The sequence below is a fragment of the Quercus lobata genome, chromosome 10, assembly GCF_001633185.2.
Source record: "Quercus lobata isolate SW786 chromosome 10, ValleyOak3.0 Primary Assembly, whole genome shotgun sequence".
Taxonomy (NCBI): Eukaryota; Viridiplantae; Streptophyta; class Magnoliopsida; order Fagales; family Fagaceae; genus Quercus; species Quercus lobata.
The window spans coordinates 7,865,990-7,938,078 of record NC_044913.1 but is presented as its reverse complement, the minus strand read 5'-3'; the positions used below and the strand labels follow the sequence as shown (position 1 = coordinate 7,938,078).

General features: G+C 36.7%; 4 protein-coding genes across 4 annotated transcripts in view; 1 reads left to right on the top strand and 3 right to left on the bottom strand.

Annotated features, from left to right (window-relative positions):
• Window positions 1-2,561: 2,561 nt before the first annotated feature.
• LOC115964288 lies at window positions 2,562-3,617 on the bottom strand. Its single transcript, XM_031083629.1, has one exon. It carries the CDS (start codon window positions 3,615-3,617, stop codon window positions 2,562-2,564), a length of 1,056 nt encoding a protein of 351 aa, XP_030939489.1.
• Window positions 3,618-42,808: 39,191 nt separating this feature from the next.
• Window positions 42,809-44,085, bottom strand: LOC115964001 (probable polyamine aminopropyl transferase). Its single transcript, XM_031083284.1, has one exon. The coding sequence runs from the start codon at window positions 43,996-43,998 to the stop codon at window positions 42,979-42,981; it is 1,020 nt and encodes a 339-aa protein (XP_030939144.1). The 5' UTR covers window positions 43,999-44,085; the 3' UTR covers window positions 42,809-42,978.
• A 1,404-nt stretch (window positions 44,086-45,489) lies between these two features.
• LOC115964008 (histone deacetylase 6) lies at window positions 45,490-51,926 on the bottom strand. The gene is made up of 6 exons (XM_031083296.1): window positions 51,212-51,926; window positions 47,861-48,301; window positions 47,599-47,741; window positions 47,086-47,176; window positions 46,890-46,996; window positions 45,490-45,932 (listed from the first exon to the last, which is right to left on the bottom strand). The coding sequence occupies exons 1-6, from the start codon at window positions 51,749-51,751 to the stop codon at window positions 45,842-45,844; spliced, it is 1,413 nt and encodes a 470-aa protein (XP_030939156.1). The 5' UTR covers window positions 51,752-51,926; the 3' UTR covers window positions 45,490-45,841.
• Window positions 51,927-71,342: 19,416 nt separating this feature from the next.
• Window positions 71,343-72,089, top strand: part of LOC115964065 (transcription factor MYB86-like) — a 1,900-nt gene continuing 1,153 nt past the window's right edge. Inside the window, exons 1-2 of the mRNA XM_031083363.1 lie at window positions 71,343-71,783; window positions 71,894-72,023. Of these exons, the coding sequence (XP_030939223.1) occupies window positions 71,651-71,783; window positions 71,894-72,023 (263 nt within the window). The 5' untranslated portion in view covers window positions 71,343-71,650. The remainder of the gene's footprint in view (window positions 71,784-71,893; window positions 72,024-72,089) is intronic.

Below are 72,089 nucleotides of genomic sequence, written 5' to 3'. Positions count from 1 at the left end.
ATAACACTCCATTTAGTGAAAAATTATACCCTGTAATGTGTATAAACATGGGGTCTCTCTCTCAAGTGGGCCCCACTGATGTGTTTGACCCATTTATTGTGATGGAGATACTGCATATACCTGTTGCATGGTATACTTTTGCCCATTTAGGAGTGACGGAATGCTGCACCCTATGTAGCGCTCATCATTTTGGAAGAGAATAAAGTCCAGTTAAGGGAATGGAAGAGAAAAACGTGCAATTAAGGGAATAGAATAGAATTTTTATCTTAGAACATGACCAAGGAAAACAGCGTGTGGAATTCATGCAATCAAACAATCACCCAAAGATGAGGAACCCGCACTCTTTTTTGTTTAAGTTTAGACGTGGTTTTGTTGGAAAATGAGTTAGATGTGAATGATAAATTAACTTTTTAAAGTGCCCTGTTGAAGATGATTTTAATCGGTAGAATTCGTAAATCCTACATAAAATTGAAGATTAGAATGATAAATTGACGTTTTAAAGTGCCCTGTTGAAGATGATTTTAATCGGTAGAATTCGTGAATCCTACATAAAGCTGGACTTATATATTTCTTATTATTTTTAAGTGTCTGTTTACTGCACAGTAGTTATTTTTTATGAAACAGGATATATGTTCAGATTGCTCAATGTAAGTAGAGAGCCTTTCATTCAAAAACGTTGCTTTTTCATATACGTGGGTTTTCCATATTATAATATTATATACATCGTGCATAAAGTTGCATAGAGTGAAAGAGAGAGAAGGAGACACAATTCAGTTTGATGTGCACAAAAATTGTACTACTTCTTCTACATGCTGTTGAATTGTTGATTATTGTATTGTGGGAGGCAAACGTCCACGAGTCTTACAGTACCACTGAAAAATAGTGTAAGGGACAAAATCTTTCTTAAGAAGATTATGTCAAACATAAATCTTGATAAATATTATTGAGGTTAACCTAAAAGTAACTGTTCACCACTTTTAAGTAGACATATTATCAAATTGTTAAATAAATTGTGTTCATAACAATAACAACAAAGCCTTAATCCAAAAATTTGGGGTTGGCTATGCATGCATCCTTGACATATTAGATTAGGTCGGTTACATAATTTCTATTTCTCCATTCTATCCTAATGAAGTCATGCTCCATGTTATTTCCCTAATTAACATGTTTGTTTTGTATTACTTCTATTAATGTTATTTTTAGTATTCCTCTACCTTCTTTCGTTCCTTCAACTTGGTTCAACTCACTCTTTCTTATTGGTTCATTACTCGCTTTTCTCTAAACATGACCAAACCATCTCAAGCGACTCTCCCTCATCTTTTCATGAATAGGGATTACCCCTATATTTAAATTTACTCCCTAATTTTAAATCCTATCTTTTCATATATTCCCACATATCTATCTTGACATTCTTATTTCCGCTACACTCATTTAATGGATATATTGCTTCTTAATAACCACCCAATATTTGATACCATATATAGAGCATAGATAGTAGTTATATAGTAGTCTTATAAAAATTTTTGTTTAACTTAATAAGTATTCTATGGTCATACAATACTCTAGATGTGCTTCTCCACTTCATTCACCTTGCTATTATGCTATGATTCACATCCTCTTCAAAAGCTCTTATGAATTATTGATCCAATATATCAAAAGCTCTCTTTCTCTTTATATGATTCACAACCTCTATCTCTATTTATAGTTTTATTAAACTCATATTTCATGTACTCTATTTTAGTCCTACTTAAACAAAAGTATTAAGATTCTAGAGCATCAATCCAAATTTCTAACTTGGCATTCCTTATACTCCATCTCGGCTTCTACTTCAATGAGAGCTCGTGTTCAAAAACAAAGAGGTTTAAAAATATGGTATTCAACCTAACACTTTGCAATTAAGATGGAAAAAAAAGTCTTTCATAATCAAGCTGCTTGTATAAACAACAGACTCAAAGACAAAGCAAGAGACATCACTATATTCTAGCATCCAATTTAACAAAGAATGAATTCGAAAATTGAGAGCGAAAGCTGAAATTCACATTATGATTTAATACCTATAGTCTATCTATAGTTTCCGTTGATGTGGCAATAAATTAATTTTTTATTTTGCTTGTTTGCTACACCATCAATTTCCATCCAAAATATAACAGCAAGAACTAAATTAACATGTATTGAAAGGTTAAGAATCAAATTGACACAATTGAAAGGTTGGGAATCAAATTGAAAAATAGTGTAAAGGATAGAGACTAAATACGTAATTTATCCTAATATAAATAATTTTTTTGAAAAAATAAAAATAATTAAATTCTAAACAACCAAATATTTGAGTTTAATTGAGGAACTTAATGTACTGCACTTAAATCATTGCACCTAAGAACCATTCCCTGGTTTTGGTCCGGAGTTTACTGAATGTGCAGGTGGAGGTGGTTGAAAATCTCGTAGGCTCCTGTAGAAAACTATTTTCTTACTTCTAATGTTCAAACCTTTAGAGCTGCCTTCTTCTAATGGAAGTGCCTTCATTTTTTGATGAACCAACATATTTATTAAACCAACAACAAAAACTACACAGCCAAGGAAAGAGCCTCAGCTCTAATAACAGAAACAAAGCAAGGAGGCCCCAACCCCACATCAAAAGAGCCAAAGTAGTTGTTTGACAAAGACCACTTGGCTAATACATGAGCAGCAACATTTGCTTCTCTAGCTACCCAACTGAAACTACAATTAGAAAAATTCAATTTTAAAGCTAAAACATCATTGCAGATGGTTTTTATTCTCCAAGGAGCTTCTTGGTTAGGACACCTCAGCGCATCAATGCAGGTCTTCGAGTCACTCTCAATGAAAATGGAGTTAGAATCCAAGTTTGCTGCCAAGTTGAGAGCCCAGATTATAGCTTCTGCCTCTGCTTGGAGAGGGAGTGTGGTGTTTACTCTTTTAGAGCAAGCAAACACCACTTCCCCTCTCCAATCTCTAGCTACAGCCGCAATGGATGAATTCTCAGAGTTGCAGGCAACATCAACATTGACCTTAATAGTGTCCCTATCTGGTTTAGACCAAACTGATTGGATCCTACTACTTGAAGACCCCAACGGGGACTCAAGGACCTTCCTGAACTCAGCAACAGATCTGAATATCTTTAACAACATACCCTCCAAATTAGGAGAAGTTCCCTCAAATTGAACTTTGTTTCTTAACTTCCATACCACATCACATATCACTGCACCGTGTAGTAAAAATTCTGCCTTAATAGATGAATTCAACCCAACTGCATTCGGAGGAGATATTAAGGTTTGAATGAATTGGGAGGAGGAAGAGAGACCCAAACCATCAAACTTGAACCCCCAATGGCTATTAAACCAAATGGCTTTAGTCAATGGGCACATAACAAATAGATGGAGACAAGTCTCTTCTTCCATGCCACAAAATGAGCAGGTCGTATCTCTAATATTAATATATCTAGCCAACAAGGATTTAGTAGGGAGACAATTTGCTGCAATCCTCCATAAATGCATTTTTAGTCTCTCATGAATCTTGGTTTTCCAAATTTCTCCCCTTGACACATCTTGACTAGTAGGTGGGTTCTCTCTCCGGCCAAGCCAATAAGCTGATTTCACTGACATTTGCCCATTAGAAGTGGCAGTCCATATCCACTTGTCAGCTTGTGGGTGGAAGGAAATAGGAATTCTTTGAATAGCTTTAACAGTTTGTTCATCAAATAAGTTTCTGAGCTTATGATAGTCCCACCCCTTAAGACTTGGATTAATGAGTTGAGATACAATCAGTGCAATGTCTGGATTAGAGCCTTCCTTTGGCCGAGGGATGAAAGAAGGTAAATCAGGAATCCACGGATCCAGCCAGGTTCTAATAGAGTTCCCATTGCCAACTTAAAAGCAAGCACTTTGAGCTATAATATGTTTTGTACCTTCAATGCTTCTCCAAGTGGGAGATGAGCTACCCGCAGTTTGATTGTTCAACCAGTTGGATCGAATCTTATACTTTGCTCTTAATATCGTAACACAAAGACATTTTTTTTCCGACAGTGTCCACCAAGCCAATTTGGAGAGAAGGGCTTGGTTGAAGTCCCACGCCTTCCTAAAGCCCAAACCACCTTCCTTCTGAGACCAACATAAGGATGACCACGCCATTGGGGTCAAATATTGTCCCTCTCTTGATTTTGGGTTCCACCAGAACCGTCTTATCACCCCATCCAATTGCTCACAAAGAGCTTTTGGGAATTGGATGGTTGACATATGATAGGCTGGAATGGTCTGAGCAACTGACTTGATAAGGGTGGCTCTTCCTGACCATGATAGGTTCTTACTTTTCCAACCGCTCAATTTATTTTCTAATCTCTCCTTCACTGGAAGAAGATCCTTGCATCTACTAGAAGTGAAGAAAAGAGGAACTCCCAGGTATTTCGTATTGGGTGGGAGCCTATTGATACCCCAACAAGCTTTTATTTGATTTAAGAATTGCTGGCTTACCCCTTTAGAGGGAAAAAATCCAGATTTCTCTACATTAACTTTCTGCCCTGACCAAGAGCAATATTTCTCTAGGCAAGCCTTGAGAGAAGATAGTTCAGACATCTTGGCCTTGGAAAATAAAATAACATCATCTGCATAGCACAATTTTGAGATGGGGGGAGCACAACTAGACACTTTTATTGCAGTAAGCTGCCCATGATCCACTTCTCTACTAATAAGCCTCATTAGCACTTCGCTTCCCAAAATAAACAAATATGGTGAGAGCGGATCTTCCTGTCTAAGGCCCCTAGATGGGGTGAAGCTTGGGCATTTACCACCATTAAGAAGCACCGAGTAATGCACAGTGGACAAACATTGATGGATCAAGTTTGTAAACTTGTTGCCAAACCCAAATGCTTTGAGAGTCAGAGATAAGAACTTCCATTCCATTCGGTCGTAAGCCTTTTGAAAGTCAATTTTAATGCCCAAAAAACCTTTCTTCTTCTTTGTTTTCTTGAAGCTATGCACAACTTCTTGGGCGATTACTACATTCACAGCAATCCATCTATTAGGGACAAATGCCACTTGAGCTGGGTCAATCATGCGAGATAAAAAAGGCCTTAATCTGCTCACAATGATTTTAGATATCACCTTATAGCAAACATTGCAAAGGCTGATAGGGCGAAACTGACCGAAGTTGCACGAGCCCTTCTTCTTGGGAATGAGAGCAATGAAAGTTTCATTTAGCTCACTCAGAATCCTTCCACTTCGAAAAAAACTTTGTGTAGCTAAAATAATCTGGTCACCCACAGTTTCCCAATAATGTTTATAGAACAAAGCCGAGAAACCATCAGGTCCGGGTGCCTTGAGAGACTTCATTTCGAAAATTACCTTCCGAATTTCTTCTCTGGAAGGAACTCTGCATAACTCCTCATTCTCTTCCACTGAAATACATGGCTCAATTAAATTCTCTAAATCTTCAGGGACATCATTGAACTCAGATTGATACAAGGATTTAAAATTTTCATTGAAATAGATTTGGATTTCCTCCCTTGTATTTATCCATGTTCCATCTTCCAACTTGATTTCATTTATACGATTCCTTCTTCTCCTCACCAATGTGGAAAGATGGAAGAATCTTGTGTTCCTATCACCCTCCTTAGTCCATAACTCTCTTGATTTCTGCTTCCACTTTAGATCCTCTCTTTCCAGCCAATCATCAAGTTCCAAATTTAGTGATGCCTCTAGCTCAAGATTTTCCCTTGTAGGGTTTGAGACTTGTAGCCGAGCAATTTTTGCCTCCAGCTCCTTAATTCTTTCTCTTGAATTCCCAAAGCAATTTTTATTCCACCTTTTCAAGTCCCTTCTGGTGGCATCCAGCTTTCTAGCAAGTCTGTAACCTTGTGGACCCTCTACAGATGTTTGCCAAGCATTCTCCACTACCTCTTTACTAGTTTCCTCCTTGGTCCACATTGCTTCAAATCGGAAAGGTCGATCTGGAGATGTATCTTCCATATATGTATCCATAAGAATAGGGTTGTGATCTGAATTTGAATTACTTAAGTGTCTAATTCCAGCTTTTGGGAAGATTGATTGCCATTCCTGATCACAAAAACATTGGTCAAGTCTTTCCTTGATATTAGCTAGCCCCTCTCTTCTATTTGTCCATGTGAATGCTGGCCCAGAAAATCCCAGATCAATAGCCCCAGTGTTGTTCATGAAGCTTCTAAGACTGTTTACTGAACTCTCAGAAACATTGGATCCTCCTTTTTTTTCCCGACTCTTTAATGCTATTGAAGTCTCCAAACACAGCCCATGGCCCTGAAAATGCTTTCACCATCTCTTCAATTTTGACCCAAAATCTCTTCCTTTTGGCTCTTCGCGGAGGACCATAAATGCAGAATAATAGCCAAGGAGATCTAATCGGGTCTGAGTAAATTAATGCAGCTATAACATTGCCATCAGAGAACACCACCTCCAAATCCACTCCCATCCTCCAAAATAGGGCTAAACCCCCTGCTTTGCCCATCGCATCCACACAGTATGAATCAAAAAAATTCAGCTTAGTTTTAATCTTATCTATACCATCTGACTTTAATTTTGTTTCAGATAGGAAGACTAGATCCGGGCATGACTCACGGATTAGCTCGCTTATAGCTCGGATAGTCGGACTTCTACAAGCACCCCGACAATTCCAAGCGAGGGCTCTCATGGGTTCGCCACTTTCAGCTAAATACCAGACCCAAGTTGATATAAAACCCCAATCAAGTCTAAGCTCTACAGGATGAAGTAACCCCCATTCACTTCAACCGCACAACTTCCACACCACATACTACACGACTTGATCACAACCAGCAACCCAGCAAAAATCTAATAACAGAATAAATAGATAAAAGCAAATAGAACTTACAAATTGGCCTTTCACAAAAATAGACAGAGTCCTTGATGCACGGTCTCAAAGAACCCACCTACATCTGGAAAAAAACCATCTCACGCAGGGGCCAATCCAACCCGCACATCAGCAAGGAACCATAGAGGATCAAGAGCAGCCACTTCCCGAAGCAAATCTCGCGAGAAAGGCAGAGAAGAACTCGCGCGCACGATAGCGACTAAGTCATATCTTACGCCGAGAGAGAAAGGAGAGCACACAGGAGGCAATCCGACCCACACCACAGCAATGGGCCACAGGGAGGCAAGAAACAGCCACTTCCCGAAGCAAAGCTCACGAGAAAGGCAGCGAAAAGCTCGTGCGCACGATAGCGACTGAAGCTAATCGTGCGTCGAGGGAGAGAGGAGAGACTGGGCTCTCAGAGAGAAGCTCCTACAGGGGAGAGAAAAAAGTCACAATGGAAGTGCCTTCATTGAACCATCTTTGCTGACAGATTCAAGCAATGAACTCTTCCCAACACCTTTTAGGCCAAAGATAGATCATAGTGGGTTAGAAAAAATCCAAAATTAAAAGGACCTCGATATGCAACTTAGAAAACTATTAAACCTCGTTAAATTAATTCAACATAGCTTCTACAAATCCAAGATTTTTAGTATTACTGCTCAAAAAGTTTTGGTGTTGGTCTAAGTCAACAAGGGACCCACTTTAACTATGAGACTCTTCAACCAATACATAGAGTAAAGAATAGTGACTGTAATATTGCACTGTAATTTCACATAGGCTTATAGGCTTACATGTTAGTGAGATATATGTCTATTGTACTTAGCGCATACAGTTTCTCATTTATGGGAATATAATGGAATTTTTATCTTAGAATTTGACCAAGAAGACAGCGTGTGGAATTTTCATACAATCAAATCCATCATGCAAAGATGAGGAACCAGCATTCTTTTTTATTTAAATTTAGACTTGGTATTTGGTACATCAATGCATAATCTACCAAAAACAAACTTCTCTAGCTAGTGAACCTAATTAAGCACTTAGATGTCAATGTACATCTCCACAATCAAGCTGCCCGTATAAACAACAGACTAAAAGACAAAGCAAGTGGCATCACTATATTCTATCATCCAATTTAACAAGGAATGAATTGAAAAATTGAAATTCACATTATGATTGAATAATCTTTACAATCTCTTTTTATAGGCTTGAGAAACAGAGAAATAAAAACCAGTTACAAATGGACCAAGGTGGGCAGAATAGAAACAAATAAACCAAAGTGGACTGAATAGAATCAAAGTAGACCGAATGGACCTAATAGAACCAAAGTGGATAGAATGGGCCGAACAAGGCCGAAGATGGCCAAAGTGGACATAATAGACCAAATAGAACTGAATGTACCGAATAGGACCATAGTAGACTGAATGAGACTAAAGTGGACAGAATGGACCGGATAAGACTGAATAGAACCTAAGTGGACTGTATTGGACAAAATAAGACCAATGTGGACGGAATAAGACTAAAGTGGACCAAATAAGACTGAAGTGGACCGAATGAGACCAAATGTATTTGTTCGTCAAATAAAATGATGTCACGTCATTTTCATTATGCCATGTGCCATCATTTTATTGGACAAACAAATACACATAACAAGCATATGTGGCACTTAACGATAAATATGGACATAGGTGTTATTGATGCAAATGGAATATAACTTTAAAGGATAAAATCCAATTTTGAAATTTCAGAGTGTAAAATTCAAAAATCTCTAAATTTTCATGGTTTAGACCTAGACTATTTAACGAACAAGAAAAAGAAAGAGGTTCAAAATTTTTAAGGCCAGACCAAGGTTCAACCAATGTCAAACCCTAATAATGTCATAATTAATTTAATAAAATAAAATAAAAATAAAGGTATTAAAATGGCAAACATTAACAAATTCATACTAAAAGTATGTCTAAAAAAATTTAACAACTTTCAAATGAATTTTCACCATTTTTATAAGGTTAATAGAAAATAATAAAGCATAAATAAGTGTAAAAAAATTGTGTTTAGTAATCTTTCAAATAACAAAATTATCTAAAATAAAATCATTTCCAACATAAATTAATAAATTGTATATTCACATGTAAAAAGCATAGTTCTTGAACCTCTAATAAAATTATCAAATAATAATAGATTGAGAGGGGTAATATAATAAATTGGAAAACTATAATCTAAATTGTAAATAAATAAAATATTAAATCAAAGAATGACAAAACAAAGGAGCATAACCTATGGGTTATTGTATGCCTACACCTATTTGGAAATTTTTATATTCAAAATGATTGAACTGTAACTTCCACTTAAAAAACTAGATTTCTACCTAGGTTGGACCGGCCGGTCCGGTCCGGGTTTGACAACCTTGTAAATTTTAAGGGTGTATTTTTCATTTTAGCCAAAATTTTATATAGAGTAGCACTATGCTTATATTGACTCTAATGAATTACAAAATTAAAATTATGACTTTGATTTACCAATCTCTTGTGTTGTTTGTCGGGCCCGAAATCTGAGGTCCCAGCCCACTTTGTATTAAAGGCCCAAAGCCCAGGCCGAGGAGCCCTACTGCCAAGGACGCGCAATGAAAGCTCCTTGAAGGCCCAAGGATGTGGCCGAGGATGACTTTACGTCTAACATCTCACAAAAACGCCTAAAGAAAAGGACAAATTCAGTACAAGAGCAGCATAAGGGAGAAGGCTGACAACACCTTAATGTGGAGCCCATCGCCTGACAAACCCATACTCATACCATGCTATCCAGCTTTTCCCAACCACTCTGACGTGAGGATTGATAAGACGAGTAACCACCCCAAATAAGGAGAAACTGACACGTAGATGAAGAAGGGGAAGTGAATACTAGTATAAAAAGGAAAGGAGAGCTAAAGAAAGGGGGGGAGGGAGCCCCGGAAAAAGAAGGAGAAGGAGGAGGAAGACTGGTGAGAATGTAATGCTCCTCGGACTAAGGCCGAGGAGCCAAACCTCCTAAACCACACCAAGGTAAGGCTCAGTTATGCAGTCCAAGCCTACCTCTGTATGAGTTCTCATGAAACCAGGACCAGACCCCTATCCAGTGCCCAAGGGCATGCCTTTCCAAACTCATTCTCTACAAATCATATTGTTTGGGCCCTTTACATACGAGCCCAAGGTCATTCCCGGGCCGTTAAAAATTGTGTCCCTACAATTGGCGCCGTCTGTGGGGAGGCTTGCGCGTTGGCGCAGGTGGCGATGGAGTCAACTCTCTAGCAAGCAGAGATTCGTGGGGTTTCCTCCGTCTCCAGCGACATACAGTTGTTGCTCCGACATAAACTTCTGCTAGGGGCTACGCCTGGCAGTGCCAAGGGCGCGGGCATCTCTAGGGGCTTCTGGCCTTAAGCCAACTCTCCCCGCCCTGGTATAGGGGCTTATGGTCGAAAAATAAACAAGTACTTAAAAGAAAAATCAAAAGTTTTGGACAGAACCAAGGCCTTGCATGGTCCTCGGACTCAAGCCTATGGGGAAACCAAGTACTTAAAAGAAAAATCAAAAGTTTTGGACAGAACCAAGGCCTTGCATGGTCCTCGGACTCAAGCCTATGGAGAAACCAAGTACAAAAGAAAAATCAAAAGTTTTGGACAGAACCAAGGCCTTGCATGGTCCTCGGACTCAAGCCTATGGGGAAACCAAGTACAAAAGAAAAATCAAAAGTTTTGGACAAAACCAAGGTCTTGCATGATCCTCAGACTCAAGCCTATGGGGAAACCAAGTACAAAAGAAAAATCAAAAGTTTTGGACAGAACCAAGGCCTTGCATGGTCCTCAGACTCAAGCCTATGGGGAAACCAAGTACTTAAAAGAAAAATCAAAAGTTTTGGACAGAACCAAGGCCTTGCATGGTCCTCGGACTCAAGCCTATGGGGAAACAAAGTACAAAAGAAAAATCAAAAGTTTTGGACAGAACCAAGGCCTTGCATGGTCCTCGGACTCAAGCCTATGGGGAAACCAAGTACTTAAAAGAAAAATCAAAAGTTTTGGACAGAACCAAGGCCTTGCATGGTCCTCGGACTCAAGCCTATGGGGAAACCAAGTACAGAGGAAAATCATACAAGTTTTGGACAGAACCAAGACCTTGCATGGTCCTCGGACTCAAGCCTATGGGGAAACCAAGTACAAAAGAAAAATCAAAAGTTTTGGACAGAACCAAGGCCTTGCATGGTCCTCGGACTCAAGCCTATAGGGAAACCAAGTACAAAAGAAAAATCAAAAGTTTTGGATAGAACCAAGGCCTTGCATGGTCCTTGGACTCAAGCCCGTGGGAAAACCAAGTACTTAAAAGAAAAACTTACAAGTTTTGGACAGAACCAAGGCCTTGCATGGTCCTCGGACTCAATCCTATGGGGAAACCAACTACTTAAAAGAAAAACTACGTTACATGAACCTTAGAATCCATCCGAGGAGAACTCCCCGTTAACAGTTGGGTTAATCCCTAAACTGCACGGATTCCCCAGTCTACCCTCGGATCCTCAGTACCAAAGGGATTGATGCAATATAGAGCAATATGTTACCAAAAACACAATCGAAGTCCCTCACTACTCGGCTACCCTCTCGGACGAATTATTTAGAGTTCATCGTTCTCGGACATTTGTTTTGCATGCATCGCACAGCGCTCTGTCGTTATCCCGGTTAGTTTCAAGAGTTTAATTTATTGAGAATTACCATTGCTATACTTGATAATGTTAGTAAGTTTAAACTAGTAGGAATTTGTTTTAGGGCATTTTTCTGCTCCAAGTATCATTAAAGGCAAGTGTATATTTAATATTCATACACAAAGTAGTAGTTGCAGAAAAGAAAAGTATTTAGAAAGAAATAAACTCCTCTTTTATCAAGACAAAGAAATAGTACAGTGTACAATGAAAAGCTGGAATAAACTTATACTAAAGCTAACTACGTAAGTGAAAAGAAAAATACAAGAGAATGAAGATAAAGCCGAAGAAGAAGCACAAAGGAGAGGTTGGCTGCTGTTCCAAGATGCTAATTAAGGAAACCATTCCTCAATACTTTTACATGCCCATAACTCAGGCAGCCAAAGAACCCAACGTGGGGCCTGCACCGTTGAAGAAAAGGTGCAGAGAGCGCCTGGCTTCGGGCAAGCGCCGCTGAAGAAAAGGTGCAGGGAACCCAACTTGAGGCCCGCACCATTGAAGAAAAGGTGCCGGGAACCAGAAGTTGAGGAGCCCCCACGAAAATTTGCCTGCAACAAGGCAGACGGCGCTGATGGCGGAAATTCTTTCTTCTGACATACCAAAAATCTGGCATGACCAGAATCTGCTTCGGATTTTGGCTGAAAGAGGGAGAAATACCATCTTCCCCTTGTCAAAACAGGGGACTGACTTGAATCTGTGCTATCCTTGTCCGTACCACATCATCTTGAGTATCATGAGAATTCGATGCCTCTGAAGCGTGCGAAGACTTTTCATCCCCATCCACGCCTCAAACATCTTGCTTTGAGGCAGAGTGGCACTAGAAATGGAGATCGTGGATATGGCAGAAGGAGTATGATTCTGAAAGGAACAGGAGAGTTCATATGTATGGGGAGTGACCCCCTACCCTATTTATACACAAAGCAAACCGGTGGCATTTAATTTATGTAAATTTCCAAGGAATGCTATGGACAAAGCAGACTTGGCTCAATTTCCAACCTCATCCTCAGCCGTAGGATCTGAAGATCCTCGTGAAGGCGCGCCTCGAGTACCGAAATGTCAAAGGACCCCGCGTGAGTGAAAAATAAAGGAGTGGCCCTTATTTTGACACGCCTCCCATGTAAATGGAAAAACACAAATAATAATAGAATACAAGATTTGAGCAAGCCATAATGCGGGCCTAACGTCACCAAAACCCTCCTCCCCAACTAAAAAGTCAGGCAGCAGGATTTTGAGGGGCTATTGTGGGGCCCGAAATCTGAGGTCCCAGCCCACTTTGTATTAAAGGCCCAAAGCCCAGGCCGAGGAGCCCTACTGCCAAGGACGCGCAATGAAAGCTCCTTGAAGGCCCAAGGATGTGGCCGAGGATGACTTTACGTCTAACATTTCACAAAAACGCTTGAAGAAAATGACAAATTCAGTACAAGAGCAGCACAAGGAAGAAGGCTGCCAACACCTTAATGTGGAGCCCATCGCCTGACAAACCCATACTCATACCATGCTATCCAGCTTTTCCCAACCACTCTGACGTGAGGATTGATAAGACGAGTAACCACCCCAAATAAGGAGAAACTGACACGTAGATGAAGAAGGGGAAGTGAATACTAGTATAAAAAGGAAAGGAGAGCTAAAGAGAGGGGGGGAGGGAGCCCCGGAAAAAGAAGGAGAAGGAGGAAGAAGACTGGTGAGAATGTAATGCTCCTCGGACTAAGGCCGAGGAGCCAAACCTCCTAAACCACACCAAGGTAAGGCTCAGTTATGCAGTCCAAGCCTACCTCTGTATGAGTTCTCATGAAACCAGGACCAGACCCCTATCCAGTGCCCAAGGGCATGCCTTTCCAAACTCATTCTCTACAAATCATATTGTTTGGACCCTTTACATACGAGCCCAAGGTCATTCCCGGGCCGTTAAAAATCGTGTCCCTACATTGTTAATAGGAGTAAATGAATTTAATCACTTAATTAACCATTATTCTAATACAATTTGGACAATCATTTTTCTGATCACAAATTACGAAATTAAAATCAGTGCATTACTCTTTCAGATCCTACAATTCGATAGATAAGGGTACATGAGAGAGACGCAAAAGCTTTAAAATTTCAGCTAAATCTCAGCGAAAGCTTTAATATTTCAGCAAAATTTCAGCCATATCCAAGTCTCAAGGACCTTGACATTTAATTATAAAATCTGTGAAGCTTTTTAATTCAGTACAACGTCTACAATTGCATGAGGAAATTCCAATTCATACTAAATGCGATAGCAAAGAAAAATTATAATTACCATTAGGGACAGATGCAGAAGTTGCTGAAAAATCAAACACGAGAAGCAATACTGCCACAATTGTGGCCATCAACTTTGCTGGAAAACTGCTCATGATGGAAGGCTGAGAACAATAACTTCTTGAAGCCAGTCAATTCACCTTTGTTATGAAAAATTAGGACTCTAGACAGTGATGTGTGTCTGGTATAACTTATTTTGGTGCTAAGTTGTATACCTAAGAAACAGTATAACTTTAAAAATCCGTACTCCAAAAAAAAAAAAAAACACTGGCCTAATTTATACTGTTACCACTTAGCAACCTGCTTTCACTATGAGAATCTGCAACCAAAGTAGGGTAGGCACCAAAACACTTGCAACTAAGACTAAAAAGAGTTGGGGTAGGAGAAGGTAGGCAACTTAGCACTTTGAAACTAAAATGCAAAAAAAGTCAGTGCATCAATAGTATAGCCACCTTAACACTCCATTTAGGAGCAATGGAATGCTGGACCCTACCATTCCTCAATTTGGAGGATGAAATGGTGGTGGAATATAATGGTCCCTCATATTACCTATATGTTCTCATACACATCAATGAGAACATCACTTTCTTACCCCTATTTAGTATTGATTAATAATTAGAATCCGATTAATGCAAAATTTGGCATGCATGTAAATTTAACAAGAATGGCTACCAACAAAGAGAATGTGTAATCCAACTAGGGCCAGCTCAACAACTTTAGAGGCCTTAGACAAAAATTTTAAGTGAGGCCTTTTTATATTTAAATGTTAATTAAATAATATTTATTATATTTTTGATATTTTTTATTTAAAATCTATTGATCCTTTTTGAGATTCATTTTGTTTTTCGATTTGTCTCTACTTTTTTTTTTTTTTGAAGTTCTTCATATCCAAATAATTTTTTTCTAGTAAACATTTATAATGAGCAAATATTTATAAATAAATAAAACATAATTTATAATTAAAAATTATAATTTAACTAAAAATAAAATTTAAAATATAGAATAATAGAACCTGGTTATTGCAACTTTTCTAACATTGTGGCCACTTTATTCTTTAAAGTTTAAACCTACAATACTGTACAAATAAAAAATTAATTTATTAATTGGTTCAAAAAATTAGTGTAAGGACGCGATTCGTGACGGACCGTAACAGTGTCGGGTTCGCACGTGAAAAGGCCCCTAACAATATCATTTGTAGAGCGTGGGTTTGGAAGGCTAGGCCTTGTTCGATAGGCGGTGGGTTTTTCGCGGTGTTCGTATGAACTTAAGCTTTCCTACACCCCTGGAGTCTTTCTCCTGGAGGTGGGCTGGGAGGCCCTGGTTTCTGGCCATTTTTCCTAACCCCCTCTATAGATTACTTACTCTTCCTTTTATACTAGCTCGCGTCCACTGTCCTTCGTCCACGCGTAGGGTTAAACTTTCCAAGATTGATACTTGTCCCATCAGTCCATACTCAAAGTCGTTGGGGATGGTTGTAAAAGCCAAAGAATGCGGCTCTGTCGGGTTCAGAACATTAAATGGCAATAACAGCAGCTTTCCCTGGATATTTTAGATCTTTCTTCCATGTTCCAGTCCTATACCGTTTTTACCCTTCCCTTTGGAGGTACTGTGGGTCTGCCGAGGACTGAACTACCCTCGGCGGTACCCAAAGGCTATTTCGTTGAACTTGGGCCATAATCCTCCTCGGCCTGGGCCTTTGGACTCTCCCTGGGTAGAGGGGCCTGGCCCATAAATCATTTGCGCCCCACAATTAGTATCATTATAATACATATGGGTTTATATGATATACATCAAATTATCAATTTGTGTGATAAAAAGAGACTATGCATTTACAGGTGTTTATAATACAATGGGTGGGTTTAAGAATGTTTTGTTAATAAAACTTAAAATCCAAAAAATCTTGAAGCTTTAAATGCTAAAACTCATTTGATCAATAGGTGGTTAGTGTCTTTAGTGATAGTGTGTGGGCCATGTGGGATGTGGATGTAGTGTGCTATAGTGATATTTGCTATGTGCAGTGTGTAGTGCAATAATCTGTCCTATCAATTATATAGTGCAATTTTTTTTTTTTTCGAAATATTGAATAAAAAGCTAATAGTCATCACAAATCAGTAGTTCAATACTCTTCAATGACTTCAATCTTTATGAAAATTTCAGAGAGAGAGAGAAAGGGTACCTCCAAGGCTGGCTCACACACACACCGTCCACAGTACACCACTGTAGCGAAGCTATTGCAGATTGATTTCATGGTGAAGAAAGAAAGCTTATAAAAATTAAAAAATAAAATAAAAAATAAAAGAGATTCAAGATGAAGAAAAGAAAGGTAAGAATATAGATGGAGAGACATAAAGATAGAGAGATTGAGAGATTTTTTTTCTTTTGTTTTAGAAATTTATAATCTCTTATTTCAAGATATTTATGTTGTATTATTAATGAATTTGTTTGGTATTAATTTTGATTTTAGCATATTTCAAGAATAATTTAATGAATCTGCCTCCTATAATTTAATTTTGTGAGCCGAATTTGACTATTTTATTCCCTTTTTAATCTTCTATATTTTAGGATATAATTGTGCATTTTTAATGCATTCTACTGACCAATAAAAGGACTTAAAATTTTGTTTTCCATAATTAAAAGATTTTTTTTTCTTTTATAATTGTGGCCTTCTTTTCCTTTTTAATCTTTTATATTTTAGGATACAATGAGATATTTCTAATTCATTCTATTGGCCAATAAAAGGACTTAAATTTTTTTTTCCTTCATTAAAATTTATTATATATATATATATATATATTTTATACAAGTGGGGGTCTTAGGCGATTGAATCAATTGCATCTATAATTCAGCTGGCCCTGAATCCAACTTTATGATTTTCAAAATGCTAATCCTATAAAACATTATTTAATAGTAAAATATTGACAAAGAATTACACCAAATATATATACTTATATCCTGAATCTTTAATGAAAGGGTAGACACTTAAATAATAAAATTACACATTTCTTATTTTTATATTCCTTAAATAATTGTTTAAGTGTAGCTAGGATACTGAGAAAGCCAGGAACAGAATTTAAAGGGGCAGGGACAGAGAATCTCACCATCCTATATCCCACAAGGAATGAATTCCATAACTATTATGTTGGATATATCCACACATCATAATAATTAATAATAAGAAGGATTCTTATATGATAATGATATATCTAATAAATGATATGCTATGCTTACATGAATTTTTTTTTTTGGGTTTGTCTTTTCTCCAGTACTTTTTTAATTGGAATCTCATTTTATTTTAATAAGAAACTACCACATCACCCATTTATTAAATAAAAGGTGGAGATTAAAACCCACTACTACTTACCATTGTGTATTTAAAATAAAATGAGATTTTCAGTTAAAAAAGTACTGAAGTTAAGCCAAACTTTTTTTTTTTTTTTTTGTTAATGCTATTCTAGTCTATGCATATTATTTTATTTTATAATTGTGCTGCATGAAAATTATTATTCATTATTAAAATAGAATATGGTTAGTTATACAATTTTTAAAAAAAAAAACACTTTATTGACCTACATTGTGGGCTGTGATGAGTGGAAAATAAAATTGGTGTTATAAATAGGTCAATATTGAAGTGACTGCCTACCACCTAAAAATTTAACAAATTTTGAAATAAATTGAGTTCATAACAAAATTGTTTAAAAATGACTTTTGTTAAAGGGTGCACAAATGCATTGATCAAAAAAGAATCAAACGGATCCTACTATATATAATGGAAAGTGATGAGGATAAAATTAGGCAGACAAGAGTGACGGCATACGCTTGACAAGGGTGACGAGGTGTTTTAGCCGTTAGCATTCCTTCAAGGCTGACGGGGATATGAAGAAAAAGAACTCCGCATATAAAGCTGGACATCCTGAAGCTGACGGGGTAAACTTAAACTGACGGCGTCAGTTTATGGAATGATTGATCTGCATGTTTACGTATATAAGTAAATAACTTGCTCCCCACGTTTCATGAAACCTAAGGACTCCTATATGGAAAGAATCCCGTAAAATACGCCTAAGAAGACTCCTATAAGGAAAAGACTTCTACTCCAAGGAAAAGAGGTCAACCCTCTACTACTATAAAAACCCAAGCACCCTCACAAACCAAGGTACGCATAATTTACCCTCTCTAGCACTCTAGAGCAGTGAGAATAGTTCTAACTTGACCTTCGGAGGGTGTTTGGTTGGTACCACACCGGTACTCTCTGCTAGGTTATTCCTTTTCGTTGTACAGGTGCCATTTGCGATCGTACGAGGAACGTGTGACTCACTGGTGGTATTATTTCCGGCATCATCAGTTGGCGCCGTCTGTGGGAAATCGTAGCACATTCTCGCTTTCTAGACAAAAGAGTTGCATGGTACTCACTCGCTCAATGGCGACCACCAACGACGTTCAAGAAGAAGAAACCCTTACGACTGTACTTGAAAGACAGGTGAGGACACTCGCCGCTGCCGTAGAGCGCCTCACCAAACAAAACCAAGACCTAGAAGAGCAACTGAAACAGAAAAATGCAGCTCCCAACAACCAAGGAGCAGATCAAGAAGGAACCAGCGCCGACAGAAGAAATCAGGAAGGACCCCAGGCCAGCAACGCCCCGAGCAAACCAGAACGACAGAACACAAGCATCCCCTCCCTTGCAGAAACCACTCCGCCACTTGTTATCGCGGAGATGCAGGCCATGAAGGAACAAATGGAGGTTATGATGAATGCTCTCAAGGGACGAGTATCAAGCGACCTGGACGACCTTGTCAACCGAACTGACTCGCCGTTCACCGCCACCGTCAACTCCTACCCTTTACCAAGTAAGTTCCGCATGCCACTGATAGACAGTTATGACGGGGTCAAGGACCCACTGGACCACCTGGAGACCTTCAAGACCCTAATGCACCTTCAAGGAGTAGCGGACGCCATCATGTGTAGAGCCTTCCCTACAACACTGAAGGGCACAGCGAGAATTTGGTTCAGCCGACTGACACCAAACTCCATCAGCACCTTTAAAGAGCTCAGCGCTCAGTTTACCGCACACTTCATTGGAGGCCATCGATACAAGAAGTCTACAGCTTGCTTGATGAGTATGAAACAGCGAGAAGATGAAACTTTAAGGGCCTACATCTCCCGCTTCAACAAAGAGGCACTCTCGATCGACGAAGCCGACGATAAGATACTTGTTGCAGCATTCACGAATGGCTTGAAGAAGGGCAAGTTTTTGTTTTCCCTATACAAAAACGACCCAAAGACCATGTCGGAAGTACTTTATCGCGCCACAAAGTATATGAACGCTGAAGATGTGCTGTTAGCTTGGGAAGAGAAGCCCAGGGAAAGAGAAAGGCAGGAAGACAATCGGCAGGACCAAGGCCGAAAGAAGACAAGAACAGGAGACCGAAGGGAAGAAAGGCGCCCTAGACCCCTGGGGGGAAGGTTCACAAGCTTCACTTCGCTAACAGCCCCGGTAAATCAAGTCCTTATGCAAATCAAGGACGAAGAGGCCCTGACATTCCCGGGAAAACTCAAAAGTGACCCCAACAAACATTCCCGGAATAAGTATTGCCGTTTCCACCGCGACCACAGCCACGACACGGCTGATTGCTATGACCTCAAGCAGCAGATTGAGGCCCTAATCAGACAAGGAAAGCTGCAGAGATTTATTAGCAAGGAGAAAGCGGATCCCCCCGCATAAGACCAACACCCCCGACGGGACAATGAGCGACCGAGGCCTCCGATCGGGGATATAAGGATGATCATAGGAGGAACGGCTGCCGCCGGGTCATCCAAGAAAGCCCGCAAGACCTATTTTCGGATGGTACAAAATGTTCAGCTGACGGAAGTCGTGCCGAAGATAGCACGGAGAGAAGGTCCCATAATCGGATTCTCAGAAGAAGACGCGAGACGCCTTCACCATCCACATGACGATGCACTCGTCATCAGCCTGCGTGTGGGAGACTACAACATGCACCGGGTGCTGGTCGACAATGGCAGTTCAGCAAATATTTTATACTACACGGCGTTCCAGCAGATGAGGATCGACAGGGAGTGATTGATCCCAACAAATGCCCCGCTTGTTGGCTTCGGCGGGAGTCGGGTATTCCCATTAGGCACGGTCACCTTATCCATCATTGTAGGCGATTACCCTCGACAGATAGCCAGGGACGTGACATTCTTGGTAGTCGATTGCTCATCAGCCTACAACGCTATCCTCGGGCGATCCACGCTCAACTCATGGAAGGCAGTAACTTCCACCTACCACCTAATGATAAAGTTCCCGACTGACTACGGAGTAGGGGAACTGCGCGGGAGTCAGATGGCCGCACGCGAATGCTACATAGCCATGATGGAAATGGAGGATTAGGTTCAGGCTTTAAGCATAGAAGAGCGCCGGACGGTAACAGAGCCGGTTGAGAAGTTAGAAGAGATACCCCTTGACAGTTTCGATCCTAGCCGAACGACCAAAATTGGAACGCTTGCTAACACCACAATCCATCAGGAGCTCATAACCTTCCTCAGACGCAATCGAGACATATTCGCATGGGGTCATGAAGATATGTTGGGAATAGATCCTTCAGTCATGGTACACAGGTTAAACGTATCGCCCGCCTTTCCACCTATCAGACAAAAGAAGAGAGTGTTTGCCCCCGAGCGAGACCGAGCCATAGCAGAAGAAGTCAGAAAGCTACGGGAAGCAAGTTTTATTAGAGAAGTATACTATCCTGACTGGTTAGCAAATGTAGTGATGGTCAAAAAGGCGAGCGGGAAATGGCGGATGTGCGTGGACTTCACCGACCTCAACAAGGCCTGCCCCAAGGATAGCTACCCCCTCCCGAGGGTCGATGTCCTAGTAGACTCTATGGCTCTACACCAATTGCTGAGCTTCATGGACGCTTTCTCGGGGTACAACCAAATCCGAATGCATGAAGCCGATCAAGAGAAAACGTCGTTCGTAACCAGCCAAGGCCTTGTCTGTTACAAGGTGATGCCCTTCGGCCTGAAGAACGCAGGCGCAACGTAACAGAGACTCATGAACAAAATGTTCGCGCAGCAGATTGGGAGGAATGTCCAAGTCTATGTGGACAACATGTTGGTAAAGAGCCGAAGGGAGGAAGATCATCTAGGAGATCTCAAAGAAACATTCAACACACTTCGCTCCTACAACATGAAGCTCAATCCAGGAAAATGTGCCTTTGGAGTAACGGCAGGAAAATTCTTAGGATTCATGGTGTCTCAGAGGGGAATCGAAGCAAACCCGGACAAGATCCGGGCCATCTTGGATATGGCACCACCAAGAAATGTGAAGGAGGTGCAGAGCCTCAACGGAAAGATAGCGGCACTAAACAGGTTCATATCAAGGGCAACGGACAAGTGTTTGCCCTTCTTCCGAACATTGAAGAAATCCTTCGAGTGGACTAACGAATGCCAGCAAGCATTCGAAGAATTGAAGGCTTACCTCTCCTCCCCACCATTACTAAGCCCGTCACAGCCAGGAGAAGAGCTTTTTCTCTATCTAGCCGTCTCCCCCATAGCCGTTAGTGCGGCCTTGATCAGAGAAGAAGAGAAAGTGCAAAAGCCTGTATACTACACAAGCCGAGCGCTTCATGGTGCCGAAGAAAGATACCCGCCCATGGAAAAACTTGCCTTTGCATTAATTACGGCAGCCCGCAAGCTCAAACCGTACTTCCAAGCCCATACAGTGAACATCCTGACTGACAAGCCCTTAAGGCGAGCAATGAACAGTCCCGAGGCCGCGGGACGATTGACATTATGGGCTATAGAACTGAGCGAATTTGATATTCAGTACCGCCCACGGACCGCCATCAAAGGACAGATCGTTGCCGACTTTATAGCTGAGTTCACTCATGATGAAGATAAGGGGGCAGCAGAGTCCCCTCAATGGAGTATATATACGGACGGGTCATCCAACAGACAAGCCGCAGGGGCCGGCATTGTGCTATTATCACCCGAAGGAGACACCATTGAATGTATGGTCCATCTCGACTTCCCTGCCACCAACAATGAATCAGAGTATGAGGCTCTGATAACGGGGCTCGACCTCGCCAAAGCAGCAGGAGCCGCGAGGGTAGTCATCTACTGCGATTCACAGGTCGTCACTAACCAAATAAATGGAGACTACGAGTGCAAGGGCGAAAAGATGAAGAAGTACCTTGATGAAGTAAAGGCGAGAGTGGATGACCTAGAAGCCAAAGTCATCCAAATTCCCAGAGAAGAAAACGAGCGAGCCGACCGCCTCGCGAAGGCCGCTTCAGCAGAACAAATGGTCATCCCTGGTAATGTACTCTCCTTCGTGCAGCTCTCTTCCCTAATAGATCTCAGCAACATGCAGGAAATATGCCCCGACAGAAGCTGGACGACACCGTTAATTTCATACCTGAAAGAGGGGGTCTTACCAGACGAAAAGGAAGCCGCAAGGAAACTTAAGGTCCAAGCAGCGAGGTTCGTCTTGATAAAAGACGTCCTTTACAAAAGAGGTTTCTCCCGACCATATTTGAGATGCTTGGGTATGGAAGAGGCAGACTACGTCATGAGAGAGGTGCATGAAGGAATCTGCAGAAACCACTCAGGGTCCAGATCGTTGGTACACAAGCTTGTGCGAGCAGGGTACTATTGGCCCACCATGCAGAAGGACGCCGAAGCCTATGTCAGGGCCTGCGACAAGTGCCAAAAGTTCAGCAATATTATTAGACAACCAACCGAAGAGCTGACCCCGATGACAGCCCCATGGCCGTTCGCATAGTGGGGCCTAGATATTATGGGACCCTTCCCTACAACAGCACGACAGCTAAAGTTCTTGGTGGTAGGCATCGACTATTTCACAAAATGGGTGGAAGCTGAAACTTTGGCCACAATCACGGAGAAGAACGTACGAAGCTTTGTTTGGAGATGCATCATATGCAGGTTTGGCATTCCTAGAGTTTTTGTCTCGGACAACGAACGGCAATTCGACAACGACCCCTTTCGAGATTTCTGCTCACAACTAGGAATAAAGAACCACTATTCCTCCCCCGCCCACCCTCAGGCTAATGGCTAAGTCGAAGTAACGAACCGATCCTTGCTCAAGATTATCAAGACTCGATTCGAGGGGACAAAGGGTATATGGCCCGATGAATTGCCAAGCATATTGTGGGCATACAGGACGACAGTAAGGACACCCACAGGGGAAACACCATTCCGACTGACGTATGGAGGCGAAGCGGTCATTCCGGCAGAAGTTGGGCTCACAAGCTACAGGGTGCACAACCATGACGAGAACAAAAACGACGAGGCTATGCGACTATAGCTGGGCCTAATAGACGAGATCAGAGCAATAGCAGAACAAAGGCTCGCTCGGTACCAGGACCGTATGGTTAAACATTACAACTCTCGGGTCCGACACAGGGACTTCCAGGTTGGAGACTTTGTTCTCAGAAAGGTCATGGGCGCCGCTAGGGACCCTACCCAAGGGAAACTCGGCCCCAATTGGGAAGGACCCTACAGAGTCACGTCGTGGCAAAGGAAAGGTACATACCATCTAGAGACGTTGGAAGGAAAGAAACTGCCGCACCCATGGAACACCGAGCACCTACGAAAGTACTACCAGTAGGAGCGGCAGCATGAAGTTCAACTTTTTCTTATTTTATTTTACATTCCAGCAAAACTTTAGTCTCACTCCTCAGAACTATCATTTACTTTAATCTTTTGCAACAATTTTTCTTTTTAGCCCAAAGGGCAGGATTTGGTTTTAATTACTTTTATTTAAATGCATGGTAATAAGAGGAGTTTTATTCAGAAATTGCTGAAGTGTATTTTTTCTACGGTCCACTAAGTTCACGGCCAAAATCACTAAGTCCATAACATACGGACTAACGAAGATGTTAAATACATCAAGGCCTAAAAAACTGACGGGCCAAAAAAGTTGTCAAAGACATCAAGGCTAAGGCCGTGAAAATGACAGTCCGGAAAAGCTAAAAAGCTGACGGTCCAAAAGATGAAGCAATCATCATATGGACGAGGTCCTAAAAAACTAACGGACTAACGAAGATGTTAAATACATCAAGGCCTAAAAAACTGACGGGCCAAAAAAGATGTCAAAGATATCAAGGCTAAGGCCGTGAAAATGACGGTCCGGAAAAGCTAAAAAGCTGACGGTCCAAAAGATGAAGCAATCATTATATGGACGAGGTCCTAAATAACTGACGGTCTAACGAAGATGTTAAATACATCAAGGCCTAAAAACTGACGGGTCAAAAAAGATGTCAAAGACATCAAGGCTAAGGCCGTGAAAATGACGGTAGGGAAATGATAAAGCTAAAAAGCTGACGGCCAATAGATGAAGCAATCATCATAGGGACGTAACCCTCAAACCAAGACATACAATAATGAGTCACCAAGCTGACAGATTTAAGAGATTGACGACCTTAAAACAGTGTAACCAACCAACGAGAGCTGTAAACCAATGGTCACCAACCCGACAGAGCTTGGAGCCTTGACACGGTGTCATGCCGACGGGGGCTTCCAACAGTTCAAAGAGCTGACGTGGTCCAAGCAAACGGGAATATTTACTAAAATTTCGTCTAGGGCCACCATCAACAAAGAGATATAAAAGCTACGGAAATTAAACACATACACAACTATACATAAACAAAAGCCCGAAGAAAACAAAAAGAACACTTAAACATTGTTTAAAATTACAACTATTCTCCAATACAACTATTTTATACATGGCCAAAATACGAAATAAAATCTAAGGGGCAGGAACGTCAGCATCATTGCCGTCAGTTTGATGGTCTTCAACATCCACAATCACGGCGGGAGAATCAGAAGTAACAGGATTGGCAGCAGGCTGAGCCAGGACCACACTGTCGTCATGCCTCAGAGTAGGCTGACGGAGGCTGTTGTCTCCGTCATCCATGGTGATCCCGGACAAATCCAACTCCGGGTAGGCCGACGCGACCTGCTGAAGGCAGTCTTCGAACCCGGTGCCATAATATTCACCACACGAGTCAAAGAAGGACTGCGACACTTTGAAATCTCTTATCGCGTCAGCCCCCGCCGTCTGCAGCTTTTCACCTAGATCCGTCACCTCCTCCTGGAGTTTATCATTCTGACGGCTAACCTCCGTCAGCTTCTCCTTAACTTCCTGCAACTCCTTGTTGAGGATACGGACGACTTCCTTGTACTGAGATTGCTGGTTCAACAGGTTCGTATTGTGCTTGCAAACTCGAGTGACGACCCCTTCCTTCGCCACGCAACGGTCTTGAAGGGCCTTGACGAGCACCAAGGCCTAAGAAAACATATCCGTCAGTTGAAAAATATACCAAAGTAAAGCAAAGCTTCCCTAAACAAAATTGTAGTAAACATACCCTGGTGAGGTTGAAGAGGGCTGACGCCCCTAGGTCCTCCGTCCCCACCTGGTCGCAAGGTTCAATGTCCGTCGGTTTTATTAAGGACCCGACCTCCCCAACGGCATAATCCTTGTGAGTCAGGAGACGGTAGGGGCCCTCGCTGACGGGACCGGTAGAGGTCATCACCCCCTTGCCCGCGCCATGGCTGGGCTTAAGAGGGGACTTCTCCTTCAGTGGTTCGTCCCCAGGAGTGACGACAACCTTCTTTGTGGGACGGCTGTCACCACCGTCAGGCTTCCTCTTCGTCACCTTAGCAACGGCATTTGGAGTTAACGAGGCCTCCCCTGCTGCCTCCTTATTTTTTCTCTCCTCCTTCTAACGGGCTGCGGCAGCCCTTATCCTTTGCTTCGCAGAGTCCATTTCTACAACACAAAGAACACCGTTGGGGCAAGTAACGGAGGAATAAAACTGACGGGATAAATAAAAGTTTACTCACGTCGGCGTGCAAATTGCTCCAACCTTCGGGCAGCCGCTGACGGTTCTGGACCCCCACAATATAGATGAAGGGTGTCGAGAGTGATCAAATCCCTGCACTTACGATCGTCCAAAGGGATTTCCAGAATCCGTTGGATGAACTCCTCTTGCTCGTCAGTTACGTGCGGACGAGTATAACCTGAAAGAAACAAAGTGTTAATGACGTCACCTCATAAAATAAACGGAAAGAACATAGCTGACGGGGTCAACCTGAGTCCTTGACAAAGGCCCAAGTGTTGTCAAAATAGCCGCGAGGCATTGTCGCCCACTTTTCCTGACGGCAAACCCAATCCGTCCCTTCAACAAAAAAGTACCTACTCTTCCAGTTCCTATTTGAGTCCGGCATGTCTGATACAAGCCGTAACCCTTTCTCCCTGACGTTGAAATGATATGTCCCCTTGGACGAGGCGATATGATGAGGCCTATAGCAATAAAAGAATTCGTCTAGCGTAAGCTGACGGTGTCCTCCACTAAGATTGCCCCATAGGATTTCAGCTCCTATGAACGTCCTCCAGGCGTTAGGGGCAATTTGGGTGACGGATATGCCTAGGAAGTCTGCGAGTTGACGGTGTAGGGCCGTCAATGGTAACCTAAGTCCCGCAGCGAACATGGCATCATACATGCCAACGTCAGCTGTCCTCCCAGAGTAACACCTCTCGTCCTCTCTAGGGAGACGGATTGGGATATGGTCTGGGATTTGATAACGAACACGTAACTCCCTGAAAACTTTACCACTCATCCTAGGCGAAAATTTGTTGACGGCCCAATCCTCAGGAAGAATGAAGGGACGGTTTTCTCCGAGACCCTCCGAGGTTCCTTCACTGGATCCCTCATTCCCATCACTCTCCTCTCCGTCAACATCCGTTCCATCCCCTCTCTCCTCTCCGTCAACATCCGTTCCATCCCCTCTCTCCTCTTCCTTATCTCCCTCAGCCAAACTCTCATCAACATTAGGAGATTGTGCCGACGTCTCTCTCTTTGACGAAAGGGAAAAGTCTGACTCATCTCCAGAACCATAGGTCTCGTCGTAGCCCGCTCCTTCGCGGGCTGACGACTCCTCACAAGACGCGTCACTTGACATCTGACTACCTACAAGTGACGGATCCAATCTAAGTACCTAGACTGACGTTCTCACTAATAAGGTAGAAATAAAAAAGAGAGAAAGAAGAAAGAAGTGGAGATGAAAACTTACCAGTCTGGTGACTTTCTGGATGGCTCTAATGACGGTGACGTTTGAGCTAACGGACCAAAAAGTGACGGAATGTGAGCGACAGTCTTTCTCTCCACAAGATCAGCAAGGATGAAATAGTGAAAAAAATGAGGGGAAGTGCTGTTTATATATGGAAAAAATGGTGCGGAAGACGAAGCGACGTCTCGTCAAAAGCAGAGCCAATAGGAACGAGCCACTTGTCCAAGGCATTAAATGCACAGATCCATGCGAATGATATCCCTGCCTCTTTAGAAAACAAACTCCACAACCCGTCAGTATAGAGTCTGACGGAGGTATGGAGTAGGGGGCAAGTGATGAGGATAAAATTAGGCAGACAAGAGTGACGGCATACGCTTGACAAGGGTGAAGAGGTGTTTTAGCCGTCAGCATTCCTTCAAGGCTGACGGGGATATGAAGAAAAAGAACTCCGCATATAAAGCTGGACATCCTGAAGCTGACAGGGTAAACATAAACTGACGGGGTAAACTTAAACTGACGGCGTCAGTCTATGGAATGATTGATCTGCACGTTTACGTATATAAGTAAATAACTTGCTCCCCACGTTTCATGAAACCTAAGGACTCCTATATGGAAAGAATCCCGTAAAATACGCCCAAGAAGACTCCTATAAGGAAAAGACTTCTACTCCAAGGAAAAGAGGTGAACCCTCTACTACTATAAAAACCCAAGCACCCTCACAAACCAAGGTACGCATAATTTACCCTCTCTAGCACTCTAGAGCAGTGAGAATAGTTCTAACTTGACCTTCGGAGGGTGTTTAGCCGGTACCACACCGGTACTCTCTGCTAGGTTATTCCTTTTCGTTGTACAGGTGCCATTTGCGATCGTACGAGGAACGTGTGACTCACTGGTGGTATTATTTCCGACATCATCAGAAAGCAACAAAAACTAATTATGTACAACATTATTTTTATATTAGTGTTAACATGATTTTTATTATACGTTAATTACAAATTTACAATACATCGTCTCAAATAGTTGTTAAAAATTTTATGATTTTTTTAAAATTAATTATGTACAACATCTCATGCCGAAAATTGTGTAAACCATTTCAAGGAGATGGTGCTTTTAACCTATAGGGCTTGAGCATTAGACTTGCCACTTTATTCAATTCCTCGAATGCGCATTTTATCAAAACTTGACCTAGCTTTGGGTGGTTTCCATGAAAATCCATAAAAATTAAAAAAAAAAAAAAAAAAAAAAAAAAAAACCTAATAATTTTACCTGAAAGAGATATTGTTATACTATCAGTGACTATCACACAACCTCCACTGCAAGAGAGTATATTTGTGCAAGTTCCCTTTTTAAGAAATTGGTCAAGGCCTAATACATGTGAACTCGATAAATATGGCAAATTTTCAGTTTCATATTTTTAAAATAATTAAAAACAACACAAAATATATATGCTGGATTTGCAAATATACTTTTAAAATCTCAATTTTGTGTGTTTGGAATTCTAATTTAGCAAATATTACAAAATTTACGTGTCTTGAATTTCTTTTGAATATGAAAACTAAAAAAAATTCAAGAGAGAGAGAGAGAATTTGATGATAATCACACATACTTTCAAGTTTTAAATGTGGATATTTTTTTCTTTGGCTTTTAAAAATGTATATAACTATATATCAATGCATCAAGTGTAGATATTGTTTTAAATGTGAACATTTCTTTTTGGCCTTTTAAAATATGTATGTTAATGCATCAATAGTAGATACTGTATAAAAAAATGAAGGTAAAATGAGTGTAATTAATATAGATTTTTTTTTTCCAGATTTTAATGGTGCCATTTTCTTAAACTGTCAAAATTTTAATGAAGTACTATTTACTGAACCTCCTACTCTCTTTCTAAAATGCACTGTGATGGACTTCATGCCATTAAACTGAACTTCCTACTCCCTTTCTACTCCCAACACACTATTGCATCATTACAATACAAGTGGATACAAAGTAACAAAGACTATAATGAGAATTACACAAGGACTACATCAATTCCTTGTGTATAAAAGTCCTATATATATAGCTAGCTAACCAGACTCCGCTTTCATTAAGAGCTTGTTTTCTTTTCTTTCGTTAACCATGTTATCTTATTCTTCTCGATCATGTTTTTTTTCTTTTGCTATTAATCATTCCATTTCTTCACTTTGTCCCCAACACAGCCATCCCCCATGTTCAGCCCCACTCAAACACAATCATTGTGGCACCAAAATCTAGCCGTGGCTTCAATATATTCCACTGTACCACAGAGCTATGCTTCAGAAAGAGGAATTTAAGGCCACTAGTTCTAACTATGATGATCAAAGGACAATGTTCACCGCCAGCCTCTACGACAAGTTAAACGGTATTCATGTGGCGTTCTTCATGGTTGGTGATCCTCCTCAACGCCAAGCACTACTGATAGACATCGGCAATGACCTACTTTGGGTGCAGTGCCAACCATGTATCACAACAAGGTCTCTTTGATCATTTTCCGAAAAGCAATTGAACCATCAGCATAGTAATATTGGAACCTGCAATCCCTCTCGTGAAGTTCCATTAACTGTAGCATCGCAAGTCAAGATATAACTTTCGTCATGGTTACATAGTGTGGAGTTGCAAGGACTCTCTATGTAAGAGGAAGACTTTTTTGGATCGAACTCAAGGTTTTCGCTTTGATTAAAACAAGTTATACATGGCTGGCACTGTACCCACAGTAGGTCACTACCGGTGTCTAACATTAGTGCTAGGAGTTAAGGAGGATCACCAACCATGAAGTACGCCACATAAACACCTTGTAATTTGTTGTAGAGACGGGTGGTGAAAGTTGTCCTTTGATCATCATAGATGGAACTACTGGCCTTACTAAGGTTGAATTCCCCTTTGTAAAGCATAGCTATGTGGTACAGTGGAACCCTGAAGCCACGGCTAGCTTTTGGTGCCACAATGGTTGTGGTTTGAGTGGGGCTGAACATGGGGATGGCTGTACTGTTGGGTGAATGTGAAGAAATGGAGTGATTAGGAGCAACAGGAAAAAAATGATAGAAGAGGAAGAAGAAGATAACATGAACGAAAGAAAAGAAAACATCCTCTTAATGAAAGTGCTTGCTTGGAGTCTGGTTTGCAAGCTATATTTATATATGACTTTTATATACGAAGAGGTCATGTAATTCTTGAGTAATTCTATTTTAATCCTAGTAATTACTTTGTATCCAGTTGTAATGTAATGGTAATGAATTAATGATGCAAAAGAATAGGCTGAATTCGTCACTGATCAGTAGTTTCACATGCATATATGCAGTTTGTTTCGGGCTATTCTTGTATATGCATTTTCTTTCTCTTTACTAAAATTCTAATAATTCATTTCCAATATTAAATATGAAATTGTTAATTCGATAGCAACGGGACAGGACAAGATCAAATCATGGGTACTCTCAGACCATATCAAAAGCAAATTAATCAAATATATTAGATGATTCCAAACGTGGTGTTGTTGCTTTTGTTTGGGATCCGCTTATTTTGTTAAAATTGAAAACTTTTTACTAAAAATACTATAGATAAGAGAAATGACATGTCCACAACATTTTCACAACATTTTTTACAACAAATCCTAGATGGCAGATTGTTACTTATTGTTATTGTTAGAGCAAAAAAGTAATCTTAGTGTTAGGTTCAAATTCGAACCAATATATAACAACTAACTATCTATGATTTGTGTTAAATTTTTAGATCCCTGTAAACTAGATTGTTTAACCTAATTAATTAACCAAATGAATACTTAGGTTTATTATTCAGATCTAGGTTAAAACAAAACAATCATATCATGCAAAGCAGCGGAAAAGTAAATAACAAAACGATATGATAACTAAGAAAAACCAAACCTGTAAAAAACCTGGAGAAGATTTGACCTAACTATCCTTAAGGTAAAAAGTAAATCCACTAGAAAGAATTGAAATTTACAATAAGACTTAGACCACTAACATCATATTGCTACCACATGTAAAACTTACTACCACGACCCCATGATAGCTTCGAATCTACAGACTACTTCTTTCTTTGACATTTGCAACACAAGCACACACACTTGTGACTTTGAGATCTCATTCAAAGGTTTAGCAACACAAACTCTCCTGTTTGTGACTCCAAGACCACCCTTGAAGGTTTAGATCTTCAACTATTGTTGATCTTGATACAACAACTTCAAATCTACCGGTTCTAAAGATATGAGAGTGGTATCCGGTAGTGACTTTGATAGAGGAAGGCACAAAACCTTTTAGATCTCACAAAAGCACCTCTAAAGTCATAATAAAACGTGCCTAGGGTTTCTTTTTTATACTAGAAGAAGTAAATCTGAAACCCTAATCCTTTTTGGGCTTAAACTACTGTTGGGCCGAACTTAAAATTTTGCAGACCTGTATTTCGATCGGTCGAGCCTATTTCTCGATTGGTTGAACCAGGCAAATTCTGAATTCTTCTTTTTGTAGCTTAGTTGTTCTTGAATCTTGACTTGAATCATTTTGAGCATTGTCTAATAATACCCATAGACTCTAAGATCTATATCTAGACAAATTTGTACTCACAATTTGCCAATTGTTCTAAACTTTTAAAACCTAACAATTTGTTGTAAAAATGTTGTGAACTTAGCACCTCTCCTGTAGATAAAGGTAAAAATTAGCTGAAATAGTACAGTGATACCCATAAATAATACCAAAAAGTGTAATGGGGCCATGAATAGTAGTAAAAATAAGCTAAATAGTAAAATAAGTTGGTAAAAATAATTTTTTCCAAACACACACTACGTATTAAATTATTTACTCAAATCACACAAAACCTTAGCCCCAACCACACCCCAGCCACCTGACCTTATCACCTCCTAAACTAGTGGCAAGTGCATACTAGCAGGTGGCCCAAAGTACTGACAGTAGAATCCCCTCAGGCCCATGTAAGATAATTATTTTTAAAAAGTACATTCCAAAAGACAACTTAAATAAAGATTGGCTAAAATGCAAAACCTATCTTTTAGGTTTTTTCAGAATTCATTTCAATCTTCTAAGTTTCAGATTTATTTAATTAAGGAATTTCTGTCAACTTTTGTTAAATTTTTTTGAAAAAAAAAATTTGGAAAATACTTTTCAATGATTAATTGAATTTTTTTTGTAAGGACACGATTATTAACGACCCAAGAATGACATTGGGCTCGTACGTAAAGGGTCCGAACAATATAATTTGTAGAGTGTGGGCTTGAAAGGCTTGATCTTGGTTATTGGACAGCGGTCTAGTCGTGGTTTTTATGGAAGCTTATATGAGGGTGGACCTGGCGTGACTGACAAAACCTTCCTTCAGTGCGACCTATGGGGTTTTTGTCCTCTGACCCCGTCCGAGGAGCTTAGGGTCCTCCTCCTTTCTTTTTCTTTTTTTTCTTTTTCCCCTGGGTTCTTCTCCCCTTTTATACTAGTAGTTACTTTCTTTTTAATGTCCACGTGTAAGTTTCACTTTTTGAGATGGAGACTTATCCTATCAACCCATACCTAGAGTGGTTGGGAAATAGACGTAAAGGTTGAATAGCATGGTCAAGAGCATGGACCTGTCAGACGCAGAGTTCTTTATCACAACATTGGCAGCTTTTTCACTTGTCCCGCCTCTGCACTAAGCTCGTCCTTTTTCTTTAGGTGTCTTATGGGATGCTGAGCGTGAGATTGTTCTCAGCCACATCCTTGGGCCTTTTTGGGGCTTTCATTATACGTCCTCGGTAATAGGTCTCCTCAGCTTGGGTCTTGGGCCCTAATGTAAAGTGGGCCGGGACCACAAATTCTCCGACCCCACAATAGCCCCTCAAAATCCTACTGCCCAACCTCGTAGTTGAGGAGGAGGGTTTTGGTGATGTCGGGCCCAAACCATGGCTTGCCCAGCTCTGCACTTCATTAATGTCGGGGTTTCTCCATTTGCATGGGAGGCGCGCCGGATTATGAGACATCCCCCTAGATTCACTCACACGGCGTCCTTGACATTTCAGTACTCGAGACGTGTCATTAATATGTCCCCTTCACGAGGCTATCCAAATCTTACGGTTGTAGACGGCGTTAGGAGTTGAGCAAAAACCGTCTCGTTTGTAGCATTTCTTAGGAACCTGCGTAGATTAAATGCCTCCAACTTGCCCTCTATATAAGAAGCAGGATAGGAGATTACTCCCTTCAAGTACAAAACCCTTTGGCCCCTTTAAATTCTTAATCCTTCAGCTGTGCTCCTAGTCTTCGTCTCCAGTGCAATCAAACCTTAGAGTAATATGTTTGAGGCACGAGTGGGGGTGAAGGAACCACACCCACTCCAGAAGCACTGGGTCTTTCCGAGTCTTAGGATGGCGCGGTCAGGGCAAGGAAGACAGAGACTCAAGGCAACTCTCCGCTTTCACAAGATGGGAGCGATTCCTCCGCCTCTTTCAGTCAAAATCTGAAGCAGGTACTAGTCGCGTCAGATTTTTGATTCGACAACAGTGGGATTTTCCGTCATCAGCACCATCCGCTCTATCACGAGCACTGCTAATAGGGAGGTTCATCAACTTCCTGTGTGGCCACCTACGAATACCCAGCTCCCTGCACCTTTTCTTCAAAAGTGCTAATCCCACGTTAAGTTCTTTTGCTGCCTGAGTTAGGGGCATGTAAAAGTATTGAGAAATGGTTTCCTTAGACAACATTTTAGAACTGCTGCATCTTTCTTCTCTGCAACTCTTCTTCTGCTTCTCCTTCTCTCCTTTGTATCTTTTCTCTTTGCTTATGTAGTTAGCTTTTAGTATAGGCTAACTTAAACTCCTTCATTGTACGTTGTACGTTGTACTAGTTCTTTGTCTTAATAAAAGATGATTCTGTTTCATTCTAAATATTTTTCTTTTCTACAGTAATTACTTTGTGAATGGATGTATTTCATGTGTATTTTTATTTAACGACACTTGGGGCAGGAAACCTTGTAACAAAAAACTATTACTTTGAACCTATTGAGACTATCAAATATAATAATACCAATCCACAGTAGATTAAACTTATGAGACTAACCAAGATAACAACTGAGTACTCCGCAATGAGCGTGAGGTAGTCGTCCAAGAATGAGAAACCCAAAATAAACCATCCGAGAGGGTTGCCGAGTAGTGAGGAACTTTGGTCGTGTTTTCGATAACATCTGGCCTCTGATCCGAGGACTGAGGTATGGTTGTACCGGGCCCTAACACATTCGCATTAGTTCCTTTGGTATTGAGGATCCGAGGGCAGACCGGGACTTTCATTCGGTCTAGGGATTAACCCAATTATTAATGGGTAACCCCTCCATGGGACAGAGTCCGGGGACCATATATCGTCCGGGTTGTGTCCAAAACTCAGTATTTTTCTTCTAAGTAGTTGGTTTTCCCATAGGCTTGAGTCCGAGGACCATACAAGGCCTTGGATTTGTCCAAAACTTGTAGTTTTTCTTTTAAGTAGTTGGTTTCCCAATAGTCTTGAGTTCGAGGACCATACAAGGCCTTGGATCTGTCCAAAACTTGTAATTTTTCTTTTTAAGTAGTTGGTTTCCCCATAGGCTTGAGTTCGAGGACCATACAAGGCCTTGGATCTGTCCAAAACTTGTAGTTTTTCTTTTAAGTAGTTGGTTTCCCCATAGGCTTGAGTCCGAGGACCACACAAGGCCTTGGATCTGTCCAAAACTCGTAATTTTTCTTTTAAGTAGTTGGTTTCCCCATAGGCTTGAGTCCGAGGACCACACAAGGCCTTGAATATGTCCAAAACTCGTAATTTTTCTTTTAAGTGGACTCATACAAGGCCTTGGATCTGTCCAAAACTCGTAGTTTTTCTTTTAAGTAGTTGGTTTCCCCATAGGCTTGAGTCCGAGGACCATACAAGGCCTTGGATCTGTCCAAAACTCGTAGTTTTTCTTTTAAGTAGTTGGTTTCCCCATAGGCTTGAGTCCGAGGACCATACAAGGCCTTGGATCTGTCCAAAACTTGTAGTTTTTCTTTTTAAGTAGTTGGTTTCCCCATAGGCTTGAGTCCGAGGACCATACAAGGCCTTAGATCTGTCCAAAACTTGTAGTTTTTCTTTTAAGTAGTTGGTTTCCCCATAAGCTTGAGTCTGAGGACCATACAAGGCCTTGGATCTGTCCAAAACTTGTAGTTTTTCTTTTAAGTAGTTGGTTTCCCCATAGGCTTGAGTCCGAGGACCATACAAGGCCTTGGATCTATCCAAAACTTGTAGTTTTTCTCTTAAGTAGTTGGTTTCCCCATAGGCTTGAGTCCGAGGATCATACAAGGCCTTGGATCTGTCCAAAACTTGTAATTTTTCTTTTAAATAGTTGGTTTCCCCATAGGCTTGAGTTCGAGGACCAAACATTCGGATCTGTCCAAAACTTGTAGCTTTTCTTTTAAGTAGTTGGTTTCCCCATAGGCTTGAGTTCGAGGACCATACAAGACCTTGGATCTATCCAAAACTTGTAGTTTTTCTTTTAAGTAGTTGGTTTCCCCATAAGCTTAAGTCCGAGGACCATACAAGGCCTTGGATCTGTCCAAAACTTGTAGTTTTTCTTTTATATCGTTTTTATTTTTATTTTCGAGGATTAGCCCCTCGACCAAGGTGGGGGGCGTTAGCTTCATGTTGGAAGCCCCTAGAGCTGCCCGTGCCATTGACACTGCAAGGTGTAGCCCCTAGCGGAAATTTATGTCGGGACAACAACAGCGTGTTGCTGGAAATGGAGGAGCTTTCGCAGACCCTTGTTTGACAGAGGCTTGACTCCGCCACCACTTGTGCCAACGCGTAAGCCTTCCCACAGACGGCGCCAATTGTAAGGACACGATTATTAACGACCCAAGAATGACATTGGGCTCGTACGTAACGGGCCCGAACAATATAATTTGTAGAGTGTGGGCGTGAAAGGCTTGATCTTGGTTACTGGACAGCGGTCTAGTCGTGGTTTTTATGGAAGCTCATATGAGGGTGGACCTGGCGTGACTGACAAAACCTTCCTTCAGTGCGACCTATAGGGTTTTTGTCCTTTGACCCCGTCCGAGGAGCTTGGTATCCTCCTCCTTTCTTTCTTTTTTTTTTCTTTTTCCCCTGGGTTCTTCTCCCCTTTTATACTAATAGTTACCTTCCTTTTAATGTACACGTGTAAGTTTCACTTTCTGGGATGGAGACTTGTCCTATCAGCCCATACCTAGAATGGTTGGGAAATAGACGTAAAGGTTGAATAGCATGGTCAAGAGCATGGACCTGTCAGACGCAGAGTTCTTTATCACAACATTGGCAGCTTTTTCACTTGTCCTACCTCTGCACTAAGCTCATCCTTTTTCTTTAGGTGTCTTATGGGATGCTAAACGTTAGATCGTTCTCAGCCACATCCTTGGGCCTTTTTGGGGCTTTCATTATGCGTCCTTGGTAATAGGTCTCATCGGCTTGGGTCTTGAGCCCTAATGTAAAATGGGCTGGGACCACAAATTCTCCGGCCCCACATTTTTAATTTAAAAATTTTGAAAATTAACCACAACATATAACAAAAGTTGATGGAAAAATCTTAATTGAATAAACTTGAAAGCTAGAAGATTGAAATGAACAAAAACAAAGTTAGATGACTGAAATGAATTTTGGTGAAACATAGAAGGTGACTTTTGCATTTTAGTCATAAAAATATTTATTTGTCTAATGTTGTAAAGTTAAGTGCACACACTATCAACTCTACCCCAACTCTACCTTTTGTAGGTTCCAGTTAGCTCAACTAGTAAAGTCTCTGTTGGTTGAATAAGATATCTAGAGTTCAATTCTCACCTACACCAAAAATTGATTGATGTCTAGGTCTGATAATAAAGAGTTATTATTAGGAACGGACGCCATAGATTAAAAATCTTTAAAAAAAAAAAACAAAAACAAAAACAAAAAAACAAAAAAAAAAAAAAAAAAAAAAACAAAAAAAAAAACTTCCACCCTATTGCACAAATTGGACACACCTACAAATGACAAAATTAAGCTTCAATGATCACCCTCACAACAAAATATCATAGAGCATATCTTTGAGTCAAAGATTCAAAACATACATGAATCCTAACTTAGATATCATGATAACATACTTTTAGTTTTAGCAACAATCATATCATCACCTTTGAAGACATTAAGTCATTAGAATGGACAAATCAAACAAAATTCAATAAAATATAACAGAGGTGCACATAAAACTCAAATCTCGAGTGTAGTTAGTTTCTTCATGTTTTTCACTGGTACCTAGATCTTGCTTCTAAGCCAAGTCTAAATAATGCCTCTAGCTTAACAAGTATCACATTCACATAGCACTACTGTGCAAGTGTCAGCGCCCATGCATGTGTTACAGACATTGCAGTGTACCCCGTAACAAAAGTTTTTTTTTTTTTTTTCCCTATCCATAGCAGTTCATTAGTATGGTTATCTGGTGAGACAGGAGCAGTTTTAAGTAAAATTCTCAGGGATTACACGTATATTAAGTATACATTTTTTATTGTAAACAAGTTTGGGAATAAAAACTGCAAGATTAACATAGTATCTTGAACGAGCTAGGGAATACGAACCACATACCAACTTCTAAAATTAGATCTAAAAGTGAGCTCCAGCCCAGGTTCAGAAATTGGCCAATTTCCAATGCTGAATTTGCTTGCCAACTAGTTTATCCAACCCACACAACAAAACTGGGTTCTATATATAATCAGAATATTTGCTAACAAATCCATTCTAAAAGAATAAATGAATTGTGGCTGTAGAAGAGCAATAAAACAATGAACACATTGGCATAGGCAGCTTGATTTGGCAGCGATAAATGATAAATAGAAGAATTAGAAGTAAAACAGAGGGAGAGGACACGATCCCCATATTCTTTAAGGTAGAAATACTAGTCTCAGTTTTGGTAGTTCTGAATAATAATCGTTCTCCTTCAACCAATGCAGCTCCTAATGTCCAAGAAACATCCCCTGGGCCAAATAAAAAATCTCTTAATCACCAAGGCAAAGTGAATCCACAGTTGAGAAAGTCACTTAATAACCTAGTTTTTACATAGATTCAAAATGAAATTGGATTATTAATATTTTAACACAATCACTTCCAAAGGAGGAGGAAAATTAAAACGGAAATGGGCTTGTTGACAAGGCGCCCAGTTTGAACATGATTTTCCTTTTGGGCATGCATGATGCATGCAACTTTCAGAAGGATATATATTATGGAAGATGCGTAGATAGGTACTGTATATTAGATTCTTCAATTTAATCCAAACATTTAGTTGTATCGATCAATATAATATAAATGGTATTTTTTTTTCTTCTAAAAATAATTAAATTCAAAACAACAAAATATTTGAATTCAATTGAGGAACTTAATGTATTGCACCAAAATTACTGCATCTATAAACCAATCCCTGGACTTGGTCCAGAGTTTACTGGGCGTGCTGGTGGTGGCGGTTGAGACACTCGTAGGCTCCGGGAGAAAACTATTTTCTTACTTTTAATGTTCAAACCTTTAGAGCTGCCTTCTTCTAATGGGAGTGTCTTCATTGAACCATCTTGGCGGACAGATGCAAGATATGAACTCTTCCCAATACCTTTTAGGCCAAAGATATATATAGAACATAGCGGGTTAGAAATAATCCAAGATTAAAAGGAACTTGATATGCAACTTGGAAAACTATTAAACCTCATTAAATTAATTCAACATAGCTTCTATAAATCCAAGTTTTTTAGCATTATTGCTCAAAAAGTCTTGGTGTTGGTCCAAGTCAACAAGGGACCGGCTTTGACTATAAGACTCTTCAACCAATATATACGGTAAAGAAGACTGGCTGTAATATTGTACTGTAATTTCACATAGGCTTAATCGGATTAAAAGCATTTTTATCCGGTCTCTCTAAAATAGGATATGAAACCAATTTGGATGAGAAATTCGTCCAATTAAGGCAAAATTCTTAGTGTGGAACCCACATATTAGCGAGACAGATGTCTCATATGCCTGATACCGTTTACCAAATAAAGAAATGAAATGGAATGGAATTTTTAACTTAAAATATGACCAAGAAATAAGCGTTTGGAATTTTCATGCAATCAAAACCATCGTGCAAAGATATGAGGAACCAGCATTCTTTTATATTTAAATTTAGACTGGGTGTTTGGTACACCAATGCATAATCTACCAAAAAAAAAAAAAAAACTCTAGCGAACCTAAGCACTTAGATGTCAAAGTACATCTCCATAATCAAGCTGCCCGTATAAACATCAGTACTATACTCTAGCATCCAATTTAACAAGGAATGAATTGGAAAATTGAGAGTGAAAACTGAAACTCACATTATGATTGAATAATCTTTACAATCTCTTTTTATAGGCTTGAGAAACAGAAAAATAGAAACCAATTACAAATGGACCAAGGTGGACTGAATAGAAACAAATAAACCAAAGTGGACTAAGTAGAACCAAAGTGAACCGAATAAGACCAAATATACCTAATAGGGCCAAAGTGGACAGAATGGACTGAACAAGACCGAATAGGACTAAAGTGACATAATGGACTGAATAAAACTGAATGGGCCGAAATGGACCGAATAAGACCAAAGTAGATCAAATAGGACCAAATTGGACTGAATATCACCGGATGGACCGAATAGGACCAAAGTGGACAGAATGGACTGAATAAAACCAAATAGACCGAATAGAACGTAAGAGGACCGAATAAGTCCAAAGTGGACCGATGTAGACCGAATGGAACCAAATGTATTTGTTCATCAAATAAAATGATGCCACGTTATTTTCATTATGCCACATACCATCATTTTATTGGATGAACAAATACACATGACAAGCATATGTGGCACTTAACGGGAAATATGGACAGATATGCTATTAATGCAAATGGAATACAACTTTAAGGGGTAAAATCCAGCTTTGAAATTTCAAAGTGTAAAATTCAAAAATTCCTAAATTTCAAGGGCGTGTTTTGCATTTTAGCCAAAATTTTATATAGGGTAACACTTTGCTTATATTGACTCTAATGAATTACAAATTTAAAAATATGACTTTGATATACACATCTGTTATGTTGTGTTGTTAATAGGAACGAATGAATTTAATCACATAACCATTATTCTAATACAATTTGGACAATCATTTTTTAGATCACAAATTACGAAAGTAAAATTAGTGCATTACCCTTTCAGATCCTGCAATTCGATAGATAAGGTAAATGAGAGAGACACAAAAGCTTTAAAATTTCAGCCAAATCCAAGTCTCAAGGACCTTGATATTTAATTATAAAATCTGTGAAGCTGTCTACCATTGCATGAGGAAATTCCAATTCATACTAAATGTGATAGCAAAGAAAAATTATAATTACCACGAGGGACAGATGCAGAAGTTGCTGAATAATCACACACGAGAAGCAATACTGCCACCATTGCTACCATCAACTTTGCTGGAAAACTACTCATGATGGAAGGCTAAAAACAGTAACTTCTTGAAGCCAGTCAGTTCACCTTTGTTGTGAAAAATTAAGACTCTAGACAGTGATGTGTGTTTGGTATAACTTATTTTGGTGAAATGAGAATAAGCTGAGTTTAACTAAGTTGTACCTAAGAAAAAGTACAACTTTAAAAATCCGTACTTCAAGGAAAAAAAAAAACTGGCCTAACTTATACTGTTACCACTTAGCAACCTGCTTTCACTATGAGAATCTGTAACCAAAGTAGGGTAGGCACCAAAACGCTTGCAACTAAGACAAAAAAGAGTCGGCGTAGGAGAAGGTAGGCAACCTAACACTTTGAAACTAAAATGCAAAAAAAGTCAGTGCATCAATAGTATAGCCACCTTAACACTCCATTTAGGAGCAATGGAATGCTGGACCCTACTGTTCCTCAATTTGGAAGATGAAATGGTGATGGAATATAATGCTTCCTCATATTACCTATATGTTCCCATACACATCCATGAGAATAGAAATCACTTTCTTACCCCTATTTAGTATTGATTAGTAAATAACATCCGATTAATACAAAATTTGGCATGCATGTTAATTTAACATAAATGGCTAACATAAAAGAGATCTTGTAATCCAATTGTATGATTTTCAAAACATTAATCCTATAAAATGTCATTTAATGGTGGACATTGACAGAGTTACACCAAATATACCTATATGCTGACCCTTAGTGAAAGGGTAGAAACCTAAATAGTAAATTTACATATTTCTTATTTTTTATATTTCTTAAATAATAAACTCCCAAATATTTTGGAAGGGGAACACCTCAATCCATTCGAATCTATTCCAATCCCTCTTAATACATGCATCCTTTTGCTTTTAAACATACTGTAAATGCTTACCATGACCTCTTCATCTATTCATAATAATATTGGATGGAAATTAAACATTAAAATGTGGGGGTTACTGCAATCTGGCAAAAAAAATTGGCCTAGCAACTTTGGTACAAATACATTCCTTCTGAATGTGACAATCTTTACAGCTGGTGCACATATACTGAAGTCAAACTATTCCTTGGCAACTCAAGAATTTTTTCTCTTACAATATGACCAAGAAACAAGTGTGGAATTTTATGCAATCAAATCATCAGGCAAAGATGAGGAACCAGCATTCTTTTTAATTTAAATTTACACTTGGTGTTTGGTACACTAGTGCATAATTGCTATAAAAACTCCACATAGTCAATCTAAGTACTTAGTTTTCAAGTATCTCCACAATCAAGCTGCCTGTGTAAACAACAGATTCAAAGACAAGCAAGAAGCAGTCACTATATGCGAGCAGCCAATCAATGAATCAAATACAAGTTTCCCCAATTCATCCAAAAAAAAAAGGAAGAAGAAGAAGAAGAAGAAGACAAGTTTTCCTCTGAATTTGGTTCCAGATGTCATTAAGTTTTCTGGAACCCCTTTGAAGTCAAACAAAGCAATCAAACCTGGGGACCTCCCAACTGAGCCGAAGCTTAAGCTATGAAAATGAATGATATTTTAGAGGGGGAGAGAAGTGTAATAAATGGAAATAATGAGGGAATAAAGGTTCACATGGGAAGGAAACTGCAGTTATCCAGTATATGTTGATTGGACTACTTTGGACTCCAAACACCACAATCACCCCCTGACCCAAACCCAAAAGAAGGGCCTAAGTTGGATACAACTAGCCAAGATATAGACGCAAGCACAAAATAGCCCCCACAAAGATATGTTCCAGTGAATCTAGTCTGTAATATGACAAATGGTGAATAACAAGGAATGTTCATATAATGACCATTCCTTGTTATAAATCCATTGCATATGTCGTACAAAACTATCTTCACCTTACAGTTTTCTACCAAGACTCAAGAGACTATTTAATAACATTACACACTTGGATACCAGATTGAAAGGCTTTCGTTCATACACTTAAAAAAGCACCTGAACTTTCAATGAGAAAGATATAACCTGAGATGTTTACATTTCACTTAAGGATGTAAATTTGGAATTTGAAACCAACTTTGCCATAGCCACCAAAACAATATTAGTTCCTATGTAGTCACCTTCCAAATGCTGCAATAAGATTTTTTTAGACTCAAGTGTTATTCCTCCTTAAAGTTAACATTTAAAAACAAAAACAAAAAAAGAATGAAAGAAAGAAAGAAAGAAAAGGCTTGCACTGAATAAATCTGAAAGCTCTAGCAGGCAATTCAGTATTTGATAAAACTGAATTTTAGCATCTTGCATCCCAATACCCTTAGTCTACCATGCATAATTGCAATTACAGTCCAATATAATCCCAATGTTTCATACTTCAACTACATGATTAACCTTAATTTCCCTATATTTTCCATTTTCCTATTGACACTTCATCAAAGCAGCTTGCAGTAATTTCTCAGTAAAACAAACTGAACAAGGAAGATCCATAACTTAGTGCTGGTTTCAAACAGGCATCAACACAAACATAACAAGCGCAAAAAAATTTCATTAACAAAACCTTCAAAAAACAATTCCACAAGTTTGTCTACATAGACAAACACAAACATACCGTATTAAACACAAAATTGAGTCCACATATCAACATAACACCTCAATGAACCAGGAAGCACCTTCTTCCACGCCTCAAGATCTGGCAAATCACCAGTAAGAGCAATCGAGCTATCCTCCTTCCGATTCCCAAGACTCAAAACAAATAAATTTTCGCCAAAAACCCGTCTCATCGCCTTCAAAGATTCCTCCATAACTACTTTCCCATCTCTCCTTTTATCCTCAGCCTCCACACAACTACCCCCAACATTAACCATCACTCTCCCACCTTTCCTCAAACACCTCTTGAGCACTTCCCAAGTATTTGGATCCTGAAGCTCAGGTATCAAACTACCTTGACTAAACAAATCAACAAAGATCCCCGAAAACCCGTCTCGAACACTAGCTTTCAAAGCATTTCCAATGTAAATAAAAAGCCTATCTGGGTATTGCTTCTCCAGCCTTTCAAGGCCAAAATACTCTCTCCCAACTGCAATCACAGATGGGTCAAGCTCCCAACCATGAATAACCAATTCCGGGTACAACTCAAGGCATAAACGGGCTGCAGAACCCGCTCCAAACCCGAGAATTGCGACGGGTCCTGGTGGTAGTATAGGAGGTAAGGTGGCAAAGACATCAAAGTAAGTGTCTGTGAAAGATTTGAATCGGAAAGAGATGCTGTGAATGTTTCCAGGAGTGTCTAGAAGGAGCAACCTTGAATCAGCAAAAGGGTGGTCGGCTTTTCTGGAAACTTGGAGGACACGAATGAAGTTGTGCCTGGACTTGAATTTTACGAGGATTTTGACGTCTTCAATTGGAATGCCATTGTCTTGGGTTTTGGTGGAAGAAGAAGAAGAAGAGTGGGTTGGTTTGTGTGAGAGAGTTGTTGTGAGGAATGGGTTTTTTGGAGGGGTTGAGATTTGAATTGGGTAGGGGATTAACGGTTGGATTTGGAAATGGTGTGAAGTAACTGAGATTTGGCGGAGTTGTTGGAGTGACATTTGCGCTGTGCTCGGAGTTGAGTATGAATACTTTGGTGTGGTCATTGACTATTTATACAGGCATTGGGAGTATTTGAGAATTGAGACCAACTTCACAAACCCAACAAAAAAACTTCACAAACCCAACATATGACAAGCATAATACATTAATATATATCTCATAATATGTAGGTTGTGGAGTCTTATACGAAAGAAATGATACATATGCCTAATTTTACATTGAGTATGAGTTGAGTTTGACTTCAACACCAAATTAGACTATACATGCATATGCCTGGTTCAACTTTAGGTTCATATTCTTATCGAACAAATTTGGACTTAATTATGAGTTATTTTATTAATTTATTCTTTATCCATATTAGACTATACATTCAAGTTTAGTTCATTTTCTTATTGAATAAATTCAGACTTGACTATGAGTTATTTTATTCATTTAGGGTCCATTTGGATATGGTTGAAAACTGAAAAATACTGTAGCAAAATAATTTTTAAATATGTGAATAGTACCGTGGAACCCATTTTTAATGAACAAGTTGCTTGAAAAATGAAATTTGTGGATCCATGATTCCATAAACAGTGCACGGTGTGCACTGATTTGCTAAAAAAGAGTGAGAAAAGTCAAACTTTGCGGCTACTGATCATAAACAGTGCATGAACAGTAGCCATAAGTCTCACAAACGCATGCACAAAAAAAAAAAAAAAAAAAAAAACGCCAGACACAGATGCTGGGTTTTTCAGCCCAATCCAAACGTAACCTTATTCTTTATCCATGAAAGGTATACAACATGACCAAAAAAATTTACCCCTTTTATAAATTTAAACTTATAATAATTAAATTATAGCTGAGATTATATTATAAGAGTTAATTGGGTAGAATAATTTTTTTTTATCAACTCATAAAATATAAGATTGAGCAACCTTGTTACTTAAAAGAATCATAACTAAGTAGAGTCCATTTCCTTTCTTTTTGCCAAACTTAGTATTGGTGTAGACTGTAGAGGGCATGAATGGTTGTGCTCCAAACAGACTATGAGCATGAGGGCAACTTGCACGTTAGAGCATTAACTATTGAACCAGATTATTGTGATTCCTCTAATGTGAAATTTAATATTTGGTTTCTGTCGAAAGAAATTTTTTGATACCAGGAAAGACTAAGCATTAAAATAGATTTTGATACCAATAAAGACTAAGCATTAAAATAGATTTTGATACCAATAAAGACTAAGCATTAAAATAGAAGTGAGTAACCGCACAACTTTGGTGTGATAATCACTCCATAAGTATAAGTCTTTGTGACGTGTAAAGGGCAAAGGCTGGAGTTCAAGTTCTTAGAAGGAAGTTTCACACACATATACACTTAAATTAAGTTAGAATAGAATTTCTATATTATATATATTAAAATAAAAAAATAAAAAAATAAAAAGAAGAAGCGAGTAGTGTTGCCAATTTCTTTCTTTCTTACTTTCTCAGAAGCAAAGGAAAAATATTGTATAATTATTAAGCAACTGGAAATGGATGGTGCATCTACCAGAATCATAAATAAAATAACCAGCTTTAGTATGATTAATGCAATGTAATTCAATAATAAATGGAACAAGCTGTCTAGATAACATTTATGCACATAACAGGAGTCCTGCAGAAAGTAACCTACTTAAAACAAAAATTGACTTGGGGTATCCCCAAGAAGAATGTCACTCTGGACAAAGTATTCAAATACTGTGTACTCAACCTAACTCTGATTCTGATACATTCTAATATCAAAAGTAAAATTGTTTTTCTTATAAAGTACAGGAAGAAACGGGAGGGAGGGATCAACAGGACAGTAAAGCGCCTATTCTAATGCTTCATGGCCAAATAGGACAAATAGAAGCTAAGAAGTTAAGCCATGTCAAGACAGTGGATGCTCTTCGATTTTAACTTCATCCATTCTTTTATCTTCTTCCATTCCTTTATCTTCTTCCATTTCATCAATTACATCCCTGCATACATAATCACATAACATTCGCTCAGATGAAAACACAAATAACAGTAAAAAAAGCCACCTAACAACATATAAAGACAATTCTATACAAAGACACAAAAACCCTTGGAATCTTCAACACTTCTTTCCAATTTATGATCCAAATTCCAATTGTTTTTATTAGAGACAACAGGGTTAAGGAAAGATAGGTTACATGTCCCCTCTCTCTCACTCTCTCTCTCTCTCTCTCTCTCTTCCAAAGCCTTAACCCACATTACCCACCAGGCATACCTCCCAAACCAACCCTCAAGCTGATCACACAACCCTCCTTCAGAATTGTAAATTTATATACAACCTGTTTGTACCTTAACAAGTAACATGAGGTTTGAATTTCATTGTGCCTGACCGGAAGAAAGGAAATTGAAGCTTTAAATAAACTAATGCAGACATTTTAGTTTAAGAAATATAATGTGAACACAACCACACACGCACACATGTAGACAAAAACACAAAGTAACAAACACATATAATTTGGCAATAATATAGCTGATAGCAAGTTTTTTAACGGATTTAAAACATAGCTTGCATTGAATATTGGACTAAAGCCTTACCCAATTATTTACAGCCTTATGGGTCCTAACAGATGCCCATTTGACTTATAGGCCAGATAGTTTAGAACCAAGATTAAATTAGTGCCCATAAATGGCTATCATGGATAATAACAGAGAAAAGGATTACATTGAAAGTAGTATAAATTAAGGTTCCCCATAAAATTATTCAAATTCCAACGAGTACGGGATATGCTTAGTTTCTATCCAGAAAATTTTGTACAAAGGTAACTACAAGAACCCTTTCACAAGTACAACATTAGAGATGTGATAACTCTAGGATGGAATAGATAGCCTAACTAAATGGACCACACTGACGTTGTGTTCCAAACAGGGACATAATATTATGATGAGAAATGAAGCTTTACCTCATGTCAGAAGTATGCCGAGGCTTCAAATCTTCATCAGGATCAGAGTCATAATCATCACCATTCCATATGCGCTGTTTTGGCCTTCGTTCCATGCTCTCTTCAGCCTACATCCAACCAATCCTCCAGTAAGATAGGCATAGCAAAGATGTTATTCAGAAAAGTATAATCGAGAAACTTGCTACAGATTGCCAACCTCTTCTGGAACTTCTGTGATGGGTGGCGTTGTCTGAAAAGGTACACTAGGTGCATGTGGTAATCTGGAAAGTTGCTCTAGCAGTGTATTCCTGGAAAATTGGACCAAACTATTTTTCAGGCAAAAAGGTATACGAAAGGAGAACATAGCTAACCAAGAAAGACTCAGACATATTGAAATAAGCAATAAATACTGAGCAATGGACAACACTACAAGAGATGCACTATCAGACACAGAAAAACACATGCACACATTTAAAAACACAATCACAGAAAGAAATTATTTGAAATAGAAGTATAACTTTGAATTAATTGGTGTCACCACTCAAAAAGATAGTTTAAAATTTTAAATTAAATTCATGGATTTAATCATTAACAACACCACCACTACCAGCAACAATCATTAGTACCAACTATAATAGCAAATAAGAAAGTAATAGACTTATGGGCAGGGCATTCCCTACTCCTTCCCTTTGGGACTGCACTAATGGGTGGGGGGCAAGACTTAAGGTACCTTATTTTCTCCATATCTTTGGGTGAGTTTAGGTTCTCCATGTTGCTTGGATCAACGTGAAGAGTATAATCTGGCCCAAAATATTCATAATATTCATTGTAAGGCAATTTATTATCAGGCTCTACCCCAACTGCAATCGCTGTCTGTGACAAAGAAACATATTAACTAGTTAAAATCATATCTAATCATCACCTATAAAAGTTGAAAGGGAGTTTGCTGAAAAAAAGGTAGAGAGACAGAGAAAGGAAATGGAGAGGAATACCTCGTAGCACCAGCAACGAGCAACATTGCGGATAGTATACCCTCCCCCACCCAAGACCATCAGAGGTACGTTGAAAGATCTAAGAAAACGAAGGCAATCTGCATGGCCCTTTACGGACAAGTTGAAGCACCCCAACCGGTCACCAGCTAATGAATCTGCTCCGCATTGAAGAACAACTGCATCTGGCTGATATACCTCCATGACTTTTTGAATGAGGGGACGAAACAGACCACGGAAACTCTCGTCGTCCATTCCATCATTTAAAGGGACATTCAGGGCATAATTCTTCCCAGTCCCCCACCCTGTGTCCTTAATGTGCCCCGTACCTGGAAAGAAATCTCCAAATTTATGAAATGACACGGTCATGACTCTGTCAGTGGTGTAAAATGCCTCTTCAACACCATCACCATGGTGGACATCAATATCTACATAGAGTACACGCTGCCCAGTGAAAAAATTTAAAGTGTTCAGAAAAATATGTAGTAATTTGCAATATTTCGCTGTTCTAGAATACTAAACAGTGAATAGAACAAAGCTTCAATTAAAGACAGCATTTCATACAGAAGATATTGTGCACAGTTTTAAACTGGTGTGATCACACAATCCAAGGAGACATCAAATATAATAGGCTAAATTACAAATAACACCCTCTAACTTACACTCGTTTGCAATTCGGGTGAATTTGGTAAAGCCTTTTGAAACAAAAGTGATGGTTTTAATAATTGCTTAATGAAAATGGGTGTTTTGAAAAAGCTGAGAGGGTTCAGTAAAAGCAGCTAAAAGTCAGTTCAAGTAATCTGAGTGTTTGGTGAGCACCTTCCGAAACTGATTTTGATAAGCAAATTACCAAAAAGGAAAATAATATCATATAATGGGTTCTTTTAAACTTGTTATCATTTCCCTTAATATAAATAATAAGTTTTATTTATTATTACTATTTAGGGTTCGATGAGAACAAAGAACAAATATTCTGTGTCTTTCTCATCAGAGAAGAGGGTAAAATGGAGAGTTTAACAAAAAAAAGTGAGGGTACTTTAGAAATAACAGCCGAAAAACCCCAATAGTAATATTAAAAGTTGTTGTGGCAAATAAGTGTGGTTTTGAAATGCAGCTCCTAGGGTCCATTACGCAAACACACCTATTTCCCCAATAATCATATTTCAAAAAAAAAAATTATCAAATGCACAAAATTGCATATCAATAACGTTAATGTGTTTTTCAGCCAAAAGCTTAACCAAACAATCACTCAATCCTTTAAATATCTTTTTTTTTTCCATTTCAATGCATTAAATTTATTATGTTTTCAATCATTCCGCCTAGTTCCATACAAATCTCACTGGTAGTTTTGTTATTTATCAAAAAAAAAAAAAAAAAAAACCTCACTGGTATTTTTAGTTTTTTAACTCTTGTAAATGACATCGTTTTGGTGGACTTAGTGTGAGTAGTGCAGATTGGACAAAAGGACTACATTGGAAACAAAAGGAAACAAATAGCCTATATAATATAATGAAATAAAGTTAGTTCCTACACATCATATTTACACAAAGTGACTCAATAAGAGCATACTTGCATATTAAGTATACTTTACTTGAAAATCTTATAACTAAATATCCAAGAAATTTAAATACTATTACAATTAATCCTCTACCATAATTTTTAGCTTTTAATAAAAATTAAGTCTTACATAATATACCTCCCCCCCCCCCCTTTTTTAACAAGTACGTTTTGGCCCAATGAAAGTGTGGAATGCTTCAGCCATGTAATCTTAGGTGAATTATTTTTCTAATTTTTACTAATTATTTTCCTATTCAAACATATGGTTGCATTGATAAACATACGACAAGTAATATTATCGTTTTCAAGGACAATTATATTCAATATATTTAATTTGGGAACCTGATGTAATGCACCCAAGAAACTGTCCCTAAGTTTTATCTTTCAACAATATTAATGAAATCTTTTCTTATTTAAATATCATCTCTAATTATTCAGCCAAAAAAAAATTTTAATTTTTTTTTTTGGGGGGATAATATAGAAAAAATTTCTAAAGAGGGCTCCTTTAAATTTGTCTCTAGCGAGTAATACTGCAACTAACCCACCCTAATGTGCTATGCAGTTTATGCTAGGGAAAAAAAAAAAAAAAAAAAAAAAAACACTATAATTTTGTTAACACATGCAACATAATGCCAGTGAAATATAATAAAAGTGGGACTTACACACTCTAATCATCCACTATAATACTTCAATTAGATAAAAATTTGTTCTTGCAATATATAGTTCCACCAGGACCACCACATAACTTAAAATGTACTTTTTTTTTTTCCAACAATGCTACATGCACACAAATTTCACAACTTTTTTATACAAATTATGATCAGTGCGACATCACTTTCACGCTAAACCACCATTAACATCATTTTTATGAGTAATGCTACAGCCACAAACAATTTTACAACATTTTTAAAAATTGTTGTTGTGGCCAATTCTTACAATCCAGCCCTAGCTAGTAAAACTGCAACTAACCCACCCTCTGCAGTTTATGCTAGGGAAAAAAAACTATAATTTTGTTAACACATGCAACATAATGCTAGTGAAAAATAATAAAAGCGGGTCTTACACACCTCTAATCATCCACTATTATACTTTAATTAGATAAAAATTTGTTCTTGCAATATATAGTTCCACCACATAACTTAAAAAGTACTTTTTTTTTTCCAACAATGCTAGATGCACACAAATTTCACAACTTTTTCATACAAATTGTGATTAGTACGACATCACTTTCACACTAATCTACCATTAACATCATTTTTATGAGTAATGCTATAACTACAAACAATTTACAACATTTTTACAAACTTGTGGCCAATTCTTACTATCCAGCCCTAGCTGGTAAAACTGCAACTAACCCGCCCTAACACGCTATGCAGTTTATGCTAGGGAAATAAACACTATAATTTTGTTAACACATGCAACATAATGCTAGTGAAAAATAATAAAAGTGGGCTTACACACTCTAATCATCAACTATAATACTTTAATTAGATAAAAATTTGTTCTTGCAATACATACTTTCACAGTTTCACCACATAAAAAGTTTTTTTTTTTTTTTCAAAAATGTTACATACACACAAATTTCACAACTTTTTCATACAAAACCATTTTACATCACTTTTATTATACGACAATCACAACAAACCAACAGTCATAAAAAAGTTTGAAATTTGTGGTGTATTCTAAACACAGACAGATGTGAAATTTTTCTATTATACACGGATTCATGTGAACTACAATAATTGATAAGCATTATATGTATATTTTTTTAAAAGGAGGGTGAAAAGACGAAAATACCCTGTGAACTTTGAGGAGCTCAAGAATGCCAAGCACGATATCATTGACGTAGCAAAACCCAGAAGCCTCAGACTTCTTCGCATGGTGGAGCCCACCGGCCCAGTTGAGGGCGATATCGGCGTCGCCGCGGTTGAGCTTGACGGCGGCGCCGATGGACCCGCCGGCGGAGGACTGGCAGAATCCGAACAAGCCGTCGAACACGGGGCAGTCCTCGCCGACGTTAAACCTCTTGAGATGGCGAGAGAAGGAGTGGTCGGAGAGCGTCTCGGGGGTGACGGAGGCGAGGAATTCGACGTAGTCGTCGGAGTGGAAGCGGCGGATGTCGGAGGGGTTGGCCGGAAAGGGGCGGTTGATCTCCATGCGGCGGTGGAGGGAGTAGTGGACGATCAAGTTGTGGGCCATGCGGATCCGGTGGGGTTTCATTGGGTGGCCTTGGCCGTAGTAGTAGTCGCCGATGCTCGGCTCGTAGAAGTAGCTCACGCGCCGCTTCTTCGCGTCGGGCCCCGATGGGAGCGACGCGCCACCCATGCTTTCTTCCATTACCGAAAACCCAAATCGATCGCTGTTTCTCTCTTTTCTTCAAGTCGCGGAGTTGGGATGTGAAATTTGGTAGTACAGAGCAGTGTCTCGCGTGGAAAAGTGACTGTATTTATATAAAGATGTATAGATTGGGCTGAATAATCTATGGGCTAATTGCGAAGGTTTAGCCCAAGGTTTTTGCCTCGATCAAGATTTATGACTGAAAAGTGATACTGCTTAGGCCGAACTTTTATTTTGGTCTACGAATTATGGGGTTTTTTTTTTTTTTTTAAATGCCAAATGCCCAAATAGCATAATTTTAGGAAATATTTTGAAAAAAAAAAAAAAACATTGGGTCAAAGTTATTTAGTTATGTAGAATTTTTTTAACTCAATTTTCTCAATCTCGAGTTTTTAGTGAAATATGAGTTTACCAAACTCAAGTTCCAAACATTATGGCAATCTTATCAAACATAATACTTGGAACTCGAGTTTGATAAACTTAAGTTTCACTTGAAACTCGAGTTTGACAAAATCGAGTTAAAAAAAAATGTTACATAACTAAATAACTTTGATCCAATAATTTTTTTTTTCAAAATATTTTCTAAAATTATGCTGTTTGGCAACCAAAAAAAAAAAAAAAAATCCATAATTCATAGACCAAAATAATAGTTTGGTTTAAGCATTATCACTTTTCAGTCATAAATCTTGCTCAAGACATAAACCTTGGGCTAAAGATACAGATTGGGCTGAATAATATATGTGGGCTAATTGGAAAGGTTTAGCCCAAGGTTTATGCCTCAATCAAGATTTTATGACTGAAAAGTGATAACGCTTACAGCCCAAAGTATTATTAGAACTTGAGTTTGACAAAATCGAGTTTAAAAAAAAATGTTACATAACTAAATAACTTTGATCCAATAATTTTTTTTCCAAAATATTTTCTAAAATTATGTTGTTTGGCAAAAAAAAAAAAAAAAAATCCATAATTCATAGACCAAAATAATAGTTTGGTCTAAGCATTATCACTTTTCAGTCGTAAATCTTGATCAAGGCATAAACCTTGGGCTAAAGATACAGATTGGGCTGAATAATCTATGTGGGCTAATTGGAAAGGTTTAGCCCAAGGTTTATGCCTCAATCAAGATTTATGACTGAAAAGTGATAATGCTTCCAACCTAAAGTATTATTGTGATCTATGAAGTATGTGTTTGGCAAAAATAATTTTTGCTAACTTATTTTACTATTCAACTTATTTTTGTTACTATTCATGGCCCCATGGTACTTTTTGATACTATTCATGGGTCTCAATGTACCATTTTAGCTAACTTTTACCTTTATTTACCGTATTTTCAACAAAAAGTTTTCATTTTCAACAAAATAAGCGAATCTCAAACAGACCCGAATTATGCATTGCTGTTGATTTAAAAACCTGAGCGGTCAAGATTATGTGAAAACTGTGATTTAAAATGTATTGTGAAAACACATGTTTATAATATTCATAAAGCAAAAAATATGTTTGGTACCATGTTTCAAATAACATATTTTAGTATGTGAAAAAACATAATTATGTATTTGATATGTGTGTGTGTGTGTGTGTGTGTGTTTTTAAAGAAAAATGCTAAAGAATGCCCTTAGAGCAATGACTAAAGAAAGTTTTTATGAGAAATGAAAAAAAAAAAAAAAATTTAATGTTTTGACAATTTTTTCCATTTCTCATAAAAGTAATGTCAAAACTTTCCTAAAATAAATTATTAACTATTGCTTTAATGGCATCCGTTAACATGATCTTTTTTTAAAAACTGACAAATGGGCCCCCTAGTTGGAATTAAAGAAGGAAGCTCTATGTATTGTCTAATCAAGTGGACCCCATATTTTTCAAAATATTTACAAAAGTGTTATTGAACAATATTGTTTGAAATCTAAAAACTGATAAGAGGAATTTTTTAATTCCAGTGTTTAAATACCTTAAATTAAATAACGTAACTCAATTTATGGTGGTAAAGTAACTGTATTTACATAAAGATGTAGATTGGGCTGAGTAATCTATGTGGGCTACTTGAGAAGGTTTAGCCCAAGGTTTATGCCACAATCAAGGTTTAGGACTGAAAAGTGATAATGCTTACAGCCCAAAGTATTATTGTGGTCTATGAATTATGCGTTGCTGCTGATTTAAAAACCGGAACTGTGTTAAAGAATTAGAAAAAGAATAGATTTTCCTTTTTTCCTGGTTCTTGACTGGTTTTAACTTGATTTTTTCATTTTTTATTTAACCAACTGAACCAGCCAATCTGGTACTTGTATCCAATTTTTTGGCTAGCTTTTATATTTTAGCTTTCATGTACATATTTTTAAAACTTCACTTTTTTCGCATTTTTAAAAGTATAAATATACTTTAACATATTTTTAGCAAAAAGTTATATAAGTTGATGTCAAACACACTTACATATTAGGAAGAGATATTCCAAAAAATTTTCTAGATTATTTGCTATTTGCTCATTAGATATCTTGGAAATCTTTTAAAATGGAGAAGTGTTATGTCCATAACCTTTTCACAATACTTTCACAGCAAATCATGTGGTAAATTATTATCGGTTCTAATTTAAATTTACCACTGAAATTACTTTTTAACCTACCAATAATCTGCCAATAACAACCTGTCACTTATAATTTGTTATTAAAATATTGTAAACATAGGCTACATAGTATTTTTCTTTAAATTTATATAATGGTGAATGGAATTCGATACCTTAGTATTTACAGCATGCTCTTCAATTCCATTAAGCCAACCATCTAGGTGTCTCCAAAAGGATGATAAATTTCATCTTTAAATTATTGATTGTATTAATTTAGTTCTTGGACTTTTTTGAAAACAGTTTAATATTACTTTTGTCGTCAAAGTTCTCTATTGAAATCGTACAAATTATTTTACATGTTAAACTCACTTGATTTGTAAAGCAATTTTACAGAGTAACATGAGTTTTTTTAAAGGTGCGGCATTGATAAAATTTAACCATTTTCAAAATTATAGATATTAAATTGATGCCATCAATATATATATATATATATATATATATTTGAAGAAATGATGCCATCAATACTTTAGCAAATAGTTTAAATATTTAATCTTTTTTATAAATAAATAAAAAATAAATAATTAATATACATAAATATTTTTCACAAAACTTTTCCATTAATTAATTATTGAGCAAGACTTAAGTACAGTACTTATATACTATTCCTTAGATTCCTCATTTAAAATTTTGTCATGTACATTTTTTCTCATGGAATGAAAGTGTATTTTTTAATTAAGTAGTCACATGACTGAATTAAAAAAAAAAACTTAAAAAACAAGTACTCTTATTTATTAGTTATCTAATTATATTATTGAGAATGGAATGGGCCAAGGCTAAATAGAGTACAATGGCCTTACATATGGTACCATATTTGCTGGCCCAAGTGAGCAAGTGGATAACAACTTTGCCACCAGGCTTATAATGAGGAGGAAGCCTCAGAAAGGGAGAAAAAAGAGCACTCGAGTCCAGGCCCTTACGGATTACTTTTTTATTTTCGGGTTTTCTTAAGAGTCCTATTGATCGTTAAGATTTTAGAGCATTTATAGAAGTGAAACCACATTTTTAACTTTTTAACATTACAAAAAATCATTTTATTTATTTTACCTTCTCATATTCAACAGTAATGGTTTTATTTTATCTTTTAACATAATAAAATAATATGAAAACTACAATAAAATAATATTTCATTCAACCACCAAAATACAACCACAACCAGTAAAACACAACCACCATCAAAGCCATAGAAATCACTGCATAGCCATAACCCCGCCACTGTAACCAATGCCCATCAAAACTAGTGAAGAAGAACAAAAAAAAAAGCAAAAAAATCATATCGAAACACAAACCGAAACCAAAACCCATGCCTGAAACACAAGAGAGAGGCCGAAACCCATGCCCAAAACAAAAACCCAAACCCAAAACCATGCCCGAAACACAAACCCGAAACTTAGCCCGAAATCCATGCCAAAACACAAATACAAACGTCGAAAACAGAGAAGAGAGGCTGAAATGGGTCAACGTGGGTTGGCGATGATGGGTTTGTGGCGGTTGGGCTCATGCAAATCGGCATAGAGGAAGAAAGAAGCAGATGGAGAGGTAGTAAGGAGAGAGACAGGGGCACGAAGGAAAATGAAATGCAAAAGAAAGAAGGAAAATAAGAAAAGCAGTGTGAATACAAAATAAATTTCTTTTTTTTTAACCTTTCAGCTACAGTACACAGCCAAAAATAATTGTGTACTGTAACTGTGAAGCCAAAAAATATAGTTTTGACTCCACTATTACAAAGTACATTTTGATATTTAGTAGTGCTAAAAGTAGCTATATAGCTATTTAGCACCACTATTGCTACTGCTCATATTTTTGCTGCCTATCAGCCCATAGCCCAAATAGAGCCCCATGAAATAAACAGCTAGAGATATCAAATGTTTGGGCTTAAACGCCATGATTCAGGATTGAGTGTGCCCAATGATTGTTTCTCAAAGAAGGAAAAAAAAAAAAAGTGTGTCCAATGATTATGTGTGTCGTATTTTGAATCTGCTGTGCTATGTTTTTGTTTGTTTGTTTTTTTTTCCCCATTGAATATATCATAAACCTGTTAAATTGGGCTCTATAAAGGAAAAACCAAGACCAACGAATTTTACAACATTGTTCAGTAATTTACTATTGTTGAAATAACGTGTTTTTATTAGTATACATTAAAAATGATTCCAATGATAGTTTCATTTGAAAGTGATGTTGCACATCATGTCAATTAATTGTTGTGTTTGTTGCATTGTTAAAATAAAATGTTCAAACCCATGTCACTGTTCATTTAATTGCAAAGAATCCGTGACATCCAACGCACACGTACTTAATAAGTAACATTTGGTGTAACTTTTATATGATTTTTAATATTCATCATGCACTTCAAATATTAAGATGATTGAATAAATTTTGTATGTAAGTTATTTAAATGTTCAAACCCATGTGACTATTCATCTAATTGCCAAGAATCTTTGGACATCCATGCGCACACACACTTATTAAGTAATATTTGGTGTAACTTTTTATATGTTTTTTTTTTTTTTTAAATTTTAAATATCCATCATACTCATCAAATATTAAGATGATTAAATACACTTCTTATGTAAGTTATTTAAAATTTTAATTTTTTTATTTTTTTTTAAATATACCAAATGCATAATTTATGAATAAAATAGTAAAATGTGATTTAACAATAAATTGACAAGATATAAAATCACGTCAAGTATAACTTGAAACCGAAATTCACCAACCCTATATATCTACTACATACAGTATTTGTCTATACATGCTAATTTTTCTTCTTCGTCGGCCAACTTAATGACAATAAAAGATAGATTAGGACCCTATACTCCTTCTGTATGAAGTTTGAACTAGAATGATACGACTTTCAACATTCTGAGAGGTACCTCTCATAAAAAAACAAGGTCATACTCACGCATCCATGAATTTTCAGTTGAATAAATAAGCATCTTTGGAAGAGTAAATTTCAAATACAAGTCATTTCTTATTTCTTAAGACATTTTGGACAAATATATAGCTTTGCTAGGCTTTAATTAGTAACATGTAACTGTGAATGGAATCATGATTCTTATGTCACAATCCATTATTAGCGAAGAAACATATCTCCTTGACAATGAAAACCCTGCCCTCAAAGAAACAGTACCCCAAAAAAAAAAAAAAAAAAATCTACGGAAATATTATGATTGTTGTAGTATGAAATCTTTGACTTTGATTAACTGAATATAAATGAACCACTAATTCTAAAGTTGTACTCGAACTTTTTCACACAAAGCTACACACAATTCACGTATAAAATGGCACAATTTTCTTTGCTAACAACATAGGTGCAAAAAAATATTAAGCTGACATACAAATACATATATTTGTTGGAGAAAGACAATGATAGGTGCAATGCATGCTCAATTTTTTACAGACAACAAAATATTCTGATATCATTACTGTGAATAAAATGATCACCAATAAAGCAATTTCTGTGTAAAGCAATGTCGATCTGTATTAAGCATTAAACATCCCAAAGATTATAATGGGTTTTGTGTCCTACGTCAAAGCCATGAAATTTTCACAAACCTTCTGGATCTAATTACAACTTCTAAAGACGACTAGTGTACATCATAGTCCTTCAACTAAAGGTTAAATCGATTTTGAAAGTTAGCAAACCTTATTCTCTAATTATTACTTTTAATAATGTCGACTAGTAGTAGTATGTATCATAGTCCTTCAACTAAAGGTGAAATCGATTTTGAAATTTAGCAAAGCTTCTCTGATTAGAACTATTAATAATGTCGACTAGTATAGTATATATATCATACTCCTTCATCATCAACTAAAGGTGAATACGATTTAGGAGTAGAGGAACATGTGGACCAAATTTTATGGCAGATGTTAATAGAGTCGTTTATATTGGTGTCAAATCAAAAATTTTGTTATCAATTGGAGACATGAAACTTTAATCAGGGTTATCCCTTTAGCTTTATGATTAGACATGGAAGGTATTTTCTTCTCAAGGCACTTCAATTGCAACTTTTGACTTGATTACAAGTGGATTGGGTGCATGGATGGACTCAAGAGGGACCAAAGGAATCTTGAAGCTCTACACACACATCTCAATAGAGGAGTTGAAACATGTTAATAACCCCAAATTGAAGCTAACTATGGCAATTATGTGATGGGATATATTCCACTAAAACAACATGCCAGAGTAGAGAAACGACCAAAATATCATGACCTCTCTTGATGCCTAGATCCTTCATGTCACCCATGCTTGTGTCCAAAATGATCAAATCATAAGTTTTAAGTTTTTATTTCCCCTGAAAAATTACCTAAATTTTAAATTCAACCACTCAAAGTTTCATGTATTAAATTGATTTTTTTTTTTTTAATTTAAAAAAATTTTGAATGGCACCATTAATTTCAAAACTAAAAGTTTCTCAAAAAAAAAAAAAAAAAATCAAAACTAAAAAACTACAACAAAAGCACATGCTATAGAATAGGGATTAATGAGCCACATTTTTTTTTTTGGTAAATTATTAATGAGCGACATTGCTAACCTTTGGTGGTTGCTAATTGATTACTCTTCTTTATGTTTTGAAATATTGCCACACCATTAAAACTGTTGTCATGTTATGTTAGCCAATTTCTTCCCTCTAGTAGATTGTATAAAGGAAGAGGGATCAATATGAAGCTTTTTGGATAATCAAGATCAATTTAACACATAAAATTTGAGTTATTCATTTTCATGTCAAACAAGCTAAAAATTATCCCAAATGCTACAAAACACAACATAAAATCCCTTGAACTCATGATGCAGGACTTTGTTTTGGTTCCAAATGCTTTTCAATGGTCGTCCTCGTGGGCCATTTTATAAACCAAGTTCGTCAAATTTCTTTGCACCATGTGTCATTGAATGATTGCAACATAAGGGTAGCATGGAAGTTCAATTCCTTTGATGGTTAAATAATTATTTTGTCGACAGGAAGTGTTCCTTTCTTTTTTATAAGGAGAGGAGCAAAAGTTTCAGAGCCAGGCAAAGGCCCTAATCATTTGGGGGAAGGATGAAGGGAAAGAAATGGGGTTTACAAAGCTTTACTTTCACTATCATTTTGTGATCATCATCTCTTGAAAAGGAAGCTTTATTGTTGGTTGATTGGACTCGTATGAAAAGGACGATGGCTTTGTAGGAAAATACTGGTACCTTCATTACCTATCACTCTGTCAAGGTACTATATTTTCTTTTTCTTTTTTTATATTGGACCACGAAAAATGACTTCTATGCCTTTGTAGGCTATATAAATGTAACCATCATCATCATGGTTCATGCAAGAAGAGTCCACGTCACAAAATACAAGTGAGATTATTCAAATTCACATGCATCTATTTCTAAGTGCAAGTATAGGTGGTTGATACTGCCATGCATTAAAGAAAAATACTTGGCATTGCCGTACAATACTCTAAGGAGTTGCAAATGTGGCATTAATATAATAATTGGGATACCACCTAATTGATAATAATAAAAAAATCAAAAGCTCAAACTTTAAAAATTTGAGCCCAATTGCACGAGTACAATTAAAAATAATCACAATTATATAGTTCAAATTATATCTTTTTTTTTTATAAAAATCATTCAAATTATACATGGTATTATCTTACGCTTTTTTTAAACCATACATTTCTAAAATATATAATGGTTTCTCATTATATATATATATATATGTGTGTGTGTGTGTGTGTGTGTGTGTGTGATTTAGAATTAAATTGGTTTTAGACTCTTCAATTTTTGCATCCAATAATTCATTTGTTACAAAAATTAAAAACTTAGATGGACAAGTAGCAAAAATTTGGATTTCAATTGAATTCAAATTTAGAATCTAATTGGATTTGGACTCTTTGATTTTTACACTTAATAATTCACTTGGCACAAAATTTAAAATTAAATAGGACACATGGTGCAAAATTGAAAATCCAATTAAAATCTAATTAGATTTTCTCTAAACTTTGGCTATTAATATATATAGATAGATTTCTTTTAAAAAAACAAATTCCTCATAAAACTTCTGCTTCCAACGTCTAATTCTGTTAAGGACTTCCAAATACAAAATACTCTGCCTTCTAATGTATGTCATTTATAAGAGGATACTTATTGTTACAAAGTAAGTAAAAAATGTGAAATTATTATGTGCATCTAGTTTACTCTACGTTTCTTTCTCTCACATAAAAGTAAATCCTACGTTTGGATCCACACATAAAGCTTGCATTTATGTGAGAAAGAAGTGTAATACACCAAGTATATGGGATAATTTCTTGTAAAAGATCAATATAGAAAAAAGAAAGTGCCAATATTTATTCATGTAATGATGATTTGAACAATAAGTGATTATAGAAAGATGATGATGAATATCTATTAATACAAAGCTTTACCTAAATCTAATTCATCCCAATTTTTCTATTCAATTTGTCATTTGGAGTTGGTTACACAAATGTCTCTTGCCTTGTTACTTATTATCGTTCAAATACATTAATGATATGGATTGAACAATTTTCCCCATAATATGAATAGAATATGCTAACTTTATTACCAATATTACTTTTTTTTTATAAAGTACTAATAATTATATGACAATGAAAATAATTTTCAATTGGTGTCATAATAACAACATAATAAATAAAAGCTTTATAACTCAATTAGTTGGTACTTCATGATATTTCCAATAGAGACATTCAAAATTCAAATTTCCCCTCCCCATTGTAACTATAAAATTATCTATAAAAACAAAACATAATAAATATGTTTCAATCATATTTTTGGTTTTATGTTCTAAATTGACTCGTGAGTTTATATGTTAAAATTTATAATTTTCCTAATATCACTCATGTAAAAAATAGTTAAATTACTAATATATATATATATATATATATGGGAAGGGGGGGGGGGGACGAGGATCCAAAACAGTTAATAAAATAGGTAAGGACATTTTCAAGGAGGGGAACTTTGCGAAATATCCTTAGAAAGAACTTATTTAATAAGGAGTTCAGAATGTTGCAGTTGATAAGGGCGCTGAGGGCTCCTACTTCACCTCGAAAGGCCGAGAATCAGGAATGAAGGGAGCACTGTGCAATCCTAGGACGGACAAAGGTAACTTGGTATTGAACAAAGAAGAGAAGAAAAAGGAAGAACAAGGCAGCCATCCCCTTCGCATTAAATGCATTGCAACCACTTAGCTGGCCGCATTAATGAGGAAATGACCATGAACAGTGTTTCCATAGCTAATATTCTGGTGTAAGAACCTTCTAGTAAGGTCTTGATGGGACAAATATCAAGAAAGTTTGATCATGACCCTCCAAATGTAAGATCCAAATGTATCTTTGCTAAGTTATATAAAGTGAAGAAGCACCTGGATCAAGTGGGGGGTGGAGTTTTGAGAAAGAGAAAGAGAGAGAAAGAAATCATCCAATTGTAATACCATCCTCGGACCAAACCCAAGGACGAACACTTAACCATATCTAAGCTATTTTCAGTTGAATATTAACCACTACACACGTAGTTTTGATCTAAATTCATCTTTTGTCTTATAACGAGTACCTAAAGGTTAACCTTGCATCTCATCTCTATAAATTCATTGTGTGAGCGAATAGTAGCTAGATCACAACACAACCATAAATCCTCTGTTTGCCCGCCACAATATATATGTTCACTGGAGAGAAAAGACCAAAAAAACAAGGATGAAAGTGATTAAGTGAAAAGAACAAGGTAGATTTTTATTTATTTATTTTAAAAAGTAAAAAATAACCTGGTATTATGTATGATTGGTTGTTTTAGTATGTATCCCTGCACCCTAAAACAACCAATCATATATAATACCAGGTTATTTCTTTTTCTTTTTTTTGTTGGAAAATCTTCCTTCCTCTTTGTCACTTTCTCTTTATGAAACTAATCACTTCTTAATTAATTTTATCATATTTAAGGTATTTTAGTATTTATTATTTCTCTTTTAAACTAACAATTAGCATAATATGTACTTAAAAATATTTATCTATATGTTTATTAGATAATTAAAGTATCAATGTCATCACGTATCCTAAATTTCAAAATTTAACATCTCTCTTAATTTCACACACATTTATGTAACTTTGATCAACGTTACATAACTTAATAATTTTATATTTAAAATACTTTTTTTATCCATTGTTAAATTACATTATCTACTAATATTGCAAAGCACATCGAGACAATCGGATATCAATAATTATTTCATATATAAATTTAAAATTTTTGTACCTTGGAATTATACACAAACAAAGATTCATGGATGAGATAACAAGCAACATCTTATTAACAAGAATTTGACTCTTAGTGTTAAGAACAAACTGAACATATAATATTAGAATGAGATTTTTAAAATATTAATTTAATAAAAAGTTGTTAAATTGTGTAAGTGTAACCACTTGTTTAGTTTACAAAATGTGTAATTTGATTGCTTCTTTCTCTCATATAAATATATATTCATGTCCTTGATTCCTATATAATACAAAGGTGAAAGATATAAAATCAATTACCCAACTCCTTCATTTAAACCCACCAGCTAGTGTAGCCTAGTGGTTGCCCCCTTCTTGATGGCTGTGCCAAGTGCGGGTTCGAGTTCTCATACCCCACAGGTGTGGGGTTTGGACTTTGGTTTCTAAAAAAAACCAAAGCACAAGGGTGGAGTCCAAGTCGCGAGCACCATTATGTGCTGGTGGTACCCACAGGCGATGTATCTGTGGGGTGTGGTTGGCTGTGATAACACACGTGAGTCACCTTTTTTGATACTAAAAAAAAAAACTCCTTCATTTAAACCAGATTATTCCATTGAGAATTTGGGAAACTTGTACGATTATTTAATGTTCTACCAAAACGTATTACACAGTAACATATTCGGCTGGTCTGATAAAAATAAAAATAAAAATAAGGCCGTCCTACCCTACCTAATTAATAAATCTCTTGCGTCCTTCAATAACACGTATCATGAATCCATTTCTAAGAAATATATTAAAGCAATTAGCCAACTGCTTCATTTAAATTAATCCACAATATCTCTCCAAAAAAAAAAAAAAATCCACAATATTGTCTCTCCCAATTGTTTGCAATGAAAACCTTCTATTAAGCATTCACATTAGCGATGTTAAAAATTAAAATTGTCAAAAACTTATTTTTGGCACCATAAACACCAAAATGCATTCTTTATTAGAGCGGCTAAATTTTAAAAAATTTAACTACTAGATGCAACTTGCTTTAATTGGTTTTTTATTCTATCTCTCTCTCATCTCAACCTCGCACTCTCTCTTTTGTAGGTAGATGTTTTATATTATTTTAATGGGTGTTTAAAGTAAGAGATGTTTAATGGTGTTAAAGTAAGAGATGAGATGTAAGATGTATTGTTAAATAGAGTTTTAGAATAGATAAAGTAGATTTTTGAAGAATTAAAAGCTAAATTTTTAAGTACTGCCTATACGAATGTTCTAATACAATTATTTTTATGTTTTTAACACAACCTTTATACCTTTTTTTTTTTTTTTTTAAGCTGAATGGTAAGACAGCCTATCTTATCTATAAGTCTCTTGCGTCCTCCAATCTAGTTAGGTTACTTGGCCACCTTTTTTTTAAAGTAAAAATCACTTAGAAACACTTTTTACACCACCACTAGTTGCACCTGGTTGCTTGTTTGCGTTTGACATTAATGTCCCTTTTGGAAGACTCGCTATCAAATTCATTTGGCCTTGTTTTAAGCCTCTGGATTATTCTTTTTTTTTTGAATAAAAAAAACTCAAAAGCATGTGGTCCTATCCCGTTCCATTTATACCCGAATTTGACACAGCATGGGACCATTTGAACAATAATGAGATTCATCATTACATAAGCCCACAGGTTCACAACCCCAAATAGAAAATATTTCAAATTGCTCATATATCTTTGTTAGATGTGAATTTTGAAAATAGAACCATTGGACTATATGTTCTTATTATATTTTTCATGCTTGCAAAATTTCAAAAAAATCAAAGATCAATAACTATGTTATCAATCAAATATTTAAATTTAAAGTTTTTGTGGTCTAAAATTATGCATAAAAATTAAGTTTATTGATTGAATAATAAATAACATACGATTTGAACGAAATTTTACATGCATGTTAAGAACATATATAAATAATATGCATTCTAATAGTAGATTTTCAAAATTCACATCTAATAAAAAGATATACAAAGAATTTGAAGGGTTCAAATCTTGTCTTCCTCATATGGTTGAGACCGGCCAATTCATTTTGGGACTAAACATGTGTGAGTATTTCGTACGTGATAGAGAGAGGGAGAGAGAGATGACTTGAAGTGGACCAACGAGGGAGATGGAGTATGTTTGGGACATCATGGGAAAGAAGCTGCACTGGGACTGGGTGGTTCACAATGTATAGCAGTATGGGCCGCCAAGTGAGAAAGAAAGATGGATAATATGTGTCTCACATGACAAACATATATATTTTGACATTTTCATACCACGACTTGTACAGTTGTACCTCACAAATAAATAAAAAGTTGAGAACCACACGCTTTGACATAACTTAAACACATGATAATTGATGATTGAATCATTATTCATTAAATTCGAGCGGTGAATTCATGTATAAGTGACGTAATTCAATTATACACGATAAATATACAAGTTGTATCAAAGTGTGCAAACAAATATGCGTACATACTTGAGAGAAAACCTTTGTTATTTTACACCGCTAGTACCATCAACACAGTCATCACCAATGACCAATTGATGACCATTCACACGTTTGCAAGAAAATGATAGGCTCTACAATAACTAGTAATTGTCCCCCAAAAAAATCAAAGGAGAAAAAGAATACAAAAAAAATCTCAATCGGTCAGGACCAGATATTGACACCGCAAAATCATAAAGCAAATTGTGTTGTGTCTATCACTCACTAACAATTTCCTAATATTGGTTTAATATGTTAGCATTTATTTAAGATAGATACTGTATACCTGGCTTTATATGAGCTACTTAATAATACAGACAGTGAGGTTTCTAAAGGAGCGAATTGAAATCAATTTTTTTGAGATTGATTGCCGATTAATCTGATAACAATCGCTTTGGGCTAAGGTTTTAGAACTTTCTTAGATTTGGTAAAAGTGGTAAGAAAGTAAATGAGAAAAGGGTCACGTTATAAACATTTTAAGTTAAGATTCATTAAGTGTAAAATACTAAAAGTTATTTTCGTAGTTTCTCCAAACAAAATTTGGAAGAAACTGGTGCTGAATTACTATCAAATTGAATGATTATGCTTGGTCATTTTCTACCTTTTTGACTTTTTTGGTTTGTGACTATAACTTTTTCTCTAGTCCTTTAAATACAACAATTATATAGCATATAGCTATAGCTATAAACTTATGAAGAAAAATCCAACTCATCACCATCTTTAGAAACATCACTATCTAAGTTTTTCTTTTTTCCTTGAAAATGTGTTCATCCTAATATACATCATATCGATCTCACTATTCCCCATAGGTTTGGCTAAAGTGGTACATGATAATTAATTAGAAATTAGTACAAAATTATTAGACAATCTAGAGAAAAGAATGAGAAATGTATCAAACAAAGGGCTAAACAAGTCAAATGCTATCCTTAGTCTTAATTTGTAAGCACCCATTGTTGATAGCATATTGCTTTCATAGTAAGTACTAGCAGACAATTTGAAATCTAACAAATCAGTGAGAAAACTTCTACATTACAATCAATTGCCAAAAAGGCCAAAAAAATTGAATGGAATAATATTGTGACACACATGTATCTTGTTGAAACAAATTGAGGTTGAGAATGAGAAGTGAGAACAAGAAGAAAAAAAAATGTAAAATGATACATCATACATAGTTACATACACACTCATCATATTCTAGAATACAACTTTGAAAAAAATGACAAACTTTTGCACAAGGAAAAGTCAAATCCGAACTCTATTTTCTTGTCTTAAATGTTACAAAAAAATAATGTCATTCAGAAAGTTCATTAGAGAAAATTAAATCCCATGTGCTTTGTTAAACATAAACTATGGTGTTGATTAGACTAATTTACATACTTATTTGAGAGATCAAGTAGCTTAATTATTTGGCTTTGATACTTTTCCTTCAATCATATACGAATTTTTTAATTTATGATTAAACAACATTATGTTTCTGGACTTGATAATTATTTTATTTTTTAAAGCCAACGCCGACGATATGATGTTTTCTTTCACATCCCGACAAGTTATTTTTTCACGTGCGATCCAAGATCTTCATGGCCCAATATACCAAATATTATTATTCTAATTTGGTATAAATAAATATAATCCTTATTAGGTCCATTGCTTCTGAATATTCTTAAAAAAACAAACAATCCTAGCCGCGCGATACAGTCCGACTCAATTATTCTGTAATCTTTGCCACTTTTTTTTTTTTTTTTGAGATTGTTTTTATACTAATGAGTGTTTTTAATAATCAGACTAAAACATCAATTAGTTTTTTATACAGATTGAGATTACATCAGATAGGATCAAATCTTATCATTAGAACAATATGTTAATTAGTTTTGATGCAAATGGGGATCACTCCAAATAAAATTGAACTCTAAATTTCCTATTCGACGACAAAGGACTTTATTAGTTGAGCTCATTATCATGCATTATGTATTAATTAAGAGCGGTCTCTTAAAAAAAACAAATATATATATATTGATTAAGAGCAAATAAATTGAGTAAAATTAAGGTGAATGATGTAGAAGATCCATTAAGGTTTGGTGGTGAAGCGAAACATGTTATCATTTTGTAATTATATATAATAAAAAAAAATGAACAACGACAGACAAAAATTGTAGGCCAAGAGCACTGTAACGATTGGTCGTCTTGTGGGTCTATTCAAAGCTGGCTATATTTTTTTTTTCCTAAAGATTTTTAATTGCAATTATATCAGCTTACGTGTATTTGTCGGTCATGGTTACGTCTATTAAAAGCTCCAATCATTGAGAGTTCATTTAATTTTTTTTGGGGATAACTAGAATTTGCTATACTCAGATCAAAATTGAGGAATGTGTTAGGCCACGTGGCTATATCAAGTATAGCCTGGATTTTTTCTTGATCAAAATTGAGTAATCTGTGACTTTTTGGTGCATGCTACTTGGTAGTTGATTTAATGGGCAAAATTGTTTGATGTAATTTTATAAAGGGAAATGCTAACAAGTGCAAATTCTGGAGACAAAGTATTAATTTTCTGCGTTGTTTTGTCAAAAAAAAAAAATCCCTAATTTTGATAAATTGTGATAAATATTTTAAGTAATATGAATATAAAGAAGTTGATAATTGATAGAGATATTAGCCTTGGTTGAAGATTAATAGAGAGGCTTTGTGTTGCGCTTGAGACTTAAGATCTTTTTTTTTTTTGGGTAAATTAAATTTTGAACCCTTAAACTCCCATATTTTTCCAAATTAATCAAACACTTTAAAAAAAATGTTTCAATTCAAATCATATACCCAATTAATTAAGTTAACATCGTTAGTGAAAAATGTTTAAACAAAATGATGTTATTTAGTTGTTTCAACACATATTTGAGTCATCAAAATGATATATTTAAACAAATATGATTTTATTTGATTATTTCCTCATTGTTATAACTATCGAATTATAAAAGATAAATAATAAAATACGTCTATATTATACATGGACATTATTTTAATAAAATTAACAAAGAGTCATTTTTTTAAAGCATTTTTCATTAATGGCTTCATACATAATGAGTTTATGGTTTGGATTAAAATGTTTTTGAAATTATAAGGCTTAATTTAAAAATTCTAAAACTATGTAATTTAATTTGAAAACATCCTTAAATTATGTGTTAATTTTAAAATAATAATAATAATATTATTACTATTATTGTTATTTGTTAAGTATGTAAACTAAAGGGTAGTGATATAGTGAATGGGACCATACCATTATGTTTGGTTGCATGCACTTTGGAAAAAACAAAAACAAAAAAGGAAAAGGAAAGAAAAGAGAATAGAAAAACAAAATTCAAAAGTTTCCTACACTTTTCAGGCCGTATTGGAGGGGAAAGGGAAAAGGTCAAAAGCAAAAACATGTGATTTCGTTTTCTTCTTTTGCCTCATTAATTTCCTTCCTCTTTGCTTCTTTTATTTCTTCCTTTAAATGAGGGAAAGACTTCATTTTCTTTTATTGCTTTACTTTTCCTACACCTTCATTTTAAATAAAAGATCTCGTTATTGGATTCTCTTAAGATATTTGTTAACTAATCATTTAAAAAAAAATTAATACAATTTTTATGTAAAATATAAATATTTGTTAAAAAAATCAATTACTTTTTTTTTCACATAAATTTCTTTTATAAATATTTATTAAATGAATGCTCTTAGAGCATTTGTTAAATTTTTCCTTCAATAAATGGCAGCTAGAGTATTTACCGTTGATAAAAAGGATCTTGCTTAGCACACTAGTGCTCTTGGTTAACCTAGTCTCAATGTGGGTCCGGTTTATTAGTCTAATTAATAATAAGGGCAAGAGGTCAAAAAAGTAAAAGGAAAATCAACCATTACTTATGAATAATTATGATTAATACGTATCAACTTTTCACTTATACAAAAGTTAAAAATGTGTTATTCAATAATAAGCAAGAGTAGTGTTGTCTCATCAATAAGGAAATTGGGGCAAAAAAATGAATAGAAAAGAAATAAAGTTGACATCTAGTTTGTTATACACGATTAACCTTCACATTATGAGTCTAATCACATAATTGAAAAGAGGAAGTTTTAGGTGTTCTATTTAATCCACAAGTCAGTTATGTTCATAAGACTTTTATCCTTTGATTTGATTTTAGATTGATGATTGAAAATCAAAGTAAACTAATTAATTTGGAATAAGAAGATTTTTCAAATAGTCCAATTTGATTTTTGGTATCGATTAACCTTCGCAATGCTCAAATGCCAAGATTTACAAAGAACTTGACAAATAAATGTAAAATTTTTACAAATAAATGTAAAATTATGGCTTGAATTCCGATCATTCATGGCACGGGTGTTGAGAAACCGATCTTCATAGTTCACCTCAAACCCACCCCCCCAACCCTAAACGGACCAACCAATGTACAACCCTAGGTGTAGACTTGGGCCTTTAGGACTTTTTTCTTTTCTTTTTTTGGTTAAAGGGACAGACAAATAAATTGATGCCTCAAAATTAATGTAATGAAGACATTTATTTATTATAATATTAAAGTAACACTGTCAAATTTTTTATCACTAGGTACTAATGGTGGTCCCACATGTGTAAGAATTATAATTGGGCCTCGTGGACTTTTTACCCTATAAAAAAAATTTCCTATATAACCCAATATTCATTTTCTGAAAAAAATTTGTTCTCACATTTGAGAATGCGATATACTCGTATTTGGAGCACTAGGAAATCCTTCGCAAGATACATTTTTGACTTCAAAAATGCACCTCATTCTTCTACGACTTAATTCCCATTTAGTATTTTTTTTATTATTATTATTTTTTTTGATAGGACCCATTTAGCGTTTTAGTTTACTTGTAAGTACAACAGCGGTTAATAACCTATGTTCAATGCAGCGGCAATAACATATGTACGTAGTGAAATGTGATGCAATTCATCCTAAATGAAAAGCTAAAGAACAAAACTCTGTTTTACTCAATACAAAGAACTGTACGTATTAGGAATATTGTAATCCTATCTTTTTGATTAAACTATTGATAAATTATACATACTTCAATCCATAAATCTCATCTACCTAACAGTGCCAGTTTGTAAATTGTGTTTGCAGATTAAGTATGATCATTGCTCATTATTACATGACAGATTGAGCTTGTTACTTGTTATAGATATTAAAACTTATTAATCTAGCTAAAATAGAATGCACTTACAATACAAAGCTTATTATGGTAAACCCAAAAGGAAAGCTACTAAAAACAGAAAACAATGAATATTAAAACTTTCCAGTCCTCCTTATAAAAAAATTTTAAAAAAAAAAACCTTTCCAGTCCTTTTATTTATTTATGTTTTTTTTGGAAAGTTATTATTTATTTATGTTTTTTGGAAAGTTATTATTTATTTATTTATTGGTTCATTCTATATTGTATCTTTCGATACAACCTTAACGCAGCCCTGATCTTACAAGAGTCAAACATTTGCATGGAGCCCACGCACACTGTGTCGGTCGACGTTGAAATACTCATTACAGGGAAATCTGTAGCTCAAAAATTTTACATGTCCTCGAACTCAAATTATTATTGATTTTTACATTAACTCATCAGTTACATCACTTTGATATATTTTCATAATTTACCGGTTCAATAATTGTGAAAAATATTATTTATAAATTACTGAGTATTTTCCTAAACTTAAAGGCAATCAGAATGCATTGCATTGCAGCATGGAAGGTAGCTGCCAAGAAGGGTAACTTTAAAGTATGAAAACACATATACTAAAAGGCCATAGGGACCATGAGGGAAATTATAAAAATGTCATTCAAGCTCTGATTTTTGTTTTAAACATTGAAGACATTGACCAGAGATTTGTATTTCAGCGTTAACGGCATCCAATTATTTCTCTAATCAAATATTAGCTCCAAAATCATATTAAATATTCATGGTGGTTAGGACTCATTTAAGTTGGAGGTTCTAAACAATTAGTAGCATGCACCACAAATATGATTAAATTAATGTGTTGAAATTATTTTTACTCAGTAATAAATGGACACAGAAAGAGATTAAAAAAAAAAAAAAATACTATCTGCTATGAGGTTTAAGCTTTAAGACACAAGGAACTTAGTGTACTTGTTACTGTTATTAATGTAAACATAAACATATAACTGTATTTTAACTCACAGCTACACGTTTATGGAATGGTTCTCGTTGGTATTACTTTTTTAATTTTTCTACAGAGAGATATCTTAAAAACCAATCCAGTCCAATGCAAAAGCAGAGCACCGGATTTGCGTAAAACCCACTTGATTGCTTCACCTTCCTCAAGCCTCTCTCTCTCTCTCTCTTCATAACTTGAATTCTAAGTATGATTTATGCCTCTTCCCTTTAAATTATAAGATTTTATTCTTGATTTTTCCACTCTTGAAACATAGACATATATTAATTCCCACACCTCTCAAAACATTTCCCATGTCCAAGAAGTGATTATATATATATATACTTGCAAACTGCCTTACATAACATTGTACACAATCCTTGCAATAGTCTTTAGCTGCTAGCAGAATGGGGCGCCATTCTTGCTGCTTGAAACAAAAGTTAAGGAAAGGTTTATGGTCTCCTGAAGAAGATGAGAAACTGTTCAATCACATAACAAGATTTGGTATTGGTTGCTGGAGTTCAGTCCCTAAACAAGCTGGTAATATTTCAATTCTACATCAACTTTGTAACATCTTTTTCAAATGGTACCTAAATAGTTACCAAGCCTTTTGGTACTCAAACAATCTTAACTGTTTTGGTTTCTTGCAGGATTGCAAAGGTGTGGAAAGAGTTGCAGGTTGCGATGGATAAACTACTTGAGACCCGATTTGAAGAGAGGAATGTTTTCACAGCAAGAGGAGGATCTCATTATGAGTCTACATGAAGTTCTTGGCAACAGGTATATATATAAGACTATTCTCATTCAAATAGGCATCAGATTTTTATTCCTTGAGACAATAATGGA

Excerpts from the sequence above, each read along its gene's own strand:
- LOC115964001 (XM_031083284.1), bottom strand. The coding sequence starts at position 43,998 with ATGACCACACCAAAGTATTCATACTCAACTCCGAGCACAGCGCAAATG.
- LOC115964008 (XM_031083296.1), bottom strand. The coding sequence starts at position 51,751 with ATGGAAGAAAGCATGGGTGGCGCGTCGCTCCCATCGGGGCCCGACGCG. Across the intron at positions 47,742-47,860 it reads CTCGTTGCTGGTGCTACGAG|ACAGCGATTGCAGTTGGGGT; the intron begins GTATTCCTCTCC and ends TCTTTGTCACAG. Across the intron at positions 47,177-47,598 it reads AAAGATATGGAGAAAATAAG|GAATACACTGCTAGAGCAAC; the intron begins GTACCTTAAGTC and ends CCAATTTTCCAG.
- LOC115964288 (XM_031083629.1), bottom strand. The coding sequence starts at position 3,617 with ATGTCAGTGAAATCAGCTTATTGGCTTGGCCGGAGAGAGAACCCACCT.